This window comes from Arctopsyche grandis, chromosome 2 (genome assembly GCF_051622035.1).
Source record: "Arctopsyche grandis isolate Sample6627 chromosome 2, ASM5162203v2, whole genome shotgun sequence".
NCBI lineage: Eukaryota > Metazoa > Arthropoda > Insecta > Trichoptera > Hydropsychidae > Arctopsyche > Arctopsyche grandis.
In genome coordinates, this window is record NC_135356.1 from 31,601,891 (window position 1) to 31,673,979 (window position 72,089).

Genomic DNA, 72,089 nt, shown 5'->3' on the forward strand with positions numbered 1-72,089 from the left:
ATGGAATAACGCAACTATCATTTTAATACACAAAAAAGGCGACAAAAGCGATATCAAGAACTACCAACCCATTAGTCTACTTTCAGCGGTCTACAAGCTCTTCACGAAGGTTATTACAGAAAGGCTGAAGAATATCCTCGACGAGAACCAACCTATAGAGCAGGCAGGGTTTAGGGCAAATTTCAGCACAATGGACCACCTCCAAGTAGTTGGCGAACTAATCGAGCGCGCCAACGAATATCAACGGCCATTGTGCCTAGGTTTCGTCGATTATGAGAAAGCCTTCGATACAGTTAGTCATAATGCAGTACTTAACGCTCTAAAAACACAGGGAGTGCCGGAACCCTATGTGGGACTGTTAGCTGCAATATATAAGAATGCCACAGCTTCGGTTAAATTTTTTTCAGGTACAGATAGATTTAGCATAGGAAAAGGAGTAAGACAAGGAGATACAATCTCGCCCAAGTTATTCAATGCGGTGCTTGAGGGAGTTTTCAGGAAATTGGATTGGGATACAGCCGGAGTAAGCATCAATGGTCGCTTTTTGAGTCACCTTCGGTTCGCAGACGATATAGTTTTAGTAGCTCGTGATTCAGCTGACCTACTTATCAGACTAACACAGCTGGACAGGGAAAGTAGAAAAGTAGGATTAAAAATTAACGTAGATAAGACTAAACTAATGTTCAATAGTTATTGCATGCCTGATAGCATCCCCTTAGATAATAAACCAGTAGAAGTAGTAAATAATTATTTATATTTAGGTCAAATAATTGACATGTCTGGTAGTAAAAATGAAGAGATAAAGAGACGTATGAAATTAGGGTGGAGTGCATTTGGACGGATGAATGCTGTTTTTAAATCAAAAATGCCACTCTGCCTGAAGAAAAGGATCTTTGATCAATGCGTTTTGCCAGTGATGACGTATGGATGTGAAACTTGGACACTGAACGCCAAGATGCAAAATAAAATCCAATGCACTCAAAGAAGTATGGAACGCTGTATGCTTGGCATAACGAGGAAAGACAGGAAGCGGAACACGTGGGTGAGAAATATGACAAGGGTAGTGGACATAGTGGATAGAGTGAAGAGATTGAAATGGCAATGGGCGGGTCACGTAGCTAGGAGGATGGACGAAAGGTGGACAAAAGAAGTGCTTGAATGGTACCCGAGAGAAGGCAAAAGAGTAAAAGGAAGACCGCAAGGAAGATGGGTGAACGAAATTAGGAAAATGTGCGGAATGAGATGGATGAGTGTTGCGCAAAACAGAGACGAGTGGAAGCGTGTTGGAGAGGCCTTCATCCAGCAGTGGATGGCGAATGGCTGTAAATGATGATGATGATGATGATATATATATATATATATATATATATATATATATATATATATATATATATATATATATATATATATATATATATATATATGTATAACCTTTTTATTTAAAGATATGATGCTGGTCCGTGAGAATTACTGAAAAATATATGCTGGTCCGCCAACTGAAATAGTTTGAGTAGCACTGCTCTAGTGACATAGTGGAATTATATGTGTATAAGGGGGAGGGGGGCGCCTTAAAATATTTTGCAGGGGGCGCCTGGAATTCATGTTACGCCACTGATCAACACGGATCCTTTGGTTGGTCTGTAAATAGTGTTTAGGTGGCATTAGACATTTTGCAAATTAATTGTGTATAAATACATACATATGTGGTTGTATGACATTTAGGTAACACAATTTAATTACATATTATTGCAATTCCTGGATGACGATTCCGATCAAAATGTCATCGTGAATTGTAACAATGTCATATATGTATATATACATATGTATAACGATAATGGTTGAATACAAAAATGGCATACTGAAATTGGAACCTGCTAGAGATTAAAAACCCGTCTCGAGATAACACATATTGCTATTCGACATAATAGCGATGGAAAATTCTGAAATTATTATTTTAAAAAGTTCAATGACTCGGCTCGATTGAGAAATGACATTTGAAATAATAATCAAATGAGCAAAATAAGAAAATCGTTATTTTAGTAAAAGTCCGTTGGAGAGTAACAAATTAAAAGGCCAGCAATTTAATCAATTTTGTTAGTATACAAATCAGTTTTCGTCAAGTATTTTATTAACAAAATGTTCCGTATTATAATATTAAATGTCAGTGTTAATAAAAAATGGACAGTATAAAAATCTGAAGTACATTCGCCGGAACAAATACATAGCAATGTCTGTTGTTATCTTAGCAAAAGTCCAATGGATCATACTTTTCTCTTACCGAAACAAATACACAAATGTATGTAAGTAGATATGTCTGTTTAAACTTCCTTATTTATACCCTAGGAGTCACTGCCGGATCCAAGAGGGGGTGCCAGGCGCCCACCTTGGTCGAATTTAAATATTATTATTCAATAATTTCATTCATAATTTAAATTTTTCATATTTAAATATTATTATTCACAATATATTTATATTTTTACAAATATATGTTAGTTCCGAATTCTCCTTATTGTTTTTGCATATCTGAACAACCCTTTCAGTTAGGGTTTTTTTTTTCCTTCTATTTTCCCCATGGTTATCAAACGGAGAAATTCGTATTTTGGACCCCGTATCATGTGTCCGAGGTACTCCATCTTTCTCCGCTCGACGACAGAAACAGGTTCCCTGCCTCTCCCCATCATGCCGAGGACAGCTTCGAATTATATCTTCTTGGTCCACGGAATCTTCAGCATACGCCTATACACCCACATCTCAAAAGCTTCGATGCGGCTGATCATCTTGGTCTTCAGAGCCCACGTCTCACATCCGTGTAGTAATACTGTCCAGACGTAGCTCTTCGTGAATCTCAACCGCGTATGAAGATTGAGATGCTTGATTGTAATCGCCGCCTTAATTTTTTACAAATGCTGTTCTAGCCATCTCGATGCGGATTCTTAAATCTTAATCTGGGTCCATCTCTTCATTCAGCCAGGTACCCAGGTATTTGTATCGTTTTACTCTTTCTATCACCTCTCCATCCAAGGTTAGATTCCCGGTGTCTGTTTGCATTCTATCTACTATCATAAATGTTGTCTTCTTTAGATTTATGCGCAGACCTCTTCGATTGCTTTCTTGATGTACACGGTCTAGAGATCTTTGCAGGTCTGCTAAATTTTCAGCGACTAGTGCCGTGTCATCAGCATATCTTAATTGGTGATCGTCTCGCCGCCCACCTTGATGCCCTCCGCCTCTTGGAGAGCATCGTGGAAGATGGATTCAGTGTAGGTGTTAAAAAGAGTAGGTGATAGGATGCATCCTTGCCTGACGCCCCGTTCTATAGGAATCTCATCAGTGAATTGATCATCGACACGTACTACTGCAGTCTGATTCCAATAAATATTTCGTAGCAATCTGACATCTCTGTCATCCAGGCCAATATTTTTTAATGTTTCAATCAGGCGAGCGTGTTGGACACGGTCAAAGGCCTTTTCAAAGTCTATAAAGCAGATGTACACAGGTTTACGGACTTCTCTCCATCTTTGGAGTAGTGTTTTCATACAGAAAAGGGCCTCTCGGGTACCCAAGCCTTGTCTGAACCCAAACTGCTCTCAGCTAATCGCCTCTTCACACCGTGAGTAATGAGATACGGTCCAATGAGATACGGACTAGACCGATGTCGACATAATGGACCAATCCTGTGCATCTGCAACATTTGACAAAGTTATGTGGCAAGTGCCCATCGGAAGCGCTGCTCGCACGCACGTGACGCAGTCGGCGAAACAGACATAGAGACAGAGACAGAGTGAGTCCGCCAGCCGCGTTGCTATGCGATAATCCGAACACCAAATTCGGTTGGAAATCGCACGGCACGGTCAGTAGCGGTCCGCATTCTGCGGTGAATATACGACGCTGAGCTGCCCCACTCGCCCACAGGTACGTTCTTATTGAAGCTAATTAGCCCTTTCAATCAGTTGGTTGCGCCATTCATTGCAGGCCGATTCCGATTCCGCGACGCCATTCTTCATTTTTCCGGCTTTCCCGCATCGGTAGCCGTTTCGTTCGGCAATATCGACGCGCTTTCGTTCTTTGCGCAAACGATGGCCAAGGCCGTGGACGCGCGTGCCATTTTCTGTCGCGCGGTCACTTCGTTTTAAGTACTATGGTTTGTACAGCTCAAGAAAAAGATCGAGCCTAATGCTGCGAATCTTGCGAGCTCGGGAACACTGTTGCATTCGTCGGCTTGCCTGTATGAACATGTACATATGTATGAACCGACCTTGGAATCGCGTCTCGTCTTTTTCGATTGAGCCGTGCGGTGCGGCCTTTCCGTGTCATTTGCGTGTTTCGCAGCCTCTTTGGACGAATGTTTACGTTGGGCCGTCTCGCTATCAATATTATCACGCGATCCGTGTATCAGTGATAGTGTCAGTATCACGATTAAAGGGCGGCCGGAAGCGTGCTTTTTCCAGGAATCAGGGCATTTTGGGTCTATTTAGAAATTAAGAGTCCAAAAAAATGAACGGCACGCTTCCGGTCCTACCTCTAATCATGATGATCAATACTAGAATCACGATCCGAGTTAATATTCGTTCCATCAGCACCAAAATGGCGGCTCGACGTCCCCTTGCATTTCGTTGCTTTGCGAATCGTCGCGAAACTGTTTGCCGCCCTCTCCATTAGCATATCTACAATGTATGTGTGACAATTTTTTTCATCGTTATAATACAAAAAATTTACATATACGGTATACTCTCAATTATCCGGGTGCGGATTATCCGTGCATGAAAAATATTAATTTAAAAATTAAATTATTTTTTTATATGATTATGAGACCCACCGATTGATTGCAACCATAAACACGCGTGTTATTTGAAACAAATGATGTCACACAGATTCGCTTAAAAAGTTTTTTTTATAGGACGATTCATCATCAACTAGCGATTTAAATTTACTTCATACTTCCATAATAACATTTGATTATAATTGCACTTTTAAATTTTGATTCGTGCATTTTTGAAAATTCTATTTATTTTTTACCCTTGATTTTTAGCGTGATGGAAAGAAGAAAATTTTGTTATATGGGGGGGGAAGACATTTTTTTAGCCCTGGGTGGGAGCCCCCTCTGACTCCTGGCAAGCACTGGTTTCAGTCCCAGTCCGCCACTGTTTCCGGGAATAAAAATTCGTTCGGTTCGTTCAAAATTCCCATTTTTGCCCATATCTACTAAGGGCTGACGAGAGGGGGGGAGGCGGAATAAAGTTTCAGGGCCCGAGTTCACTCTTTTTCGAGTGCTACTACATACATAGTTAGTATATAGTACATTATAAGTTTCAAAATATCACACTGATTAAATGAAAATATCGTAAATGAAAATTATGTCGAATATATTTTTGTTAGTTATAGTCGAATTGAATTTAAATATGCACAACTTTCCAAACACCATATGGATATACATATTTGATAAATATTTAGACTACATAGATTGGGTGAATTTTTTTGTCCACTGCTACGGCGAGCGGCCACGCTTACAATGTGTACATGTGTTGGTAAAAGTGTTAGCCGAGCGCGGCCTCGGCTGAAGTCGGGCGCACTCGGCTAACGGCGTTCGGCTCTCGGCCGAGCTCGGCGAAGAAGGGGGGAGGGGGGGGGGGGGGGACTTATGCAACATCTTGACGCCAACGTTCCGTCCAAGCTCTAAGGTGTCTCACACGCGCGCACACCTTAGAGGGAACGCTTTCATGGAGCCATCCACACACACGATATCTACTACCGATGTTTCCATATCCAGTTCCCATATTGCAACCTGTGGTCGCTATTTAGGAACTGGATATGGAATTCGTATTATCGTATTATTACCAATGTTCTTTATTGCGGGTATAAATTATTTTCACACGATAAAAATTAACAAACACATCAATTTGATAAATATGTAGGTTTTTTTTTAGAAACCCTTTGAACAGACGAAGAACAGAATATATGTATGTACAAGATTTTCGTACAAAATTTCTTATGGTACATACTTATCATTTAATGTAATGCTGAGATTATTATTTTCATATTTATCACAACATGTACATTATTTTTAGATTAACCATGCTTAGTAGTTACCTTAACTTACATATACATATGTATGTAAAAGTCCTGATGAATGTTTAATTCTGCGATAAATGACAATGTAAAGTTTCCCATAGACATCACATAAGATTTACCAAACATTTTACGGACGTAATAAATGCTTTAAACATGGCTCATCTAATAGTAAACATGTTATTAAATTTATTTGAACAGTTTTATTTTATTTAAATTTATTTGAATATGCATTTGTTATTAATTTATTAAATTGTCACGGATTCTACCACCTATTCTATTCTACATTAAACCATCGATATTGTTATTATTTCAGACGGGAAGTGCATAGATCGTGATTTTATCATGACTGACGGATTTCGCAATTTCAACAGAGCTGGTAAGTTAAATGAACGCAAACAGTAAATAAGACATTTGAATATTATATTGTAGTATGTATGTATAAGTATCAGCAGTGTAATACCCCTCCTCCCCCCCATTGAATTGATATCGATCTCTTACATGGCGACATATGTATGTATATGTAAGTATGCACAGGTGTACTTCTTGGAATTATTAACATTCTACGAATCCTCCATGGACTTAGTAAATCTGTTTAATCCTAAAAATTATACGTTTACGTATAATTTCATCAATTTAGTATCTACATATATATTAATATGTACTTGTTATTATGTCAATAAAATGTGTATCTATAGAATATGAAAAACTGTTTTCAGAATTCTTACATAGATTGTATGTACATATGTTTTTAGTTGGACAACACATTCAACCTACTTGGCCCTGTTCTAACGATGAACCATTCGAGATTTCAGCATGGAGTCGCAACGTCCCAAACAATTCACTGTAAATATTATATAATATAATATTTATATAAAAAATAAGAAGAGCTCAAAAATTTCAAATAAATAATCATTTTATATTTATAGGTATGTTCCGAGGAATGTTCCCCGAAAAATCATTGCAACGCCACCTGCAAGTGTTGCGATGCCTTCTTCACAATCCATGACATATTTAGAAACATCACGACAGGAAATACAGATGTTTACGGTTTCGGAAACTAAACGTGATAATATCAATTTGAGCGATATTTGGGGCATTTCCAATGTAATTAGATATTTATAAAAATCTAATAACCTTAATTTTAATGCTTAAAGGTTTAATATAAACCCATTCATACATATATTTATGTACATTTTAGGTCCCGAAAGGAAGCATTTATAAGAATAACAAATTTTGCGGTTTTTGTCGTCAAAATGGAGAACATGCGTCAATTTATTTGAGTCATTCGCTGAGGTCACCGACAGGTGCTTTATTATGTCCAATTCTACGAAAATTCGAATGTCCCCTATGTGGAGCTACTGGTGATATGGCACATACTATGTAAGATATAAGATATCTTAAAATTTGTTGTACACATATGCAAAATGCATACATAGATACATATATTGTGATTGTAAATTATTAAATTTTTTTTCAGAACGTATTGCCCTATTTCACTCAAACAGAATTCAGGAATAAAACCATTGTCTGTTGCAAAAATGTTGAATTCTACACGACGTAAAAGCAATGGACAGCTACGGTATTAAAATATTAAAACCCATCATCTGTTGTACTTTTTTCTAAACAATTATAAAAATTGAAGTGCTTTTGTATATTTTTAAGTTATTTTTCTTATAACTAGCTACATACATACATCTATCTCGGCTATTCTTTATTTAATTTTTTCGTTTTCAATTTATTGTGCAAATTCCGATTTGATCATTTTTTTAAATATATATTATAAAATCAATTGGGTCGTTAATTCAAAAACATACATATATTGTATTACAATGTAAAACCAATTTGTTTTTTTTTGCATTTTGCTTCTCATTTAAAAATATGTATTTTGTTATCGTAAAACATTAATTTTAATAAAATTAGTTTGCACGTATTTTTAATTCTTTTTTCAAATTAAGTATTGTATTGCCAATATATTAGAAATATGAGAAATTGCAATAATTGGGCTGGTCTATGGTATATAGTTAAACACTTATTACTATACCAATTTATAATAATCATGCATACATATACATACATACATATATGTAAATAATTGGCAAACAAAAGCACACAAGATCCTTATTAACTACTACATATACATACATATGTACATTATTATGATTTATCTATTAAAATATGCTATGACAATTTTTTTCTTCATTTTAATTTCTTATTTTAATCGAAATTGCAAGTCTACCAGGCCCAATATACATACTAATTATAGATGATAAGACAGGACCAAATTGATCTCATTGTATGTTAACAGAAACCAATCTGATTACTTTATAAGTGTTTAGTTGTTACTGTCATCGAAGCGATTTTTAGTTAGTATCTATTTATGTATATATGTAGGTAGCTATTTTTTTATATTCGGATTTATTTCTCTTTATTTTTAATTTTAAAGAGCAAAATTTGCTTAGTGTATTTTGCTTATTATATTTTAGTATTTTTGTTCTCATCATTAGTTTGTAATTTTTTCGTGTTTATTTTTGTTTATAAAGTGATAAATAAAATTTTTAGCTAGATATGTATTATTTTTTTAAATCCAACCAAAAATACGTATAAATTATAATATATAAATTTATAGAATATAAAAGTGCACCACTGGCGACATTTTTTTAAGAATGCCCATTTTTACATTTTTTTTACAATATTCTTTACTTTACTAATTACCAAGTACCAAGCACATTAAATCAATGTATATCCCATTTTTTTTTAATTATTTCTCACATGCGAAATTGAGAAGAAAACTTATTATATATATATATATATATATATGTATAATAAGTTTTCAATCACTACCGGCCACTTGTCAATCAAGTTATGACTAGTGACCGGACCCACAGTGCGCCGTTTATTGTTCAATTGTTGTAAATGCATTGTTAAAGTTTCGTCCAACCTTTATTTTTTTTACTCTAGCTTTGTAAATAGAGCCAAACCGCCCCGATTACTGGAAAAAGCACGGTGTCTATCCGCAGTCTGGTTATGACTCATAACAAATAGAGATTATTGATTGGCGGTAGACTCCAGCAAAATGTAATAATACACTTTTGTGGTAGAATCAAAAATTTCTAATATGCGCCCTCTTAATAAATGTGGTTAAACGAATGTTTTTTTATATATCTTGTAAACGATCAATTAGTACAAATATCTCGTAAACGATCACCCACCAAACAAAAATCAATATCATATTCGAATTCAGTGGGTCAAACTTAGTAAAGATTGGTTAGTCTCCGCTCTGGTAACTCAAAAACGTGATTTTTTGTTGCTCATTGTAATCGGAGAGCCTTCATACTACATACAAAACAATTAAAAATTTTATCGTTTCTCCATTGTAAGTTACAGGGAAGGGGATCACTGTGGGCAACAAGTGTCCAAGAATAAACACTATTCAAATACCGACAATGATGATCTCGCAGATCAACAGAGCCAAGACGAAGAACTGCAAACTGCAGAAGTTCAGTATGATTTCAAAAGATATTCCAAATTAGTCAGTGATTAGTGCCATACTTTCAGCAAGATCCCAATGATACGTTTCAATATTCATGCTCACGTTCGAAGAGGTTGTGAAATAAATGATTACGCTCTTATTCAATGGATGAAAAATCAAAATCACCCCACTACAGTTGAGACTGGTGAGCATCGTCACCGTCGAAAGCAACATAGTAAGAAAGTCGTTTGACATTTACTCAAATTTCGCTTTTTGTAATGTCCAGCCCACCATCAACTTGGATGATCAGAGCTGATTCTCTATTATCATTGAAGAAGGTTTCCATGTATGATTTCCATTCTGCAAGCCTTTCTTCAATATTTAGTAGTTTGCCGGTTTGATCTGTAAGTGAACTAATATATTTATTTTTGTATATTCCTGCTGCTTGTTTAACCTTCTTATGCATATTAAACGTATCATGTTTTGCTTCGAATTCCTCTATCATTCCGCCACATTCGCTGGCTAGCCATTTCTCCTTAGCTCGCCGAATTAGACGACGGATGGATCTTTGGACTTCCACGTATTTCTGCGTATTTATATTTTTATATCTGCGCCGAAGATCCATTAGTTGTGTAGTTGTGTTGATTATATCTTTAACGGCAATCCACGTAGATTCAATATCCATACTTCTCGATGTAGAAACATTGCTCAATTTATCGTTTAGTTCATACTGTATCAAACTTCTGATTCTTTCGTCATGCAATTTTTCCGTTTCGATACCAGACGCTTTTTTTTTTCTTGTGTAACTTTTAAGTTTGAATTTGACTTTTGCTACTAAGAGGCTATGGTCTGTGAATACGTCCACTCCTGGGTATGTCTTAACACTTTTTATTATATTTCTAAAGCGTTTGTTTATGGTGATATCATCAATTTGATTCCTTACATCTCTGTCAGCATTTGAGATCCATGTATATAATTTCCTTGGATGTAATTTAAAAAAGGTGCTCATGATAATCAGCTCTCCTTCTTGGCAGAATTGGACTAATCTATCACCACGTTCATTTGGTGTCCTCAGTCCGAAACTTCCAACCACTTCTTCTCGTGCACCGCAACCAACCTTTGCGTTAAAGTCACCCATGACAATTGTTATATCGCTTCTTCTACAATAGGTTTTGGCCTTCTCTATATCCGCATAAAAGAGCTCAACCTCATCGTCCGGTGCGTTTGCAGTAGGTGCATATACTTGAATAACATTCAATGAAAAAGGTCTTTTATTTATTTGTAACAATGCAACGCGGTCAGATAATGGCAGCCAATTTTTACATACCTCTTTTACGTTTCACTTATGATTACATCAAAAAAAATTGTTGGTGTTTTTATTCAAAATAATTTATTTATTTATTTTATTCTAAACATACCATTGTGGCATAACAGGAATTCCTAAAGCGCCACAATGGTCAAAAATATAACACAAAAAAAACAAAATAACAATTAAACATAAATTAATACATAACGAAAATAATATACTCATCAATTATGCATAAAAAAAAAATTCGGGTGTGACCAACCCATGACTTTATCTATGTATTTGAGGAATATAAGAAGGTTACTAAACAAAATTCGATATTGAACCGTACAGACAAATTATCAAATACTAATAACTATGATGGAAATGTATGGAAACTTGCACAAGACAAAAGTTCTACTTCCGGTTGTCAGATTTTGTTCAAATTTTTTTTATTACTTAATATCACTATCAGTATTATACTTATTAATAATCAAGAAAATAAAAATAATTTAAAAGGTCAAAATAAAATAATGAAATATTGTTTTAAAAAAAAATACTACTTCCTGTTTACAAATTCAGACCAAACCATTATCAAATCTTTAAGTTAGTACATAAATAATATAAATATAATTTTTCAGCTTAATACGTTCAGGGGTGTGGACAGGATCCAGGCGACAACATTGTTGACCTTTCTAAGAGGAGAAAATCCCACTTCCGGTTCATTAAATTTGGTGATTTTATTTTTTATTTTTACTTAAAATCACTATTTTTATTATACTCAATAAATATCAAGAAGATTAAATAATTTAAAAAGTCAAAATAAAATAATGAAAAAACAATGAAATCTTGTTTTAAAAAAAAATACTACTTCCGGTTTACGAATTCTGACCAAAACGCTACCAAATTTAATTTAGTACAAGAAGAATACAAATATAAATTTTCGGCTTAATACGTCCAGGGGTGTGGACAGGATCCAGGCGACAACATTTTTGACCTTTCTAGGAGATAAAAATCCGACTTCCGGTATATTAAATTTTGTGATTTTTTTTTATTTTCATCACATTGATAGAAGAATTATACTTGATTTTTTTCGTGAAGATCACACGTGTATAAAGGGTCGAAAAAAATAGTGGAAGAAAAATCGAACAAGAGTAAACTGCCACTTCCGGTTGAGGGATGCTTACTAAATTTTATACATAGCTTGGTATTACGCTTAAACTTCTAGATATGAAATTTCAGTTCAATAAACCAAAAGGTTTTTTAGAAAAACATAAAAAAATAAAAAAAAATAAATAAAAATAAAATAAAAATAAAAAAAAAGAGTAAAAGTACTACTTTCGGTTCAGATAAAAATATTTAAAAATAAAAGGTTATAGATATTATTATTTTTATTACATATAAAAAAATTTTTATCTGATTCAGTCAGCGGTTTGGGAGATAATTGAATTCAAAAACTTAAAAAAAGAGGACACCTATAAGGGGAGGTACTATTTCCGGTCAACTTAAAAATTTGAAAAAAATTTTCGTCATGTCTATAAGAATTTTAGTACCCGATACCAAGTTTTGGTTCGATAGGACTAACGGTGTTCAAAGAATCCCCAAAACACACAGACACACACACACAGACACACACACACACACACACACACACACACACACACACACACACACATTTTTTCTAGATCATGAAAACGTGATCAGTAATCGATTCTGAGTTCGAATCAGTCAAAATCATAAAATTCGTTACACATGTGTTCATGCGTTGTTGTTTATGAACAGAGTAGTTTTTTTATATAGAGCGGTGAAATGCGGTTGTTCTTGTGCAATATTCCTGGACAATCGTCTCGTTTTCCGACAAAAGGGTTTCTCAGACTGTATTCATTGGGAGGGGGGGGGGGTCTCATATTTAGGACTTAAGGTCAAATTTTTCGACCTTTAAAGCGGGCTTTACATTTTACAAAATATTTGGGTACTTCAGTTTTTTAGTCTTATGAAATAAAACAAGAATCAAAGAATCATAGATATTACAAGAATGATAAAAAGAGCGTAAATTTAACAAATAATATTTAAGATTCTTCTTTTTATAAACTAGTATTTCCTTTCTTTTTTTCAGTTTATTTAGTGCAGTGGCGTAACTATTATAACGCGGGGGTATGCAGTGCATACGAGCCCTCAGGTTTGAGAGGGCTTTCGGGACAATCTCCAAATTTTAATATATAGTTAAGCTGTGTTCCCCTGGATGCTACTACTCCACTTAATTGCAAAAGCATTTAACTGTTGATTTATTATTATTATTTTTTTTATATTATATTCTGTGAATGTGTGTGTGTGTGAGTGTGCGTTTGCTTTTTAGGTGAGTGTATGTGTGTGTGGTTTATGTGTGTGTGTGTGTGTGTGTGTGTGTGTGTGTGTGTGTGTGTATATATGTGTGTGTGTGTGTGTGTATGTGTGTGTATGTGTGTGTGTGTACTTGCGTGCTTATGCACGCATAATCATGCGTACATGTATGTTTACTTGAGGTGTGCGTGCATTCGCACGGCACATCTCAGGTTTTGTTTCCTACCGCATGCGCGCTTTATGTGTTCATGCGTTGTTGTTAATTTTGTACTTGGTTATGTACAGTGTGGTTTTTTATTAGAACAGTGATGTGCGGTTGTTCTTGTGCGATATTCATGAACAACCGTCTCGTTCTCCGACGAAAGGGTCTCTTGGACTGTATTCGTCGGGGGGGTGGTGGCCTCATGTTGAGGGCTTAAAGGGTCAAATTCCGTGACCTTTAAAGCGGACTTAGTATAGGTAAGTATTAAAAAAAAAAAATTAAGAAAATCAATTCACAATAACTGAAAACTGTCTAATGTATGTATGTATAAAAAAAATTCAGATTTGGCGAACTTACAATATAAAGATGAAGAAATTCAGAAAATGTCTATAAAATATGTGATTGCAGAATTTTAAAATTTACATATGGGCTACATTTAAAATTTGCTAGTTTATTTATTTATTTTTGTAGTAGTTACGTCACTGATTTAGTTATTATTGCTCGACGTATATATGTTTGATAAAACATTCTCTGTTTGTTCATATTACTTACAAGATGGGCAAGTGTATCGTTAAAAATTGCACAGTGCATTAAAACACACACACAATAAACGGCATGGAATACATTTTTATAAGAAAACTATCATTTATCGAACATGTTATTCAATTAATATCGTAGTTTGACAATTTAGTAAATTATTTTATTAATATATATTATAGTTACGGAAACGGTACGCGGCAAAGTAAGGTGACCACTGATTTTATTAGGACAGTGCTGGTCCGTCCTGGTAAATTGTGCGATAAAACCGATACTTTATGGTAAAGCGAAAAAAATAAAAATAAATACGGTATTTACAGTTACAATTATTTTTGATAGTCTTTTCCTTCTTCGGCTTGTCGCTTCTCAAAATGTGCGACAAGCCGAAGAAGGAAATGCCTTACTTGCATATGCTCACGGGGCGTTCTTCGCAGTATTACACTACTGATCAAAAAGGCATTTAAATGTATATTTCCCATCGAGACGTTTTTTCTATAAACGTACGCAAATAATGGCCGTTAAATAGGTCGTTAGACGACGAAGCGCCTTCCGGTTCCGGTGGTGTTAGCAGAAGCAGACCACCAGCAACCGCCATGACCGACACCGAAAAGCCAAGACCGCGGGCATATCTAAGTTTCCCATCCGAATTTACTCACACACACACTAACAGACATTTGTTTACGTTTTCACATTTGACATTTGACGTGTGTGCATTCATACCTACCGCGACATATATAATCCATTCATGAGTCAGTCAGTCAGCTGATATAGCTGAACGCATATCTAACATCTACTGCCCCTCCTCTATCATGTCCAACTTTTCTAAAGAATACAAACATAACCCCGTGGGTTCCACATCAGATGACGGCTTAATATATCCATAAAGCTTTTTGCCGGGATGGATTTCATTGTATGCTGGTCTAACAAATTCAGACCGCGGCCCCCGAGCACGTCATCGGTGCGATATTGTCCGCCACGTCATCCTCACTCCCGGCACTTCGCCCCCACGCGCCGGCCGACCACGCAGCCACCACTTATTATCATTCGTGAAATCTCGCCGCCCAGCTCTTTTCCGATCTCATTCCCCGTTCGCAAATTCCCCGTTCGTCTCCGGTTCGTGCGGTTTTTTTCCCTAGCTACGCGTTAACCTCGTCGGAGAGCACGCGGCCGCCCACCCCCGCGCTGACCGCCATATTGCCTCAGCCCTTTGGGTTGATGCCCGCCGCTATTGTACAAATGCGCCATCGCTTATAGGAATACCGCTTGGATTTCCTACGCATTCCCATTGGAAAATCGTTTGAATATATTCGTGTCGACTTACAATAAACGGTTTGCCAAACTCTAATTCATACCTCGACGCCCCCTCCCCCCCCACCTCCACATACCAGTTTTGCCCTCTTGTTTAAATTTTTAATTGTAAAACAAAAGACATTGGTTTTATTTCATTTTTTTCTGATTAAAATCGAGCATTTGTTTCGTCGTTGAGCATTTTCCATACAAAGGATGTTTTTAAATTTTTCTATATGCGCTTCGCTTCCCCACCCGTGTCGCTCATTTTGTTGTTACTCGTTAAGCTAAACGTTATTATTATTCTAATAAATGTATTCCGAATTTATTTGTATACTAGCTGTATTACCCGGCTTCGCTCAGTATTTATAATATAAACCGCTTAAAAATGACTAAGCTAATAGTAAACATTTAATTAAAAAAAAAAAAAAATTTTAAAAAAATTTTTAAAATTTAACTAGCGTGAACTTTCTTCACACATTTTTGTCATTTTTAATCACACCGAAAAATTCACAACAATATACAACTTCTATTCCAATAATATATGTACAACTCAGTTCACAATTTACTTTGCAACGCACTAAAGTTTTTAGATTGATTCAACCCTTCTACCTCTTTTTTCATGTGCAAAACTATCTATAAAAACAAGTACCGCGTAAAATTCTGTGTCTTATTCCTTAGTCGAATAGCACCGACGGCAGGAAATGCAAACAGAGGGTCGGCCTTTGTCACAAAAGGGTCCAGCAGATTGACAGGCTCAAATCAAGATGAATGTATAGGATCATTGCTCAATTGGAGAAATGACTTGTTGAATTTAACACCTCTGTAGGTAGATATGACCCATTCCAGGGAGTGGCACCGATGATGAACTCACGCGCCCTTTGGCTGTTCTGTAAATAGTGTTTACATGGCATAACATATTGTGCGTATGAATTGTATATTGTTATGGTTTTGTATAACATTTAGATAACAAAATATAGGGAAAAATGAATTTCCTGGAACGAGATGCCGATCGAAATGTAATCGTGAATTGTAACAATGTCAATATACAGGTATGTAATACTAATAATAATGGTTGAATACAAAATTGGCATAACTGAAATTGGAACCTGCTCGAGATAAAAACCCGTGTCTGCAAAAAAAGCTCGATATGAATATCGTGGGAAGAAGTGAGACGCGAAATCCAATCGATTGTGCTGATAAGTAAGCTCTGACTGGCTGAATTGCCGACTAGTGAAAACTTTTATACTACATATTAAATAACATGTTAACATGCTATTCGATATGCTAGATATGCAAAATTATTTAAAAAAAAAGTTTAATGACTCGGCACGATCTAAAAATAGCATATGCAATAATAAGTAAATTCACAAATTTAACAGTAGGTTCCGGTGGCTAAAAACATATGTATTTTTGTTGTTCAGTGTAATGTATCACTTTTACCCAAGTTTGTATGGATGCATGTGTGGATTCGACCCAGCGTTACTCGAGACAGCCGTCCCTGTCTGCCGTGTATACACATATGTATGTAGTTTTAATAATGAATATTTGTCTACAAGACTAATTTCAAGACTCAGAACCTTTCTTGTCATCGCATACATGTTTTGTATAGTCGTGGATTTAAAAATTGAATTAGTCATCAAAATACCAAAAATGAGATAAGAAATTTAGAGTAGGTACTCCAATTATTTTTACCTACATATGCACTCGAGTAGTTGTGATGTCAGATAAAAGCTTGATCACGTGAAGACCGATGATTTCAATGTGTATATTTCAAAAAGCTGGACGGATATTCGAGTCTTACGACCGCGCACCACTCTCTCGAGTTTGGATGCCCATGCTGTTCTTCAGAGAATTGTCGTTGAATCCCTTCAAATCATTTCAATCGTCATTGAAATCATCCGTTCCAGTGGCCGGGGCTTGGCAATCGAAGGAAACACACGAACGAGTACGTTGACTGACTTGGAATAGGGCTGGTTTGGAAAGCCAACTTTTTGAGGTTAAAATATCCAACGGCGAAGAATCGAAGAAGTTGGCAACACTCATTCGTAGTTTGACATTTGACCAGCTTTACTCTCATCTTGTAAAATGAACCAAAGCACGTGAACAAATAATAAATGATAAAGTAAATAAAAGAAACATTTAAAAAAATTATTGATATTAATATTTATGAAATTTCTAAGAAGATGCAGGTTGAGCGTTGTTTAAAATTAATCTTCAAACTACGAATGAGGATGTGTGCATGAGTAGTGCAGCATCATGCAAATGCAGCACAATGCAAAAACTAAACTTTGTAATTATAAACTATGACATTTTGTTTCAGAAAGTACTGTCCGATGGTCCAAAAGACATGATTCATGTCTTTATAAAATAATACATCTTAGTAATAATACATTTTATTCGAATTTCCACGAATTTTTTCTTGTTAATGTAGGTATGATTTAAATTTTTAAGAGCTACTTATTTACTACTTACTTTACTAATTATAAACTATGACATTTTATTTCAGAAAGTACTGCCCCATTGTTCTGGAAATAATGAAATGGATGCAGGAAAAACATAACTTAATATAAAAATACACAAAATATCTATATAGATACATATATTGAAATGGTGATCATTGTTTATTTTATTTAGGTATATTTCTTTCTTGAAAGTGTTAATGTATGTAGATATAGAGCATAATAGGATTATAGGATAAAATATGAAATCTCCATTTACAATATCTTAAGAGTGTTAATATAATATTTTTTTATTATTGCTTACTTAAAAATTAAAGGATAACAGGCAAAATTACATGTGTACCTATTTTATTTTCATTAAAGCTTTCATGAAATATTATAATTTTTCTTAAAAAATAAATATAAAATAAAAATAACGGTATTTTGTTTATTTTTTAAAATGTGTCATTACCTTAACATACCACTTGGTAGCTTTTCAAAATAACTTCAGAGTTGTTAACAACAGCTCATATAGCAGGTAGTCTGTCAGTGTTAGTTTAATAATGAATTTAATAGAAACTCAAATTTAATAAAGTGATGGTTAGACATAAGCATTTTCAAATACCTAGGTGTCTACTCTCTATCTCTATTCTACAAAGTAGTTTTTCATCATTTCATCATGGTAAAAGTCGGAATTCTCAACAGGGAGGACCCTCTAGACTCGGTGGACCCGTTCCTTCCTGACATTGGTTGCTCTTTGCGAGTACTCTAGTATTTTCGTTCCCTAAATTAACTCGACTTTTGCCTGATGAAATACTCTGACATATACTGCCTCGTTCGCAGTATACGTCGGAGACTCTTGGGCAGCGTACGGAAATATTCCGAATTCTTGTAAAAGTGGTTATAATTTCGTGGATCCACATGATAGTGAAATACATACACAAAATGTAGAAAATATGTGGATGCGTGTGAAAAGAAAGATGAAGCGTCAATTTGGCACAACGCGTGCCCGTTTTGATTCATATTTAGATGAATTTGTATTGAACCACAAATGAATGCGTGTATGTACATATATTCCATTCGCAATACGTGGAATTTTTCCGTACACTGCCCAACCGTCCGAAATTATATGCGAACCAGGCAGTATACATATGTCGGAGTATTTCATCAGGTAAAAGTCGAGTTAATTCAGGGCACGGCAATACTATGTAGAGTACTCGCAAAGAGCAGCTAATCAAAGGAAGCGCTGGTCGACAAAGCCTCTAATTTTACTGGTTATCTCGTCGTTATTTACTAAGCTACAATATACAACATGTATATTAACACTGTGATATTTCAAATAGCTTTTTCATAAACCTTTAGTGATCTATATATATATATATATATATATATATATATATACATTAATATTATAAATTTAATTATTTTGTTTCTTTTTCTGTTATATTTTTGACCATTCTAGCGCATTGGGAATTCCTGTATTGTCTGTACATTAAATAAATAATAAATAAATAAAAACAAAATGTAGTGATCGCTAGATCAGTAACTAATTTATTAGAATATATCTATCTACATACATATGTACCAACCACTTAAGTGGTATTATTTTATAAAGACATACATTATTATGTTAAATTAATGTTTTTAACATCAACAAAAAATATATATACCTGAACTTTACAACGATCATTAAACAAAAATATACATATATCCATTATACATTTGTTTTTACTAATAATAATACATGTATTTACTAATCTAACAGCAGTAAGTGAGATGTATTATTTTAAGAAGACATAAATTTGGTTTATCCTTAATTTTTTTATCATTAACAAAAAATATATAGATATACCCAGTGGCGGCTCGTGGATAAGATATCTGGGGGTGCTGCGGTTGATTAAAAATAAAAAAAATGTTTATTTGGATTATATTTTACTATTAACATCAAAATGATCAGAATTAAACATTATATGTATTTTATTTCATTTAAAAATTGATTCTTCTGTCTTTTTTCCTTGAAAAAAGGTCTATCACCTTTTCGTTAAATTTTTCACTGTTCATAATCATTTTTTTTTCAATTGACAGCATAGACAAAGCCGTCAATCTTTCTTGAACTATTGTGTTTCTTATATACATATGTATGTCTTTATTCTATTTATTGATGAAAAACACCGTTCTTGGCTCAGATGTAGTTAAAGTTGTAAGCAGAATTTGAATAAGTTTTGTTATTTCCACACGAACTTTGGATAAATTGATTGCAAAAATAAGTTTTAAAAATATTAATAAATCATTAATACTATGCATTTCTTTCCTTGATTAAAACACTTCTAATTCAGTTTGAAGTTTTTCTTTATCTAGCATTGGATATGATTCAACGGTTAGTAGTAGATCTTCCATTGGCATTTTCTTACAGTACTTTTAAAAAATTTCTTTATTTAATAATATCACAGCTTTTCATTCATTAGAAAAAGCATATCTTGCTTTTATATCCTTAATAATAACATCGCACATATTTTTGAATTCTATAATATGTGCGATAATATATGCATATAATATATGCATCACATATTTTTGGTCTCAATTCGCTATAAGAATCTCGTATTTGTAGAATGACATTAGTAAAACTTTTTAAGTTTTCTTTAATTGAAAATGCATCGATATTACTAGATTGCATCTGGTTATAAATAATTTCTACATGCGGCATTAACTTGTGAAAAAGTTCTGAATAAAATAAAAAAATGTATTCAGTAAATTGGAAGAATCTGTTATTGTTTCATCAGTATTTTCGGAAGAATATTTAACCCTTTGACTGCTACAACAACGATAAATCGTTGTTTTGAAATCGGCGAAGATTGCTACGACGATCGTTGTTGTCGTCATTTATTGTCGTATTTCAATACTTTCTTTGAGCCACCAGCGCATCAGTGGCACGAAACATTTTTTTTGTATACGTATTTATATTTATTTTACAATCGAGCTTTATAAACATTTATCAATTTTTTAAATAAAAGCTCTTCAATTTCGGGTTCCTCATCAAAGTAAATTTCGGGTTCGTTGTCAATGTCATATAAGGAGTTATTACTTGGGAATTGATTATTGTCGATAAATTCATTTTCAGAATCAGTAGAGCTGCTGATTTGTCGAGTTCCTCAGCGAGGAGCTATTATTTCGCTTTCATCACTTTCACTGTCCGATATCATTTTGCAGAGTTAAAATAAATGGCAAAAAACAATAGAAATCCGCTTTCAATTATATAGGTCACGAGACGTCACGAATTCATGCAATCAATCGAATGCAACTGAAATGCATACAAAATGTTTATGATACATGTTGAAAAATTATTTGATTATTAGAAACTTCACATCCTTGTGTGTCTCGCTCACACGTACACAATTAAAACCAAGAAAGAAAGAGAGAAAGACCGCTACCTGTTTCGAATATATCGCATGTTGTTAGGATACATCGATGTCTAAAAATAGATTATTGAAAAAAATAAAGCGTCGGAAAATAATCGTCAAAACTTATTTAGTGTATATATGTAGGTATCTCTTTCGCACGCACGCATGTAAAAGCAAGAAAGAAAGAGAGAGCACGAGTCCACAACTGCTTCTAAAAATGTATATAAAGTATTATAAAAATTACGAGCGTTCGGCGAAGTAAGTATGTAAAAAAAAATATTATATATTTTTTTTTTCAAAATAATTACAAATGTTAACATTTTTCGCTTGGACATTGAAAAACCTCGTAGCAGCCAAAGGGTTAAGTTCTTGAAAACATTGGCTCAGCTTCTCTTGATTTTGATACCATCTTAAATACTTAAAGTGACGTGTGGAAGGAAGTGTAGAAACGTAGAAAGTGTAAGAGGTGTAGAAGGAAAGGCAAAAGGTTCAGAAGAAATGACGAAAAGTGAGGAGCGTGTCGAGCGCGCGGCGCAACAAGAAATGTGTATACTGTTGGGAGTGCAGTACGGACCAAGCTTCTAGCTGCCCCCGCGCCCCTCCTTCGCCCACTCGGCATATTCTATCGAAAACCGTACTGCACAAAATCATAAACGATGCCTCACTGTCTGATATTATTACCACGATGTATGATCATTATTGGGTGTATCGGTGTGCGGGCGAGCTTAATACACGCTTAAATAATATTGATATTTTCATATAATATACATACATTTATGTATATAATAATATTAAATTTTTCTCAAATTCTTTGGGGGTGCTGCAGTACCGCAGTGCGTATGGACGAGCCGCCACTGGATATACCTGATCTTTACAATGATCCCTAAATAAGAATATAAATATATCTATTATACATTGTATGGATGTACTAATCTAACAGCAGTAAGTGAGATGTATTATTTTATGGAGACATAAATTTTGTGTATACTTATACATATTTAGTTAATTTTTTTACCATTCACACAAAATATATATACATATACCTAAACTTTACAGTAATATGTTACAATGATAAACTTTACTAAATAATATATGCATATATACTATACATATCTATTTATTTATTTATTTATTTATTTATTTTAATATACAAGTATACCACAGAGTCTTTACAGGTCACCCCAATATGACACTGTGGCCAGACAATACATAAAAGATCAAATACATAAGAAAAAATAAAACAACAATAATAGAAAAACAAATAAAATAAAACATTTAAAAAATTGTACATAAAAATTAAAAATTGAAAAATTGAGAATTAATAAATTGAAAAATCAAAAATGAAAATAATACACAAAAAAAAAACACATATATAAATAGTTTAAATTGAATTAAAAGTAAAAAACAGTAAAAATACGGATAGATTATCCGGTGAAATATTGAAAATATCAATGTGATTGCTGACCAAATTCAAGCAGCGTAAGACTCGAGCGATTGGTGAAAAAGCAAGAACATTAGTTCTTGCTTTAATAGTTTGGAACAATGGACGCAATCGATAATCAATGAGGCGAGATGGAACCCAAAATTTCATTTCTTCCAATATAGTTGGGTTGTAAATATCACCTCTTAATAATTTGAAGAAATGACACACAAGATGCATATCCCGCCGATGAGATAGGGAAGTATAGCCAACAGAACCTTGCACAAAAGCACTAGGAAACAGTTGAGGGTAGTATCCAAACTCCCTCATATATAGATAGCGGAGGAACTTCCTTTGAACTCTTTCAATTTTTAGAGAGTGAGTTAATTCACTGGGACTCCATATAATGGCATCAGATTCCAAAATGCTTCGGACCAATGCGTTATAAAGAAGACGCAAAACTCTTAAATTATTGAAATTGTGAGCATTACGTAAAACGAAACCCAGCATCTTTGAAGCTTTATTGCACATATTGGAAATATGGATACCAAACTTCCATCTGCTCTCAAACGTAACGCCAAGGTCTTTTTTGGATAATGTTCTACACAGTGGAGTTCCACCAAGATTATACTGATATAAGGTGGGGTTAGAAGACCGAGAAAAAGACATAATATTGCATTTACTAACGCTAAGAGGTAAATGATTATTAGTCGCCCAGCACCATAAAGAGTTCAAATTACTCTGAAGGACCTCACAGTCAGAAACACTATCAATTTTCATGAATAACTTGAGGTCATCAGCATATAGTAAAAAATTTGAATCTGAAAGTACCGAGCCAATATCATTCACATATATTAGAAACAGTAAAGGTCCCAAATTAGAGCCTTGGGGCACGCCAGAAGATGTGAGGTATACATCAGAGAAATGGCCATCAAAACAAACAAACTGACGACGATTACTTAAATAAGAAGTAAAAAAATCAGTAAGATTATCCGATAGACCAAAATTGGCCAATTTCTTAATAAGTATTGAATGATCAACCTTATCAAAAGCTTTAGCAAAATCGGTATAGATCACATCAACTTGATGCCCTGCATCTAGCGATTTAGTAATGAAGTTTGTGAAAGACAAAAGATTAGTAGTCGTAGAGCGTGCTGAACGAAAACCATGCTGTTGGTCTATGATAAACCGACTGCAATGGTTATAAAGTAATCTCTGCAAAATTATTTCGAATAATTTGGCTGGAGCCGAAACAATGGCTATTAATCTAACAACAGTAAGAGAGATGTATTATTTTATGAAGACATACATTCTAAAACATAAAACAAGAAAAAAAAAAATAAACAAGATAATGTTATACTACATACATATGTAATCAGTAGCCATTAGGCGATGTAGTATATATGATATGAATAGTATGTAGGAATTGAAAAATAAACTCGAACCTACATTAAAATTAGAAAGAAAAAGTAGGTATATGCAAAAAATTATCAGTAATTATAAGTAGCTTCTGAAAGAAAAAAATCATTGTTTGTAATTACATATTTAAGTCCTCGCATTATGTACATACATTTTAACGTATTCTACATATCTATGTATATCTTACTTGCTATGGGCATCATCGCCAGTCGCTCCACAAATGGGACAGACATATCTCCTCAGTATTGGACATGTTAACTTGCCCGTAGGTGAACTCAGATCGTGTGTATTATAGATGACATTAGCCTCGCCGTTGCTGTAGCAGTAGCCGCAGTACATCAGCGCTTTCAAAGGTTTGCTTTGCTGGGCCTGATGTTTATAAAAATCGGATTACAAATGCTCCGATTACAGATTCAACAGTGGATAACTATTCAGACTAAATGTATTTTATAACATTATTAACTAGGTAAACGGTCAACTTAAAAGTCGCTTTCAAGGAATGCAGTTATTGAAAAACTATTTCAATTTTCTTGAACCTCGGAATATTATGAATTCATCATAATTAAAATATTTCAGAAAATTGTTTAATATTAAGGAAAAAATATCCAGAAGTTTTCTCAGATCAATTTAATGAATAGTTCATTCAAGTAATTTCATTATTGAAAAACGATTTCACTGAAAACTTGACCATAAAACAATTTTCATAATTACTTATTACAAAATACAGTTGTTTGGAAAGTGAATTTTGGCGAGTATTGAAAGATCTTTCAGTAAATTAAAAATGATTAAAAACAACGGACAATCGAGACAAAATAGTCTTGCATTGTTGGCCATTGAACATAAATAAGCGGCAAAATTAGAAGTTAAAAATTTAATTAGTGATTATGAAAGCAAGAAAGAAAGATTTAAATTGGTGAGATTATTTCTAAAATATTTTAATATTTTCTCTATTATATGAATATTTATTATGTAAAATATATACATAAACTGATTTTATTTCGAATTAAAAAAAATATATCAAGGGGCCCTTGCGTAATATTTGCATCAGGGCCCAAAATTTCTACCTACACCACTGGTCGCCTCTATATGTATGCAGTTTTAATAATGAATATTTGTCTACACGATTAATTTCGGGACCCCAAAAGTGGGGTCCATTTTAGTTAAAATTGGTAAGTCTCCGCTCTGGTAAGTAAAAATGTGATTCTTGCTCAGGTTACTCTCGAATTGTAAAGCTTTCGCCCCATTGCACAAGGGTGTGTTGGTGCGTTTGAAGCCACCCTTCGCCATGTTGTTTGAACCATTTTTGTGAGCTCTCTTTATCTCCTTTTTCATCCCCGTGATCAATCTAGTATGCGCGTATATTGTACTAAAATACAATGTATTTGTATTATGTATGTAATTAATATAATAATTTATAAGAACATAATAAGGATATTTAATGTACTCATTGAGACTTTTGTGGATACGACAAGTGTGGAAATGGAGCTATGTAGAATGTTTGAACACGAAACATGATTAGGCTGTGAAAGGAAATGGCCGACATTTAGTTGCACGAGGTTCGGACCAAAAGCGACCGCTGTCAGTCTGCGGCCGGCCGTCGGACGAGATCGACGTGTTCTTCCGTGTTCTTCCGTGTCTTGCGAACGAGATCCAACCCACGTCTTCTGTGACTGCAAACTTTACGCCTACTTCAGATCATTACTGGTGCGTATTTTAATATTCTCTTGGTATTTAAAAATCAAAGGACAGTATTTAATTATAATAGTACTAGCTGTATTACCCGGCTTCGCTCAGTATTTATAATATAAACCGCTTAAACATGACTAAGCTAATAGTAAACATTTAATTAAAAAAAAAAAATTTAAAGAAAATTTGAAAAATTTAAAAAATAAATAAAAAAAAAAATCAAAAAAATAAAAAAAATTCAAAAAAAATCAAATTTTATTTTTTGCCTTTTAGGGCTTCGCCCTCGGCGCCCCCCTGAGCCTTTGTCTTCTAGGACTTCGCCCCTCCACGCCCCCATGAGCAATTGCCGTTTAGGGCTTCGCCCCCCTTAGCTGATGCCTCCGCGCCCCCATGATTAAATGCCGTGTAGGGCTTCGCCCCCATGATCAGTTGCCTTTTAGGGCTTCGCCCCTCCGCGCCCCCATGATTAAATGCCCTCTAGGGCTTCGCCCCCCTTAGTTAATGCCTTTTAGGGCTTCGCCCCACCGCGCCCCGATGATTAAATGCCGTCTAGGGCTTCGCCCCCATGATTAATTGCCATCTAGGGCTACGCCCCCCTTAGTTAATGCCTTTTAGGGCTTCGCCCCTCCGCGCTCCAATGATAAATTGTCGTCTAAGGCTTCGCCCCCCTTAGTTAATGTCGTCTAGGGCTTCGCCCCCATGATCAGTTGCCATTTAGGGCTTCGCCCCATAAGGCTGCGCCCCCTTCGGGGCCCCATGGGGCTGCACCCCATAAGGTTGCCCCCCATAAGGCTGCGCCCGATAAGGCTGCGCCCCATAAAGCTGCGCCCCCCTGCGCCCCCTTCGGGGCCCCATGCGGCTGAGCTTCATAAGGCGGCGCCCCATGAGGCTGCGCCCCTAAGGCTGCGCCCCATAAGGCTGCGCCCCATAAGGCTGCGCCCCATAAGGCTGCGCCCCATAAGGCTGCGCCCCAAAAGACTGCGCCCCATAAGGCTGCGCCCCAAAAGACTGCGCCCCATAAGGCTGCGCTCGATAAGGCTGCGCCCCATAAAGCTGCGCCCCCTTTGGGGCCCCATGGGGGTGCGCCACCTTCGGGGCCCCATAAGGCTGCGGCCCCTTCGGGGCCCCACGGGGCTGCGCTCCATGACACTACTCGCCTTGCGCACCCGCGGGAGTGAATCCATTGAATCGAAAAAAACAAATCGGCGCCTATAGATCGAAAAAAAAAAATCGAATCACGTGTTCGATGACGTCACCGATCTACGGACGACGAAGGATACTTACATACATATATACAAAGTCTCTTTCCAAATTATATATTAGACTAGCTGTATTACCCGGCTTCGCTCAGTGTTTATAATATAAACCGCTTAAACATGACTAAGCTAATTTAATTAAAAAAAAAAAAAAATTTAAAAATATAAAAAAAAAAATAAAAAAAAAAATAAAAAAAAAAAAAATAAAAAAAAAAATAAAAAAAAAATAAAAAAAAATAAAAAAAAAAAAAAAAAATCAAAAAATATTTTTTAAAAAAATAAAAAAAAATCAAATTTTTTTTTTTTGCCTTCTAGGGCTTTGGCCTCGGCACCCCCCTGAGCCTTTGCCTTCTAGGGCTTCGCCCCTCCACGCCCCATGAGCAATTGCCGTTTAGGGCTTCGCCCCCATGATCAGTTGCCTTTTAGGGCTTCGCCCCTCCGCGCCCCCATGATTCAAAGCCGTTTAGGGCTTCGCCCCCCTTAGTTAATGCCTTTTAGGGCTTCGCCCCTCCGCGCCCCCACGATTAAATGCCGTCTAAGGCTTCGCCCCCATGATCAGTTGCCTTTTAGGGCTTCGCCCCTCCGCGCCCCCATGATTAATTGCCGTCTAGGGCTTCGCCCCCCTTAGTTAATGCCTATTAGGGCTTGCGCCCCATGAGGCTGGGCCCCCCGGGGCCCCACGGGGCTGCGCCCCTTGTGGCGCCCCCTTTTGAGCCCCATGAGGCTGGGCCCCCCCGGGGCCCCACGGGGCTGCGTCCCTTGTGGCGCCCCCTTTTGAGCCCCATGGGGCTGCGCCCCATGAGGCTGGGCCCCACGGGGCTGCGCCCCTTGTGGCGCCCCCTTTTGAGCCCCATGAGGCTGGGCCCCCCCGGGGCCCCACGGGGCTGCGCCCCTCGTGGCGCCCCCTTTTGAGCCCCATGGGGCTGCGCCCCATGAGGCTGGGCCCCACGGGGCTGCGCCCCTTGTGGCGCCCCCTTTTGAGCCCCATGGGGCTGCGCCCCATGAGGCTGGGGCCCCACGGGGCTGCGCCCCTTGTGGCGCCCCTGGCGGGGCCCCATGAAGCTACTCGCCTTGCGCCCCCGCGGGGGTGAATCCATTGAAACGAAAAAAACAAATCTGCGCCCATGGATCGAAAAAAAAAAAAAATCGAATCGCGTGTTCGATGACGTCACCGATCTACGGACGACGAAGACGACGACGAAGACGACGACGACGACGACCAAGGATACATACAAAGTCTCTTTCCAAATTATAGATTAGACTAGCTGTATTACCCGGCTTCGCTCAGTGTTTATAATATAAACCGCTTAAACATGACTAAGCTAATTTAATTAAAAAAAAAAAAAAAAAAAAAAATTTAAAAAAAAAAAAAAAAAAAATAAAAAAAAAAATAAAAAAAAAAATAAAAAAAAAATCAAAAAAAAAATTTAAAAAAATCAAAAAAAAAAAATCAATTTTTTTTTTTGCCTTCTAGGGCTTCGCCCTCGGCACCCCCCTGAGCCTTTGCCTTCTAGGGCTTCGCCCCTCCACGCCCCATGAGCAATTGCCGTTTAGGGCTTCGCCCCCATGATCAGTTGCCTTTTAGGGCTTCGCCCCTCCGCGCCCCCATGATTCAAAGCCGTCTAGGGCTTCGCCCCCCTTAGTTAATGCCTTTTAGGGCTTCGCCCCCCGCGCCCCCAAGATTAATTGCCGTTTCGGGCTTCGCCCCCCTTAGTTAATGCCTTTTAGGGCTTCGCCCCTCCGCACCCCCATGATTAAATGCCGTCTAGGGCTTCGCCCCCCCTAGTTAATGCCTTTTAGGGCTTCGCCCCCCGCGCCCCCAAGATTAATTGCCGTTTAGGGCTTCGCCCCCCTTAGTTAATGCCTTTTAGGGCTTCGCCCCTCCGCGCCCCCATGATTAAATGCCGTCTAAGGCTTCGCCCCCATGATCAGTTGCCTTTTAGGGCTTCGCCCCTCCTCGCCCCCATGATTAATTGCCGTCTAGGGCTTCGCCCCCCTTAGTTAATGCCTATTAGGGCTTGCGCCCCATGAGGCTGGGCCCCCCGGGCCCCCTTCGGGGCCCCACGGGGCTGCGCCCCTTGTGGCGCCCCCTTTTGAGCCCCATGGGGCTGCGCCCCATGAGACTGGGCCCCATGAGACTGGGCCCCCCGGGCCCCCATTCGGGGCCCCACGGGGCTGCGCCCCTTGTGGCGCCCCCTTTTGAGCCCCATGTGGCGCCCCCTTTTGAGCCCCATGGGGCTGCGCCCCATGAGGCTGGGCCCCCCCGGGGCCCCACGGGGCTGCGCCCCTTGTGGCGCCCCCTTTTGAGCCCCATGGGGCTGCGCCCCATGAGGCTGGGCCCCCCGGGCCCCCTTCGGGGCCCCACGGGGCCCCACGGGGCTGCGTCCCTTGTGGCGCCCCCTTTTGAGCCCCATGGGGCTGCGCCCCATGAGGCTGGGCCCCCCGGGCCCCCTTCGGGGCCCCACGGGGCTGCGCCCCTTGTGGCGCCCCCTTTTGAGCCCCATGGGGCTGCGCCCCATGAGGCTGAGCCCCCCCGGGGCCCCACGGGGCTGCGCCCCTCGTGGCGCCCCCTTTTGAGCCCCATGGGGCTGCGCCCCATGAGGCTGGGCCCCCCGGGCCCCCTTCGGGGCCCCACGGGGCCCCACGGGGCTGCGCCCCATGAGGCTGGGCCCCCCCGGGGCCCCACGGGGCTGCGCCCCTTGTGGCGCCCCCTTTTGAGCCCCATGGGGCTGCGCCCCATGAGGCTGGGCCCCCCGGGCCCCCTTCGGGGCCCCACGGGGCCCCACGGGGCTGCGTCCCTTGTGGCGCCCCCTTTTGAGCCCCATGGGGCTGCGCCCCATGAGGCTGGGCCCCCCGGGCCCCCTTCGGGGCCCCACGGGGCTGCGCCCCTTGTGGCGCCCCCTTTTGAGCCCCATGGGGCTGCGCCCCATGAGGCTGAGCCCCCCCGGGGCCCCACGGGGCTGCGCCCCTCGTGGCGCCCCCTTTTGAGCCCCATGGGGCTGCGCCCCATGAGGCTGGGCCCCCCGGGCCCCCTTCGGGGCCCCACGGGGCCCCACGGGGCTGCGCCCCTTGTGGCGCCCCCTTTTGAGCCCCATGGGGCTGCGCCCCATGAGGCTGGGGCCCCACGGGGCTGCGCCCCTTGTGGCGCCCCTGGCGGGGCCCCATGAAGCTACTCGCCTTGCGCCCCCGCGGGGGTGAATCCATTGAATCGAAAAAAACAAATCGGCGCCCATGGATCGAAAAAAAAAAAATCGAATCACGTGTTCGATGACGTCACCGATCTACGGACGACGACGACGAAGACGACGATGACGAAGACGACGACGACGAAGACGACGACGACGACGACCAAGGATATTTACATACAAAGTCTCTTTCCAAATTATAGATTAGACTAGCTGTATTACCCGGCTTCGCTCAGTGTTTATAATATAAACCGCTTAAACATGACTAAGCTAATTTAATTAAAAAAAAAAAAAAAATTTAAAAATTTAAAAAAAAAATCAAAAAAAAAATAAAAAAAAAATCAAAAAAAAATTTAAAAAAATCAAAAAAAAAAATCAAATTTTTTTTTTTGCCTTCTAGGGCTTCGCCCTCGGCACCCCCCTGAGCCTTTGCCTTCTAGGGCTTCGCCCCTCCACGCCCCATGAGCAATTGCCGTTTAGGGCTTCGCCCCCATGATCAGTTGCCTTTTAGGGCTTCGCCCCTCCGCGCCCCCATGATTCAAAGCCGTCTAGGGCTTCGCCCCCCTTAGTTAATGCCTTTTAGGGCTTCGCCCCTCCGCACCCCCATGATTAAATGCCGTCTAGGGCTTCGCCCCCCCTAGTTAATGCCTTTTAGGGCTTCGCCCCCCGCGCCCCCAAGATTAATTGCCGTTTAGGGCTTCGCCCCCCTTAGTTAATGCCTTTTAGGGCTTCGCCCCTCCGCGCCCCCACGATTAAATGCCGTCTAAGGCTTCGCCCCCATGATCAGTTGCCTTTTAGGGCTTCGCCCCTCCGCGCCCCCATGATTAATTGCCGTCTAGGGCTTCGCCCCCCTTAGTTAATGCCTATTAGGGCTTGCGCCCCATGAGGCTGGGCCCCCCGGGCCCCCTTCGGGGCCCCACGGGGCTGCGCCCCTTGTGGCGCCCCCTTTTGAGCCCCATGGGGCTGCGCCCCATGAGGCTGGGCCCCCCGGGCCCCCATTCGGGGCCCCACGGGGCTGCGCCCCTTGTGGCGCACCCTTTTGAGCCCCATGGGGCTGCGCCCCATGAGGCTGGGCCCCACGGGGCTGCGCCCCATGTGGCGCCCCCTTTTGAGCCCCATGGGGCTGCGCCCCATGAGGCTGGGCCCCCCCGGGGCCCCACGGGGCTGCGCCCCTTGTGGCGCCCCCTTTTGAGCCCCATGGGCCCCCCGGGCCCCCTTCGGGGCCCCACGGGGCCCCACGTGGCTGCGCCCCTTGTGGCGCCCCCTTTTGAGCCCCATGGGGCTGCGCCCCATGAGGCTGGGCCCCCCGGGCCCCCCGGGCCCCCTTCGGGGCCCCACGGGGCTGCGCCCCTTGTGGCGCCCCTGGCGGGGCCCCATGAAGCTACTCGCCTTGCGCCCCCGCGGGGGTGAATCCATTGAAACGAATAAAACAAATCGGCACCCATGGATCGAAAAAAAAAAAATCGAATCACGTGTTCGATGACGTCACCGATCTACGGACGACGACGACGACGACGACGATGACCAAGGATACATACAAAGTCTCTTTCCAAATTATAGATTAGATTTATAATAAGTATATTATACAGTAAGTACCCAAGTGGTCAGTAGGGATTTTTCAAACAAATTTTAGTATGCAAGGCTGATGTAGGTACATATTATTACCATATGTATATCGACTTCGATTTTGATTTCGATTACTTTTCCAGTTCCACTTCCGGATTCTTTTTTCAGTTCGGGTTCCCGATTTTTACTTCAGTTTCGAATCCCGATTCATTCTTTAGTTCCGGTTCCCGAATCCCGATTTCTGTTTTAGTTCCGGATCCACATTCCTTTTTTATTTCCAGTTTCCGACTCCTTTTTCAGTTACAATTCCGATTCCCAATTCCTGTTTCAGTTCCGATTCCCAATTTCTGTTTCAGTTACGATTCTAATTAATTATTACCACACGTATTGTAACTTTATTTTAAATCGTGTATCAATTTGTTTCTGACACCACCCTTTGAAATTTCAACGGCCACAACACTAGTATAAAATAATAAGTTTTTTTTGAAGTATGGCTAGTATTATTTTTTAGTTGTGCTGGGCACATAAGGGGTGAAATTAGAAAGAACCTGTTCAAACGAATTATATTAATATTTTTGTTTCTACATATTACCTTGTATGTATATTCAGTGGTGTCTTAAGGGTTTCCATGGGTTTCCGGAAACCCATTGTTAAAATTTATAATTATAACTTTATTATATTTTAATTATAATATTATAATTTTTTTCAAAAATTATACATACATATTTTCTATTGTAGAATTATACAATTGAAAATTGTTTAGGACGGTTAGATTTTGGGCAAGGTCGCAGTTAAAGCTTCGTGTCTGTAATTAATTTGTCTGTCATTGATCTGTCAAGTAATTAATATAAGTCATAAATTATATATTATCTATATATGTGAAAATAATTAATTCAATAATTAATTTAAAATATTAAAATTTTCGAGTATCTTATAGAAGTATGTATATTTGCATTTTTTATGTTTCAAAAGTTTCTTCTATGAATATATGGTACGATTTTGTTTTTGAAACTTATTTTACTTTAGTTTTGAGATTTTAAAATTAGAAATCCAAATCGAAATCGCATTCGTCGATAAATTCCGTCGGTAGTTGTCCCACGAATTATCAGGCACTACATATGTTCCAGAGAAAACGAATCAAAATCCTTATTTTTATCTCATTTAGTAATACATCTAAATTTTTAACGATTATTTTGGGAAAAAAAACCACAGTGGAAAATATTAGAAAAATTATATGATGTCTCAATGGTTTTCAATTCATCAAAATTGGTATGAAGGTGCAGCAATATACATAGACATACCCAGTGGCGGACTGGCCATACAAGCGAACATGCCCGATGGCATGTGGGCCCAACTATCTGTTAGAAAATATGGGCCCTCAGTAAAATTAAATAACTTTTTATATTTCACGTATGTAAAAATTTATAGGTCTTTGGGACCTAAAGTTTGGGTATTTCAACAAAATAAATTTCTTACGATATACACAAACAACTAATACCTGCTTTAACAGCCCAAGGATCGGTTAACTTTTTTTATTAGGCTCGAAATGTAAGTTGCGTGGGCCCTTTTGTCGGGCCCATTTCCAACCTCAATATTATGTATATTCCAATACCTATGTAACAACTACCTACGGAAATAAAAATGGGTATAAACTAATTTTCGTGAATAATATAAACTGAATTGCTTAAAACAATTTCGATAGGAAGATTCATCATCAACCAGCGATTTAAATTTACTTCATACTTTCAAAATAACATTTGATTATGCTTCGACGATATATAATAGTAAGATAATTAATAATAATACACAATTTTAAACAGTTTCCGAATATAAAATCTATTCCTAATCTAGACACATCCATGTATATAGAAATATAGGATAGGGGCCCCCTCCCCAAAATCCCGATTTTCGATTAATATTAATTGAAAATATTATGCATTTTTTTCAGGGGCGTAATTTGGGGGGGCAAAGGGGGGCACTCGCCCCCCTAAATTAAGGAATCGTGTGAATTTAGAAAATATTATGAATTAATGATTAATGAGATACTATGGATCTATGAATGCTACGTTTATTTCTTATGTATGTTACTTTTGGGTAACTAATAAAATAATCGCTGCTATGTGTTTTGAAAAAAAAAGATTTTATTATTTCGAAACAAGTATATTTTGGTTTTTAAGTGGTATGCCTTGGGTAAAATTCTTTGAAATTGTTCATTCCATGGAGCGAATCGTTAGAAAGGTCCCCTTTACTTTATTTTGTCTCAAAAACAGATGTGTAACGTTTATTTTTCCGAAAGATCGTATATTTTTTGTTTTCAAGAAAGGTTTTAAATTAATATTTTACTGAATTGGTTCAATCACAAATGATTTTATTTCTCGAAATTTTATTTTATTTGCAGACGTCTATTCTCTCACAAAACAACGAATAAGATGAATTTAAACTTTATGAGTAACGAATTCGGTCCAAAAAAAGTTTTAGTTATTTCATAAAATTGCTTTTATTATATTTAATTAAGTATTAATTAGTTATTAATTATATAAAATTATATTTATTTTTTACCCTTGATTTTTAGCGTGATGGAAAGAAGAAAATTTTGTTATATGGGGGGGGGGGACAAATTTTTTTAACCCTGGTTGGGCCCCCTTTGACTCCTGGCATGCACTGATTTCAGTCCCAGTCCGCCACTGGACATACCTAGGGGTCGGACCGGAAGCGTGCCGTTCATTGTTAATTGTTCGCTGTGCTTTGTTCAATTTTATGAAGATTCAATTTTTTTGCTCTCTAGCTTTGTAAATAGACCCAAAACGTCCTGATTCCTGGAAAAAGCACGCTTCCGGTCCGTCCTTTAGACATACCTTCCACGAATAATGCATTGGAATCGTTTAGCTGAAATGAGGAAACCTTTCGGCAGGGGCTATCGCTCCCGAGTTTTTCAGAAATTACTTTACAGTCGACATGAAAATGGTCTCTAAATTGCGTGAGAACATTAAAAATATTTCAGATCTCAAAAACAATTCAACTAAGTGAGTGGACTGAAGGAGCAAATCAGGAGGACCGTTACAAGCATCGAAGATTGGCGGGAAAGCCATCACGAGGGAAGTTATAGACAACAATCACAATAGGAAACGGATTGCTTTGTAATAAAATAGATTTTATACTGAGCCAATATTATTTTATACTGTCCATTGTTATTTATACATATATTGCATTTAATAATATAGTACTGACCATTTTGAAAACTGATCTGTATACATATATACATACATACATATGTACTTACGCAGATTGATTAAGATACTGGCCATTTAATTTGTTGCCTTACATATGTTTATTGAATTGCACAAGATTTGTGCGACTTCCGAGTAGTTGAAATCAGCTTTGGCTTTGCGCTCAATTTCTACTTTCATTCCAGGTTTCGTTGTGTGAAGAAGATGAGCCGCAAATCCAATAAATGGGACTGTCCCATTCTCAACCAGGCTTCCTCAAAGTACCCGACAATCATGGCCTTCTTCAGGGATTTAATCGTTGACCTCCTTCCCGACCCTTCCGAGCCCAATGCCACCCCGGCTCCCAGACAATCCCCCACCCCCAGCCCCACCCTAATAACGCCAAAACGCAAGAGACCCCGCAAGAGTCTCCCCACCCCATACCCTACCTCCAACCTCAAGTCAGGAAAAAATCCAAAAAGGAGAATTCCAATTACGGTTGTGAGACTGGAAAAAGTGGAACCAGTGTGCAGCTCGTCAGTCGGGGCCGTCGAAACCTCGATTCATAATTTAGACATAATAAATAATGGAATGAAGCCAATTGTAGTCCTTCGCAGACTGGATTTATCCAGATACCGCACCCCCACCCCAACGTCCATGTGATGATATATGTACGTATGTGATGATTTTAAATCGGCCCAAACCTCTTAGTAATATATTTAATTACATTAGTTTAAGCCGGGATCATAATTTTGATTGAAACCACAATCATTGAAAACTCTTTGATTGAAATATTAATCATGAAATCCCACATATTTGTACATTTGTTGTTGAAATATTTTTTAAATTGTCTTTTTATTTTATTTATATTTTAGTACATTATTTTATTACTACAGTTTTATTAAATACATTTATTTTTTACAGCATAATACGATGCAGTATTTTCAAACGTGTCTAATGGTGCTTACGGACTAAACCAACGACGATTTTGGGCCAACGTTTTAACCAGCAGGATAAAACCAGTAGCGTACAAAATATCGAAAAAAAAATAAATTTAAAAATTGAAATAAAATATCAAAATTAATACTATTATTATTATATTAAAATTAAATTCAAATATCAAAATAAAATTATAATCAATATATTAAGTTTCGATTGATGTACCGACAACGCAACGGATTGCCGGCCATCGCTGGATCACCCATACTAATACATGATATATTCTCAGTGCATTACGTGGAAGTAAAAATAATAATTTTTTGATTTTTTTTCGATCTTAGTGCGTATCTTCGTAAGTCAAAACATCTTCGACAAACAAAAGTCGACGATTACCTGTATGTGATTGTTGATGATCTAATTTTAGGTCAATCTCGAAAATTTATTTAAATTGGGCATGTTCTGTTTTAACTTTCAATATTTTATTTTAATTTTAATATATTTATTATAATTTTGTCTACTATTACAAACAAAAGAAGACAGTTGGAACTGTGTATCCAAAAGGCTGCTCAAAAAAGCGTCTTAAAACTAGACTTGCACTCAAGACTAAATGAGACAAATCTATTCCTCCGAACATTGAGTAAACTATTCAATCCACCTGCGGCAGGTTCAAAATCTAATATTAATATTAAAGAATCAGTTTTGTTTTTTAGAAACCTGCCATTGTTTAATGTATTAACAGAGGCTCAATGTTTGGAAGGATATCAGCACTTTTTAGACAATTAACACGCCGAATATATCGCTATTATTGATGACAACAAAAATTAAATATGAAGAGTTTGGTTGTGCCGCTCTAAAATCTATTTGGTGTCCCGTTAATAGTGTGGATGCTGAATGGTATTTTAGTAAATACAATATAATTGTTACCGTTCGTTGCACGAATCTGAAAAAATAATCTGTAGAAATATGCTCCATTTTAAGTTTTAATCAATTTTAATTGGTATTATATTTTTATATTCATATTTTTTCTTTGTATTTTTATATTCATGTTTTTTTTATTGTAATTTTAATTTCAAAATATTTTTGAATTTTTCTAATATCTTTTAATGGTTGTGTTGTCTTTAAATTGTATATGTCCATAAATTTTGTTAAAATTCATCGAAATTTTTTATTATTTAAAATTAAACTCTTCATAAAAATAGATGCTAAATTGAACATTTTTAAGGCCCTAAACGCTAAAATGCAAAATGAAAATGCTAAAATTCACAAAAATAGATGCCCAAAATACCTACCGATAACCATCTATACATATTAAAATACTTAAAGAAAATTATTTACGAGTTAATAAGAATTAGTTTAGTTTATTGAACAAAAACGTGTAGTGATAAATTTAAAATATTCTCGATATTTTCAAGATTGTAATTAACGTTTTCTCGAGAAACAAGAATCTCGAATTTTCAAAATAAAATATTCTCGAAAAATGATAATCTCGAAATTTCACATTCAAATATTCTCGAGAAACGAGAATCAAAATTTCTCGAGATTTCTCGATCACAACCTCTAGGCGTGCTGTCAATTATGTTGAAATAAATGAATCCTTATTCATAATCATAAATTGAGATTTTGGTAAGGAAGCATAATGAGAAATTTATACTTACTCTACTGTGGATATTCTGCAATTTAATCATTTATTCTTCTACTTTTGGGTACATATTGTAAGAGATATAATTAAAAGAATCAGGATGAAAACAATACGATAGTGTTCTTTTTTTGTAAATTCAATTATATTTACATTTATAAAAGAAAAAATCATTTCTGAACAATTAACGGTGAAAATATAATGAAAAACATCAGACTACAAATAACACGACATTGTACTTTTTTTTTGACAAATTCAATTTTATTAACAAATATAAATGTAAAACATCAAGTAAAATTGGACACATAGGTACAAATGCGATCAAACTGACACCACATTTACAAAATATAAATTCAAAACCCATTACAAATAAAAGGTAAATTGCAAACGCTATTTTTACTTTAAATTAAATAGGTTACGCTCTTTTGCAAATTTTATTTTTATTTATTTAAATTAATCATGCACAATCGTCATCCAGATTGCTGCAAAGCAACTAGTGGACTACACAGATCAAGATATGTACAAAAATTATAAATAAAAACATGGTCATTATACATTTTTACAATTAACATATATGTAGATTGCCATCAAACCCATACCAAATAAATTTGCTTTATATTTTGAATAAAATCATACATGCTGTTTTTCAAATGGAATGAACTCTACCTCAAACATATAAATAAGAGATACACATACGTATATATTCATACATAAATACAACAAGAAAAATCATACACACCTATGTACGTGTAAATTTAATTAGTGGAAAATGTACATGTCGGTAAAGTTCCAGTTGCACACGAATACAACTTTTTACATACGTAGGTATATTTATTCACATCTATTACCCACAAAATCTACGTACAAATATAATATATTATATGTATATTATTATATAAAGAATTTGTTTGGTGAGTAGTTGGGAAATAAATATTGTGGTCAAGCGAAGGTTTTGGTACAACTGTTGTGTCACTATGACTCAGTATGACAAAAACTACATAAAAATATTACATATGTATATGATAATATAAGAGGCATGGCGACCGCAACTCCATCACTGGCTATGTTTAACTGATATTCTTTAATTTATTCAACATTAAATCTATGAATGTAGTGTAATTTAAAATTAAGTGAAAACTGTTTGGCAACAGTTCCATAACATTAAATAAATATTGTAACGAACGGATTTATGAGCGCTTGATGCAGAGGGCGTTATACGTCGTTATTCTTCCAAGAGTCGAGTTATGTAGAAACGTGGACTAGCCTTGGGATAGTTATATAGATATGTATATAGTCGGGGAGGTTCCTGACTGCAAGTCGTCTGCGTTGATAACAGCTTCCTCGGGCTCGGGAAGCTGGCTCTGCGGTCGTCTTCTCGTTGAAGCACCGCTGGTCGGGTCACAGCAGCGGGAGGGGGGAGGCAGGAGACAAACTCCGTACTGCCTCGTGTGGACACAAGATGGCGATCTCTGGGCGTCTCTGAAGACGCTCGGCGGAGATGCTGGAGGTAGGTCTTTCCCGGCTGACGGCTGGATGTAGAGAGAAGAGGCTCTGCGGTCCTCTGGTCGGTTCTCTCACGGCTGAGGTTTCTCCGGAAACGGCGTAAGGAATGCAGGGGACGTTGTGCTGGAACTCAGGGGAGGGAGTGATGCTACACTCGACCTCGCATCGGTTCTTCAGCACTGATGGTGATGGATCTCTGGGCCCCGTCTCCCCCTGGAGACGTGCACAGGAGAGATCTTTCTTCGGCGGCGGTTGGCGGGTAAGAGGACTATAAGGCTTTTCCCTGGGTGGCCACTCGAAATAAAGGGCGAGTGTTGCCCTATGGGACGATGGGAAAACGTCGCGTTACAATATGTTTGGTAACAGCTCCATAACATATAAAAAAAGGTTACGTAAACGGCTACGAGGAGCGAAAACCACCATAAAATACACTCAATGACTGGGTTATTGTAGTTGAAGCCGGATCATCTTTGCCAGGATGAATGAAAAATATGTTGTGTTTATATGTATACCTATGTATATTTTATTCACCAGAAACGCCATATTATTTATGGGTGAGAGAAAAGAACGCCCCACAAAATAGACAAACAAAGGAGACATACCTATTGTAAGGTCATTCCAAGAAATAAATTTTACCGACTAATCGCTAATAAAATACCTTTGGTATACATTCGCACAAATTACCCAATGGTCAACGGTGAGAATTTGAAATCAAATGAAGGAAAAGAAAGATTTCAGGATGCTCAACACGATGCGCAATGGAAATGGAAATATACATATGTATGTAATGTTTAATTCACAAATAATGCAAAAATTTGAAAATATCTGCATTTTTTGTAAGACCAGTACAATCGTAATTATGGAAACTATAATCAATGACAATATCAGTCTTATGTAGTGTACTCTTACATTGTTTCAATGGACATTATTATCGTAATTATGGAAACATGTTTTCTTTTATTAATTAATATCTTTTTTGATATTTTAATAAATTTAAATCGTAATTATGGAATCAAAAAGCGATATACTAGCCTACAATCTTGACTAACGAGGAAAACATCACGGCAGTCAAAGAAAACATCATGAACGAGCCCCCAAAATACTGGAGTCATGACCATTTTATCATAATAATATAATTTTAATAATAATAATATCATTTAATAAAAATATCATTTTATTAACATTTTTATTAAAATTGATTTTATATATTATAGATGTACAAAATAGATTTTAAAATCATTATACATACATATGTAGTAGATAAGTGACTTGTATTTAATGATATTAAAAACACTCACATGAAAGAGATATCAGGTTTTATTTGGCAGAAGGGGAACGAAAAGGGGCAAATCTCAGGACACGTCAACAATGACTTGCCACTCCTTCTTGAGCGGTGGAAGGAGATGGAAGAAGGGATTTAAATGCTACTCTTTACAATCTAGAGGCTAGCAAAAATAGCGACGTACTTTTAATACCCATGGGGCAAAACAGTCAGAAAGGAGAGCTTTCCGACAAGAACAAAGGCGAAACTGTGGACTGAAGCAGAACAATATTGCAAAGCGGAGCGTGACAACCGAACCAACTATAAATTCAACTATTTCATGAATAAAATTATGAATAATAATAATAATAATAACTCCCAAACAAAAAGGAAAACACTCCCAAGGAGCTGGGAGAAGAGATGGAAGCTGTGGCAAACAGTCACTCGACATCCAAAAATTCGAATAATGTGACTAGGCTATACGAGTGGTGCTGATTATAAGGACCCGATCACAGTTCCATTCGAGTTAGCAGAAATTAATAAAGAAAAATTAGCCACGTGCCGTACACGTTCGTGGATTAGAAACGATAGTAGCTAATAGTAAAGCAGCAACCGGCGAAGAGGTTCCTCAATGTGTCGTAATAACTATTTGACAACAATACTCATTGCAAATTCAGTACTGTGGCCTTTAAAATTTCCTGCTGCCGGTGAAGCAAATATTAAAATTGGTAAACCAACAATTAGGATGTCCAGAAGGACGAATCATATTTACCAATGTAGCAGCGAAAAAATAATATGTGCGACGAGGACTATTAGCTGATGTGTGTTTAGACACTCCCCTTTGCAATGGACATACACTCAACTACGTAGTATGGATGTTCTCTGGACTGGTACTACTGTCGTGTCAAAGATTCCTTAAAAATGACAATGTTCGATAAGATACTGTCGAGAGGATAGAAAAAGTATTTCGAATGCCACAATTTGCAGATATTTTTTGTCTTGCAAAATAACATGCAGGTAATTCTACGCTCAACTTAAGGTACCACTTTTCGAAAATCGCTCACGACGGCAGTTTCGAAATGATGCAATATGTGACGAGCAATCTAGGTAAAAAAAAGTATCCGGTTACAAGCACAAATCAAAGGTGACAACTATATTAAGATATGCAGTGCATTAAAAGTACCAAAGCCCCAATGACACGTTTCAATATCCATTCCATTTTTAATGAGGTGTACGTAAGCGGTCCCAATGCTCCGTTTTGGGATGAGGAGCAACATCGTTTATACAACCAGATAAAAGCCGGAACCGGTATTAACGATACTGGAGATGACGATAGTCCAAGTTGGAAATTGAGCCTACATATATGTACATACATATGTACCTACATACATGTGTACTTTTCGTATATATTTGTAAATTTTTACACACATAAGTGTAAGTTCGATGAACTCAAAACCTAATGCGCCTACTGTATTCGCTACAAAAGGCAAACCGTCGGCAAAGTTATCTGTAAAATCCAATGCAAATACCAAACGAGAACTTCATGGGGGAACATTTTGAAAGCACAACCAAATGTACATCAAGTTCGAAAGCGAATATTCCATTTGCATTCACTTTAAAAAAAAATAAAGTTGTATCTAATTGTAATATTGGTAGTTTTATATATATATATATATATATATATATATATATATATATATATATATATATATATATATATATATAATAATAATTATTCGAATAATAATTAACAAATAGCTATTCTTACTTGTTGAAATTATGATGTATTTTAAATTTTATAAAAACTTCCATAATGCACCCTCGTCAACATCTTTGATTTTGCAAAACCCGTGTTTGTGTGTCAACAGCAACATTTGCTTTTAGCAATTCTAAAACCATGTACATACACATATAGATATGCATACATACATATGTCAAAATACTATCAAATTTTAACATGTGAATTTAGAGATGACTATTCATTTAAGCTGAGTTCCCTCATTTTATTTATCCTCAAGTGCGTATGGTCAATAGTTTTAAAGCATGTTTTTTTCGAAGTTTTCGGTGGTTTTAGATAAAAAAAATCCTATAAAGTTGATTAAACGTCTCATAAGTTTTGAATGTGCTCAGATTACTATTCGATTGTGGTCATAGAGTGTTAGAACGAGAGTGCTCACAATATTTGAAATACAAAATGTTGGATGAAATTTTAGTCAAAATATTTTTTAATTGTACTCGAAAAACAATGTTTATATCAATCAAAGTGCCAGGGAGGCGACCTGGCTCAAAAAGAAGTACGACCTGGCCTGCGGCGACCTGGCCCGACCTGGCTCGACTACACCACTGCATATATCAATACGCTCGATTTGCCATGAAATATAAATTTCAATACCTATGTATCTCTCATAGCTAGTATTTTTTTTAACATTCATAAGTCATTTATTTTATTAATATTTTCTTCTTCTTGTTAATGCCTTGTCCGCATCCTGACGTTGGCGACCACCTCGTCGATTATTTGAATATACATATCCGCATCGGTCTTCAGCGGCTCGGAACAGCGCTTCGGCGCTCATATCGGTCCACATGCGCATGTTTCGAAGCCAAGATAACTTTTTCCTGCCAATCCATTTTTTTCCTTCTATTTTCCCCATGGTTTTCAAACGGAGAAATTCGTATTTTGGACCCCGTATCATGTGTCCGAGGTATTCCATATTTCTCCGCTTGATGACAGAAACAAGTTCCCTGCCTCTCCCCATCATGCCGAGGACAGCTTCGTTTGATATTTATTTTATTTATTTATTTTTTATTTTTTTATTTAATTTACACCAAGAAGGCCTAACAGGTAAACCCAATGCGCCTTCCTGGCCAAAAACAATTATATAAACATATATGTACACCATTCATATATACACAAATACTTCCACGTATACACAAATACACATTCATACATACATAAATATAAAAATACACATATATACATATACATACATACACACCTACACATATATATATATATATATATTCACATATACATACATATACATATACATATACACATACACTTACAATACATACATCCATATACATACAAACATTATACATGCATATACACATAAACACATAAATCATTACAATTAGTTATTGAGTTCAATTGACTCATATTTAATAGTTCTGACATAAAAATTTATTCATTAGGAACAAAATTCAAACTCCTAGGATTAAAATCACCCAAGATCATGACTTTCCTGCCAGCCAAAACATTAAAATTATTTTGCAAATTTGAAAAAAATGAATTTATAATTCGGAGGAGATTCATTCGGAGGAAAATGCAGTACACATATTAAAATTAAAAATTCTTTAAGCGAAGTTCAACCCAAATATGTTCACCGATGGTATTGAGCTGATCAAAAAGGCGAACAGATTGAAAACTAGCAGCTCGTACAGTGAGAAGTACTCCCCCGCCTCTGCTGCAACGATCCCTCCGAAAAACTAAATAGCGGTCATCGAAAAGTTCGCCATTTAAGACAGAATCGCAAATCCAAGTTTCAGAAAAAGCAATTAAGTCATGATCTTGAGCAAGAACAGCAGATAAACAAATGTCGGTCTTTGAATTAAGTCCCCTTACATTTTGGTAGTAAACATTTAAGGACTCACAAAAGCGCGCCCGTTCCTTTCGGGTCTTATTAAATTGCGGTCTTTGTCTTCCGAAAAAGCCACCGACGCAACCCGACTCTCCGCGGCCAAAAAGCAGGATCAAAAACCACAGAAAAGTCAGCTGTGCAGACTCCTATTTTGAATGAAGCATAACTGCCCCTAGCTGATAGTGATTGAACTGTGAAGTTCTGATCAATTCGTCCCAACTTCCTACATATATAATCCCTTATTTGAGTTTCTGTAGACTCACGTTTCAGATAGAATAAATGAATAAATTGTTTATCGGAGACAGCTTTTAGATGCTCATCTTCAATACCCGAGCAACGGATTAAAGACTGCCTCTGAGACCGTTGAGACTGAATTGGAGACTTAGACTTAGATATCTTTTTGGTCCACGGAATCTTCAGCATACGCCTATAGACCCACATCTCAAAAGCCTCAATTCGGCTGATCATCTTGGTTTTCAGAGTCCACGTCTCACATCCGTGTAGTAATACTGTCCAGACGTAGCTCTTCGCGAATCTCAACCGCGTATGAAGATTGAGATGCTTGTTTGTAAGCGCCGCCTTCATTTTTACAAAGATCTGAAGAATACGGTGGATGCAGAAGCAATTCGAAGCCCAATTCATGCAATTTTGCCATCGTTTTCATTGATTTGTGACACGGTGCATTGTCGATGAAACAGCACAGGACTAACTAAAAATCATATGGATTTAATACTAGTAGCGCCATCTATGTGTCAGCCTACGAACTTTTCAGCCCACCTAATATGTATGTACATAAATGTAGATCAGTGGTTCTCAGGTGAAATTTCACCGTGGCCGCACAGGTGATAATAGTAGTCCCTGGTGGCCGCACCAAATTTAATCAAATAAATTAAAGTTACAAAAAAAAATCAATTTATTCATAAAATAAAAGAAATTTTAACATTTTGGTATCTATTTATTTAATAATAATGCAATGGAAATTGCTCAATACTCCTTTCTTCAATAAGTTTGCGTCTGTCAGCTGATTACTAAATTTGTTTTTAATAAAGTGCATTACACTGAATGATCTTTCGCAATATACGGTAGTGGGAAAAATAGACAATATTAATAATAATAACAATTGTTGCCAAATCTTTATATTATTAAGTACTTGATCGTGATTAATTTCTAATAATGCATATTTTACGTTAGCCCAGTTAATTAATCTCAATACTGAAAATGATTTTAATCTATTTTGTAGTACTAGGAAATTTTCATTTTTCATCATAATAAAAGGGGAAGATACAAAAGAAACAGTTTTAAAAAAATTCAATTCTTCGAACCTTTTATCAAGTTCCAGATTCAGAGATTTAAGACACTCTATTATTTTAAGTTTTAATTTTAATTTTGAAGTTGTTTCTGTCATCCTATCTATGAAATCACTAACAGAAGATAAAATTGAAAAATTGTCATTTTCAACTTCTGTCACAAGGCTTTTCGCTATAATTTTTATTTAGTTTGTCAATGATGAGCATGGTTTCTATTATTGTTAAGTTACTTTTTTGTAGTTGTTTATTAATCAAGCTAATGTGCGGCAAAAAATTCTTTAGGAATAAAATCGACCCTTTTATATAATTACTTTGAAGCTTTTCACTTAAATCTTTATGATTTACGGCCAAAGCAGATATATGTAACATAATCATTTAATTCACAAAGACGTTGAACACTGTTATCAAAACTTAGCCATCTAATATGATTGCAATTGAGCAATATATTGTGTTTTTCACCGTTGATTTCTCATATAGGACTAAACATGTTCGACAATTTACTACTGGTATTAATTGCATTTAATACTTTTCTCACAGTTAACTCCACATCTTCCATGCATTTAATAACAGATTTACTAACTAGCACTTCGAAATATTTCGTTTTCACAGTCTTCGTTAAATAAATTTAATACAACCCTATTGTGACTCGAATGACCTCACTCCCATGTGTGCAAGTCAATTTCTTATAGTTCTGCATACTATTGAGAACACACTACGGATCATATTCGCGTGGAAGAATTTTGAGGTGTTTGTTTTTTGTTGAATACAAGTCAGATGTAATTTTTTTTAAATATTAGTAGTAAAATCCTCTAGTGGCAGCACTTGAGAACCACTGATGTAGATGTACGTGGCAGCCAATTTTTCGTGCGTATCCTTTTGCACGCGGCGTGGGTTCGCCATCGCTGAACGATGCAATGCGATTATCGACCGACCGAACTCGTACTCGCTCGGAATGGTCGCATAGCATTATACGTAATTCGCACGAGACTTGCGTTAAAAAACGTTGCGCTAAAACTCGGCGTTGGCGCTTTTATAAAGTTCTCGATATGCTTAAAAATCACTCTTGTTTCGTTTCTCGCTTCAGTAAGACGTGGAAATGGTTTCTGCTAAATTAATAGCAATAGCGATTTGTGTTGCTAGAAGACGAAAAAGAAAACAAAAGGCATTCTGGGTGCACCCTCTGAATTAACTCAGATACTTAAAAGGGCAGTTTGTGACACTGTACGAAGAATTGAGGCAATACCCCGATAAATTTTTTATTGTTACTTTCGAATGTCTATTACAACATTTGACGAACTGTTGACGATAGTGGGGCCTCGAATAACACTTCAAGATACCAACATGCGTTTGGCGATACCACCTGCACAACGACTAGCTGTTACACTGAGGTAAATAAAACAATAATTACAAAATTACGAAACAATTTATATTTATTAAAAACTTAGGTATTAAATTTAACAATCATCTCTCAGATAAGTTAATATAACTTATATTGGTCAAGGGGCTCTGAACAGTTATTGAACTTGATTGGGCAGTGTTGGATGGAGATGGGCAAATATTTGGGTTGAAAGTGGTAAAAAAGCTTTGTGTGGCGTGTGGCCTAGAACTCGGTGCAGTTGAATTAGCGGGGCGATAAAATTAAAAATCTCCTCTCGTTTTTAAATAGCGAAATTCGATATTGTCCTGATAGGTGCTACATAACTTTGTCAAATGTTGCAGATGCACAGGATTGGTCCATTATGTCGACAGGGGTCGGCAACCTTTTGAGTCGGAAGAGCCAAAAATTACAATTTACAAAATTTCAAAGTTTTTGAAGAGCCACAAAATTTTTTCTTGCCAACAATAAATAGTACTGCATAAATAAAGTTTTTTAATAAAAAAAACTAATCTATTTATTCATACATATGTAAGTAGTGTTTTCACAACAAATTAGATAATATATATATATACATATATGGCATTATTAAATAATTACTTATTATTTAAGTAAAAAATTGAAACAATTAAACATTTACTTACAACACTAACTTGTACTTCAATAGCACACAATTGAGCAAACAAACGTAAGAATTTCGTGGTTTATTTTGCTCTGAAGAATCGTTGTTGCCCCTTTATTTTTTCCTGTCATACTTCTGGCTCCATCAGTTGCTATTGAAACGATTTTATTTAAATCGATCTTATTGCCTTCAAGGCATTTTTGCACGGCATTCGCTATATCTTCCCCTCTAGTTTGTCCCGAGAGCGGTAACAATCCTAGAAGTTCTTCTTTTGGACCTTGGGATGACATATACCTGACAAAAAGGGCAACTTGTGCCGTGTCTTTTATGTCGCAAGACACATCTATAGCAAGTGATAAGACAGAAGAAAGTTGAATATCTTTCACCTGCAAATATGTTACATTTGAAGACATTTTAGCTATTCTATCTTGTACTGTTTTAGCGGATAGTGGCAAATCTTTGATTTTTTTCAAGATTTCTGATTTCTTCGCCGGCTGGATATTTACTAGCAAACTCAGTATGGTGTTAGTGAAGTGTCTCTCTAAATTTGATTTCTTATTGTGTGCGAGTTTTTTTTGGCAAATGAGACAAGTCGGAAGGCCATCTGAGTTGCATATGAAAGCGAACGACTCCATCCAATCCCGATTGAATTCTCGATGCTCTTCTTCAGTTCTTCTCTATTTTTTTTGAAGATGCCATGCTTGCGGTGAAGCTGTAATAAAGAATTTTTAAAATTATTATTTAGGTATCCAAAACAGCATATGACAAGTTTTGCAATTATTTACTTTGCTTGATCAAGTTTTTCTTGCAAGGACTGTTTAATTTCTAGTTCAACTTTCTCTATGTCATTGTCTATTATTTCTATATCGGGCTCTGAAGTATTTGGACATACTTACAACCATGTTTATTATTGATGATTTATTCTTCGCTGTATCGAAGAACTGGACATATAAATATTGTAATAAAACGTACTTACATAAAAATAGATAATCTTCGTACAATTAACAGAAACAACAGCGTCTTAGCACAACACACACACCGCGTAACGAGATCTAAGTACTTGAAAATCCAAAGTACGACTGAGAAAATCATATTCGATTCTAAATAGCACAGGTCTCATAAAAAGAAAAAAATGTCAATATATGCTTCGAATATCATTGCAGCTGAGGACAAAATCTGCAACACGATTCAGGCCGTGCGTACCATTTCGTGGAAGCGGCGAGCGGATGACGAAACTGCGAGCTGGGGTGAACGCTTCACTGCAAACAAATAAATTATGACCGTATTGTTCTTTGTGGAATTCGAGAGCTTCCGACGGACTGACGTCAGTGACGACGCGTGTCACGGGGGAGGGGTGCGGTGAAAAGCGACTACAAGTGACTCGGTGTGATAGAATCGGTGCCTAATCCTCGTTAATCAATTCAGAACGAATTTAAATATATTTTTTTTTTTGATAAAATAAATAATGTTTGCGTATGGAACTAAAGAGCCGCAGCTTCACATCCAAAGAGCCGCAGGTTGCCGACCCCTGGTCTAGTCCGTATCTCATTGGACCGGAAGCGGAGCGGTCAGAAAGACACACGGTATTCGCAAAGTTTTAGTTAAATTATGTCGAAATGCAGTAAATTCGGACGAGGATTAGTGTTATCGGGGCAAACCAAATAAGTGATTTTAAATGTACATACATATATCTATGCATATTTGGAAAATATACAGGAAACCACAAATTCGGTAATTATTTTCAAAATATTTTATTAGCCCTTTGAATGCAAACCAACGCAGATCGGCGTTTTGCCAACAAGTCCCTGTCGAAAATTCAAAAAAAGTTTACTTTTTTCTGATCTAAGAAATTTTTGTTGATTTGTTAAATGGTTTATCGTTTCTGACATAAGTTAGAATTCAAATTTGGGCCAAACTAGACGGCAAACTAGAATACAAACTTTAATAAGCAATTATCATCAATATTAGAATCGATCACATGGTACTCGATAGCTCTCGACGAAAGTGATGATCGAAAAGATACCCCACAGTTATTAATTTTCATACGCGGATGTAACTCTAAATTTGAAATTATTGAAGAGCTGTTGTCATTGGAATCACTTAAAGATCAAACAACGGGAGCTGATATTTTTTAAAAAGTTGTTAATTGCTTAAAAAAAATAACAACTGACAGAACACCAAGTTTGACGGGTAAAAATATTGGACCATTAAAGAAAATCCGGGATAAATTTTCCAAAAAGTGTCCCGATTACAATTTAATTATAATTCATTGTATTATACATCAACAAGTATTGTGCAAAAATGTGTTAAAAGTTGAACATTTGACATCTTGTATTATTAAACTTGTAAATTTAATACGATCGAGTGGCTTGAAATACAGACAATTGATTGCTATCCTTATTTCTTATCCTTTAAGTTTGTAATTTCAATAATTTCAATAATTATCACGTTTAGTTTCCGAAACCGTAAGCATCTGTATTTCCTGTCGTGATGTTTCTAAATATGTCATGGATTGTGAAGAAGGCATCGCAACACTTGCAGGTGGAGTTGCAATGATTTTTCGGGGAACATTCCTCGGAACATACCTATAAATATAAAATGATTATTTATTTGAAAATTTTGAGCTCTTCTTATTTATTATATAAATATTATATTATATAATATTTACAGTGAATTGTTTGGACCATGCTGAAATCTCGAATGGTTCATCGTTAGAACAGGGCCAAGTAGGTTGAATGTGTTGTCCAACTAAAAACATATGTACATACAATCTATGTAAGAATTCTGAAAACAGTTTTTCATATTCTATAAATACACATTTTATTGACATAATAACAAGTACATATTAATATATGTATATGTAGATACTAAATTGATGAAATTATACGTAAACGTATAATTTTTAGGATTAAACAGATTTACTAAATCCATGGAGGATTCGTAGAATGTTAATATGTAATTCCAAGAAGTACACCTGTGCATACTTACATATACATACATATGTCGCCATGTAAGAGATCGATATCAATTCAATGGGGGGGAGGAGGGGTATTACACTGCTGATACTTATACATACATACTACAATATAATATTCAAATTTCTTATTTACTGATTGCGTTCATTTAACTGACCAGCTCTGTTGAAATTGTGAAATCCGTCAGTCATGATAAAATCACGATCTATGCACTTCCCGTCTGAAATAATAACAATATCGAAGGTTATTTATGTAAGTATGTAAGGCTCCCTCTTGGGACCTCTATTATTCAATATCTTCATCTTCGATATTGAAAAATGTTTTCAGAATTCAAGTGTACTATTATTTGCTGATGATATGAAGATTTTCAAGAGAATAGACAACCGAAATGATGCTTTGGCCCTACAAGATGATTTGTTCAGGCTAGAGGCTTATTGCAGCATAAATAAGTTGGAAATTAATGTAGCAAAATGCTCCTGCATAACCTTTACCAGAAAACTATGTCCAGTTGACTTTCCTCATTCAATCAACGGACATAGACTCACAAGGGTATCGGAAATTAGGGATTTGGGAGTCTTTTTAAACTCTGATCTATCCTTTGGTAAACATATTGACAATGTTGTAGCTCGAGCGTCGAAGGCCCTCGGGTTCGTCATCCGGTCCTCCAAATGCTTTACTTCTATTAAATCATACAAAATACTATATTGTGCATACGTAAGAAGTATTGTTGAGTTTGCATCCCAAGTTTGGAACCCAGAGTACTCTGGTGCAAGAGACAGATTGGAGCGCATTCAGAAGAGATTCTTGATGTACATCAGTAGCCGTTTTGGACTATCCTATACTTCCTATGAAGATGCTTGTAGGTGTCAGCATCTACTTCCACTTGTCAAAAGAAGGGAGATAGCTGACATCTCAACAATTTTGAACATCCTTAACGGCTCAATCGACTGTCCTCAATTATTGAGCAGACTATCATTGCGTGTGCCAAATAGAATGACTAGATGTAATGAGCTCCTTTACATACCTAATACTTTTTCTAATTATGGAAGAAGCTCATTCATCTGGCGTGTAAGCTCCACCGTCAACACACTAACTTCTGCAATTTCTATGTTTGACTTATTTAATATTAATGCTATACAAGATAGAGTGATTATTGCAAACTTGTTTTTCGATGATTAATTTTATTGAAAATTTACGATTGTGATTATGAATTTTTATTTTGATGTATTTATTTTGTCTTTTTGTTTTTTGTTATAAATTATATTATTTTTATTATTTCATAATTTTTATCATATTATTATTCTTATTATTTTGATATTTTTATTATACTGTTATATATATTTTTTTATTTTTTATTTTTCTCTAACTATCTTACTCTATTATCATTTTTGTTTCTTATTTTAAATGTTTAAGCTTTTCTTTTTTTACCTATATGTGAAAATTATTAATGGTTTACTTAACATAATTATGTTTTTTTACTATCAATCTATGTAACTTAATAAACTGTAAGTTTTCCAAATAAATAAATAAATAAATGTAAGGTTTGTAAGGTGGTAGAATCCGTGACATTAAATTTGATAAAATAATAACAAATGCATATTCACATAAATTTAAATAAAATAAAACTGTTCAAATAAACTTAATAAAATGTTTACTATTAGATAAGCCATGTTTAAAGCATTTATTACGTCCGTGAAATGTTTGGTTAATCTTATGTGATGTCTATGGGAAACTTTACATTGTCATTTATCGCAGAATCAAACATTCATCAGGACTTTTACATACATATGTATATGTAAGTTAAGGTAACTATTAAGCATGGTTAATCTAAAAATAATGTACATATTGTGATAAATATGAAAATAAGAATCTCAGCATTACATTAAATGATAAGTATGTACCATAAGAAAGTTTGTACGAAAATCTTGTACATATATTGTGTTCTTCGTCTGTTCAAAGGGTTTCTAAACAAAATACCTACAAATTAATCAAATTGATGTGTTTGTTAATTTTTATCGTGTGAAAATAATTTATACCCGCAATAAAGCACATTGGTAATAATTAGTCACCGGACCCAGAAGGTGCCGCGTATTGTTCAAAGGTTGTAAATGCATTGTTAAAGGTTTGCCGAACCTTTTTTTACAAAGGATTTACAAAATGGAACAATGGATAGCACTGTGACTATCCTACCTCTAGTAATAATACGATAATACGAATTCCATATCCAGTTCCTAAATATGTAGCAACTGGATATGGAAACATCGGTAGTAGATATCGTGCGTGTGGATGGTTCCATGAAAGCGTTCCCTCTAAGGTGTGCGCGCGTGTGAGACACCTTAGAGCTTGGACGGAACGTTGGCGTCAAGATGTTGCATAAGTCCCCCCCCCCTCCCCCCTTCTTCGCCGAGCTCGGCCGAGAGCCGAACGCCGTTAGCCGAGTGCGCCCGACTTCAGCCGAGGCCGCGCTCGGCTAACACTTTTACCAACACATGTACACATTGTAAGCGTGGCCGCTCGCCGTAGCAGTGGACAAAAAAATTCACCCAATCTATGTAGTCTAAATATTTATCAAATATGTATATCCATATGGTGTTTGGAAAGTTGTGCATATTTAAATTCAATTCGACTATAACTAACAAAAATATATTCGACATAATTTTCATTTACGATATTTTCATTTAATCAGTGTGATATTTTGAAACTTATAATGTACTATATACTAACTATGTATGTAGTAGCACTCGAAAAAGAGTGAACTCGGGCCCTGAAACTTTTTTCCGCCTCCCCCCCTCTCGTCAGCCCTTAGTAGATATGGGCAAAAATGGCAATTTTGAACGAACCGATCGAATTTTTATTCCCGGAAACAGTGGCGGACTGGGACTGAAACCAGTGCTTGCCAGGAGTCAGAGGGGGCTCCCACCCAGGGCTAAAAAAAAATGTCTTCCCCCCCATATAACAAAATTTTCTTCTTTCCATCACGCTAAAAATCAAGGGTAAAAAATAAATAGAATTTTCAAAAATGCACGAATCAAAATTTAAAAGTGCAATTATAATCAAATGTTATTTTGGAAGTATGAAATAAATTTAAATCGCTGGTTGATGATGAATCGTCCTATAAAAAAAACTTTTTAAGTGAATCTGCGTGACATCATTTGTTTCAAATAACACGCGTGTTTATGGTTGCAATCAATCGGTGGGTCTCATAATCATATAAAAAAAATAATTTAATTTTTAAATTAATATTTTTCAAGCACGGATTATCCGCACCCGGATGATTGAGAGTATACTGTATATGTAAATTTATTGAATTGTAACGATGAAAAAAATGGTCACACATACATTGTATGCTAATGGAGAGGGCGGCAAACAGTTTCGCGACGAATCGCAAAGCAACGCAATGCAAGGGGACGTCGAGCCGCCATTTTGGTGCTGATGGAACGACTATTAACTCGGATCGTGATTCTAGTATTGATCATCATGATTAGAGGTAGGACCGGAAGCGTGCCGTTCATTTTTTTGGACTCTTAATTTCTAAATAGACCCAAAATGCCCTGATTCCTGGAAAAAGCACGCTTCCGGTCCGCCCTTTAATCGTGATACTGACACTATCACTGATACACGGATCGCGTGATAATATTGATAGCGAGACGGCCCAACGTGAACATTCGTCCAAAGAGGCTGCGAAACACGCAAATGACACGGAAAGGCCGCACCGCACGGCTCAATCGAAAAAGACGAGACGCGATTCCAAGGTCGGTTCATACATATGTTCATACATGTTCATACAGGCAAGCCGACGAATGCAACAGTGTTCCCGAGCTCGCAAGATTCGCATTAGGCTCGATATTTTTCTTGTGCTGCACAAACCATAGTACATATATGGTCATTACCATTACGTATATGGTCGTACTTAAAACGAAGTGACCGCGCGACAGAAAATGGCACGCGCGTCCACGGCCTTGGCCATCGTTTGCGCAAAGAACGAAAGCGCGTCGATATTGCCGAACGAAACGGCTACCGATGCGGGAAAGCCGGAAAAATGAAGAATGGCGTCGCGGAATCGGAATCGGCCTGCAATGAATGGCGCAACCAACTGATTGAAAGGGCTAATTAGCTACAATAAGAACGTACCTGTGGGCGAGTGGGGCAGCTCAGCGTCGTATATTCACCGCTACTGACCGTGCCGTGCGATTTCCAACCGAATTTGGTGTTCGGCCACCTCACAGACTACATGTCGTCTCTCTTGCACCTTACATATTACGCGATACAACCATATACATAACGAAAGCATTTAAATTGCAATTACCGCTTGAGTTAGTACGTTTAGATAAAAAAAAATTCGGGTGTGACCAACCCATGACTTTATCTATATATTTGAGGACATATAAGAAGGTTACAAAACAAAATTCGATATTGAACTGATGACTATGATAGCGATACAAATTGAGCGCAAATGTATGGAAACTTCCACAAAACTACTTCCGGTTGTCAGATTTTGTTCAAATTTTTTTTATTACTAAAAATCACTATCAGTATTATACTCATTAAATATCAAGAAAATAAAAATAATTTTACAGGTCAAAATAAAATAATGAAATATTGTTTTAAAAGAAAAAAAAATACTGATTCCGGTCTACAAATTCTGACCAAAACCCTACCAGCTCTAAGTTAGTACATAAAGGATAGAAATATAAATTTTCAGCTTAATACGTTCAGGGGTGTGGACAGACTAGTGGGCACAACATTTTTCACCTTTCTACGAGGAAAAAAATCCCACTTCCGGTTTATAAAATTTAATAATTTTTTTTTTATTTTCATCACATTGAATTTTCTTTGTGACGAACACACATGTTTAACACTTTGCACTCTTAATGGAATTTCTCTTCACCACTAGTCTACTCTGGAATGGAATTTTTTTTTTTTTTTTTTTTTTTAATTTTAGTTGTTCATATTATTAATTTATGTCGAATATCAAATTGGTGACTTCATTTTATCCAAAAATAGGCAATTTTTTTTTTAGATAAAAACTAAATATTATGCTCAGTTATTTTGGGACTATCTGTTTGTCTCTAATTGTAACCATAATAACATGATGTTTATTTGGGATTACATTTTTCGAATATAGTCACTAAATTCAATTATTTCAAACCAACATAATTACCAAATCGAACTAAATTATGAGTTTTACATTTCTTGTATTATTTATGACAGTAGTTTTGTATAATAAATGAGTTTTATTACTAGAAACTTTTAAAATATGCCTGTAGAAATATTTTTATACCTACCCTATAGTTCGTTAGCCAGTTTGGGTCCAAGGATGCAGAGCCATTGTCTGTTTACTCATTGTATTTTAATGCGTACCCACCCTCATAAAGTGTCTATTGGTTAGTTTTTTAACTGTTAGTTAAAATCACATTTTCTATTCGTTACTTACTTGTAGAAGACATCGAAAAAAAAAGTGGAGTCGAAAAAAATAGTGGAAGAAAATTCGAACGAAAAAAAAATCGAAGTCTGATTCGGTTAGTGGTTTGGGAGATAATTGAATTCAAAAACTTAAAAAAAAGAGGACACCTATAAGGGGAGGTACCATTCCTGGTCAACATAAAAATTTTATGATAAAATTTTACGTCGTGTCGATAATAATTTCAGTAACCGATACTAAGTTTCAGTTCGATAAGACTAACGTTGTTAAAATATCCCCAAAATACACACACACACACACACACACACACACACACACACTTCTTCTAGATCATGAAAACGTGATCAGTGATCGATTCTCAGTTCGAATCAATCAAAATCTCGAATTCAAATTTTCGAGTGATCACAAAACTGCGTCTATTGTTACTACGTACATAAATAAAGTAAAAATATATTGAGATAGAAAACCAATCCTTATAAACGTAGTGAAATAAAAAAAAATTGCCAAATAAATGAAAAATAGGACGGAAAAAAAATCCGTAAAAAAATATATTTACGACTTTTAAAATTCGCTAGACAATTAATTTGAAGTATTTTAAAGCAATGAAATATAACAATTAATAGGAAAAATATCTGACTATTGATTGAATATTTGAGTTTTATGACCGCAAAAGCCAAAAAACTGTAAAAATCGCGGATTTTTTTAAACGCTCATATCTCGTAAACGGTGGGTGACCACCAACAAAAATCTCAATGGGGTGGGTGTATGTCCCTTTCGCTTCTTCAGTTGTATGATGTGTCTTCGTACGGAGTTTTGCGCTGTACATAATCAGTAAATTCAAATAGACCGTAGTGCTTATTTTGAATGAAACATAACACCGATTATTTTATTTGATTGCGATGTGTTGATTGTGCACAGCAAATATCTACATACATATATAATATGATACGTACAGGACAGGTATTTTTGCGTGTTCGTACACGTAAAAGGCCATTTGAGACATATGTACATGCATATGTACGTAGGTATGTACCAACGGCTAGGCATGTTTCGTGTACGGGCATGTCGATTAGTGGGGTTGGCGTGTGCGTCGAAATTAGCTGCGTCGTTCGCATATTCGACCAATCGCTATCGCCGAGGGTGAACCCCCACTCCCAGCCATTACATCGGAAACGCTGCTCGCAGTCGGCAGAAGTGGTGCGCCCATCGCGGTGAGTGCACGTCGCTGGGCTCTCAGCTCTGAGTTCGTGCCAATGCGGACCGCAATGTTCGCCGCCATTTTCCGGCAGAAGTGCAGCGGCCATCGCGGCGGGTGCGCGTCGCTGAGCTCTGAGCTGCCGCTACCCGCCCCCCCCCCACCACCACCCCCAACCCCCCGCAGGTACGCTATTATTGTAGCTTTATTGTTGCCCTTTCGATCGTTGGTCGCGTTTGCCGTGGGGTGGGGTTGATTGCTTTCGTCGATCGATTGCACAAGTGCTCGTCGATTGATTGCACATTTGCCACCAAACAATCAGAGCCACCGCGACCTTGGAATCGCGTCTCGTCATCCCCCTCGACTGTGGCGTCGTTTGCGCGCTTCGACGAATGCCTCGAAATATACTATATATAAAAACGGACTGTCGCTAAATATATATATATTTGTATATTGGACGATCAACCGTCAACCAGTATGGGGAACAAAAATTTTTTTTTTCATTTTTTTCAGTTTTTTCAGCTTTTTTCATATTTCTCATTTTTTCAGCTTTTTTCATATTTTTCAGTTTTTTTCATATTTCTCATTTTTTTCATATTTTTCATTTTTTTCAGTTTTTTCCCGCTTTTTTCATATTTTTCATTTTTTTCAGTTTTTTTCATATTTATCATATTTTTGTGCTACGGGCGCCAGAGGCGTCCGTAGCACTGGGGGCGAAGGCCCCGGGGGCGCCGGGGGCAAAGGCCCCGGGGTGCCGAAAGCAACGGGGGCGCTGGGGGCAAAGGCGTCGAGACGTCGGCGATGCGCAAAACATAATTCGTAATTCGTATTCACTTCGTAATTTGTCAATCGTAACTTCTAATTCGTGCATCAATTTCTTTCCGAAACCAGTCGATTCAATATCTTTAACTTTATTTTTATTCGAGTTTCAATTCCTTTTTGAAACCACCCGTTGAAATCAACGGGCCCAACACTAGTATAAAAATAATTACTGTATTGAAATTGTCGGTCATATCTACATGATAATTTCATAAATGCGAATAAATTTATTCGAAATTTATTCGTCAAAAAATCAATTTTATTTTAAATTTTGCCATAGTTTATAGCATAGGATATATTTTTAGATTTTTTTCTCTTCAAAAAGTTGTATAAAAAAGCTGGTTACCCTAGTCAAAAATTATAGTTTTTTGCTGACACCCAACAGAGTCCCGAAAGAACGCGGTCATTTCCTGAAAATGAAGCTGTACTTCCAGCCGATCCAGAACTGCTGATACAAGTTGCTGAGGTTGTGTCCAAATATCATCAGGTATTTTCGAAAATCCAGAGATTGATAAACTTTCCAATGTGTTTTAGTGTGGCTTTTTATTTGTACTCATTTAATTGACTTCTAGCCGATCCTGAACTGCTGATAAAATTTCCCGAAGTTGTATCCAAATATCACCAGGTATCTTCGAAAGTCCAAATATTGTTAAACTTAATTGTGTGCTTTAGTTTGACTTTGGCTTTGTACTCATTTGAAACGTACGTTTCTATTTCAGATAGTTGCTGATAACAAACGGAGTCTCGAAAGAACGCGGTCATTTCCTGAAAATGAAGCTGTACTTCCAGCCGATCCAGAACTGCTGATACAATTTGCTGAAGTTGTGTCCAAATATCATCAGGTATTTTCGAAAATCCAGAGATTGATTAACTTTCCTATGTGTTTTAGTTTGACTTTTTATTTGTACTCATTTGAGTGACGTTTCTATTTCAGATCGTTGCTGATAACAAACGGAGACTGGAAAAAATGCAGTCTTTTCCTGAAATGAAGCTGTACTGCTAGCCGATCCTGAACTGCTGATAAAATTTCCCGAAGTTGTATCCAAATATCACCAGGTATTTTCGAAAGTCCAAATATTGTTAAACTTAATTGTGTGTTTTAGTTTGACTTTGGCTTTGTACTCATTTGATTGACGTTTCTATTTCAGATCGTTTCTGATACCAGAAGGAGACCGGAAAAAAGGCGGTCTTTTCCTGAAAATTAACCTGTACTGCCAGCCGATGCATTCTCGCTCGTGATGAGGTTTGTACCATCGCTGTATGTACGTCAAAAACGACACACGTCCATCATTGTCATCGTTTCATCGTATTCTCCAGTGAATTCGCTGCATTTTTCTTTTATAATTTAGAATTTGGTATCTGCGAGGTGCCGCACCCATTCACGTGTGGTCTATTTTATTTCCAAAGTTTTTGTGCAATTAATTTGTACAATGAAATGTACAGTTACCTGCATATTAGTAAATCGATTCGTATGTCGTGAGACGCCAATACGACCAATTATATTACTATTACTATATATAAATCTACTGTGTGAATCCACATAGTGGGAACAGCTCATTATAAAAGTAATATTGAAACGTGTCATTGGGTCTTTGGTACTTTTAATGTACTACATATTTCGAAACTGCCATTGTCAGCGATTTTGGAAATTGTTATTTTGGAAATTGTGGCATTCGAAATACTTTTTCTATCCTCTCGACAGTATCTTATCGCGCATTGTCTTTTTTAAGGAATTTTATACTCCAGTCTAGAGTTTGAGTACCAGTCTAGAGACCATCCATACTACGTGGTTGTGGGTATATCCATTACAAAGAGGAGTGTCTAATTGTCCTCGTCACACATGTTCTTTTTTCGCTACTACATTGGAAAATATGATTCGTCCTCCTGGACGTCCTAATTGTTGGGCTACCAATTTTAATATTTGCTTCACCGGCAGCAGGAAATTTTAAAAGCCACAGACACACAACTACGGAATATTTTTCAAAATGTTCTCCCACATACTCGGCGTTATTGGCTCTATCTTATAAAGCTGATTAAACTTACAAGAAACTATGGCATCATTTGGCAATGAGTATTGTTGTCGAGTAGCTATTACGATACTTTGAGGAGCCTCTTCACCGGTTGCTATTTACATAGGTCTGAAGCTTTTCCAACCCATGCCTCATATGTAGAGGTAGGATAGTCACAGTGCTATCCATTGTTCGGCAAACCTTTAACAATGCATTTACAACCTTTGAACAATACACGGCCCCCTCAGGCTCCGGTGACTACTCATATGGTTCTCTGACAGTTCTTTAGAAAGAAGTATCGTCCTGGCTATAGACATAGAATAACTATATATGTATGGTCCTGGCACTTTCTACGATGGTTCGGTAGTCCTGGCACTTGTCGGAAAGCTCTCCTTTCTAAATGTTTTGCCCTATGGGTATTAAAAGTACGTCGCTATTTTTGCTAGCCTCTGGTTTGTAGGGAGTAGCATTTAAATCCCAAAGTGATGGAGTTGCGGTGGCCACCTTTATTACTTTAATTACTTTTTATTTGTTCTCTATCGACACCAGTCTTCCATCTTTTTTGTGATAATAATGTATCATTAATAGTCTAGGTAAATTTTTTTGCCGCCACATTTTCATGTCTAATCGAATCGACGGCACGATGGACGACCTTCAAATCACTAACGTATCTTTTTCCAATAAATTTAGAACGAGAACGCGTTGAATCATTCATCGATGGATGTCAATCGTGTCCATGTACCTAATTAGTACATAATTTTATTTTTTTTTATCTTAAAAAAATTTCTCACGTCTAAAAGCTGTTATATGTTACATAGATTGCAGTTTACCGAACATGGGGACGGTATATAATCGGCTTCAACTAATCTTCTCGCAATACTCGGTTCAAATACAATTGACGGCTCGATGTAACAATCGTCATAAACGTCGTCATCATCTATGCAAATTCTATTACTGCACACAGATAGACGATCTACATCATCGTTAATATTTTGGTCGGAAAGTCTGATGTTGCGTGTTTCAACACGAAAGTCTTTTTGACGTATCATTCTTAAACCGCCGTTTTAAAATTCGCTGAAATTTTCATGTTGCATACCGCTAGGTATGGAAAACTTCTTTAAATTGCACACAAGAGTTTTACTATATTATATTTTTTGCATACGCGATATTATAATAGTTGGACTAAGGACGCCTGCAAAATCAGTTTGTTGGTGATTTTGTGTAATTAGTTCTTTTTTACAACTTATCCGACTGCAAATAGCGGTGGCTTGTGCCAATTATTGAATGTTCAGCTTTGAATCTGTGCAAAAAAGTTTGCTCACTTTTGGAATGTAAATCATTACGATTGATCGCATGTTTGACTAGACAAAAAATCACACTGTCTTCTGATTCCAATTTGTCACATAAGAGCAATATAAGAAAAGTAAATATTTATTTTGGTTAAATCATTTGCTATAGTATTTGTTTTTATTATTTGTATATATGACTAAAAAAATTCACCATAGCCCATACAATAATATGTTGTTTACAAATGTAAAAAAATCTATTGTTTTAAAATCATTTTGAGGGCTTTAATATAAAATCATTAGAGGGCGTTATTGTAGACGTGTCCTTTGATTTGCCCCTCTTCGTTCCTCTTCTGCCAAATGAGATATGTTAGCTCGTCCGAGATATGTTATATATGTATGTAGATACCGCATATCTATTTTGAATCTCCCCAGCACATTACACAAGCAGTGTGACTAGTGACTACACATACCTTTTTGAGGCTACGAAACACGCTTGGCATCACACTAATCCTTATTATTTCCAGTCTTTAATGGCTCAGAGTATGAATACTGAACCGTCTTGAGTGGCTGCGGCGAACGATTGATTGTTTTCGCAAGGAGCCATACCGATGACGGGTCCTGCGCCACGATTAAACATCGATTTCGATCTAAACACATATATTTCTTGATAACTTTATGTTTATTATAATGTATATCTCAGTGGCAATATTGTAATAACAAACAGCTTACCTATTAACTAAGCTTATTCCTTCTAATTTTGCCAAATCCCAAAGGCGAACTGTGCCATCGTTCGAACTGCGAACTGTGCCATGTACTCATGTATCTAGGTACATTGAGCAAATGAACAATGAACGGCGCAAACTAGTTCCGGTCTCTAATTATTACATTTCCCTGGAATTTTATCATTAAAAATTACATCAAAATCATCTGTCAGATCGACGCGATGACAGCTGGCTATTCCGGCACGCATTTTTGCCACCCATACGCTGTTGTAAAACATAATTGTTCAACATTGAATTTGTAAATTCATTATATTTTCATTAAACATATGTATGTTTTTCAAAGCTATTATATGTATATGTATGTACATACATAAAATATGTACACATAATGTATTCAGAATAATTTCCGTAAATTTTCTCATAATCCTATTATCGATTTTTTTATTGTATAATACTATCCATTCCGATATGGGCTCATCGTGATTTAATTTTTCCTTTCAATAAAGGCGATCCTTGAAAGGAAATTTCATCGCGAGACTTTTCAATTACCTTTTCCGTAATACTCCACACGGAAAATTCAATCGGAACGCTGGCGCCAACATTGATTAATCCCTCGCCGTGAAAGGCTGAAAATAGTCTCTTATTACGTCGCCAATATATTGATGTGTATATATATTATATATATTTTCAGCTACAGGACGAATATAGACCACCTGGCGAGGCTGATAGAAGATCAACCGACGAAATCTCTAGATAGAGTGGTACATGTAGGTACATATTTATATCTCTAGATACATGTAGGTACATATTTATGTATATGTAGGCTCAATTACCAACTTGGACTATCGTCCTCTCCAACATCGGTAATACCGGCTCTGGCTTTTATCTGATTGTATAAACGATGTTGCTGCTCACATCCCAAAACGGAGGATAGCAGACAATTATAAATTTTTCAAAAGAACTTCAATTGCCGAACCAAAATCCGCTAATTTTACAGCAGCTCCCTTGCTTTGCTCGCTAGCAGTAAATTCTCAGGTTTCAAATGTTCGAACCGTCGGAATTGTTTACTTTTAAAATGAATGCCAATAGAATATTCGCTTTCAAAATTGATGTTCATTTGGTTGTGCTTTCAAAATGTTCCCACATGAGCTTCTCGTTTGGTATTTGCATTGGATTTTACAGATAACATTGCCGACGGTTTGTCTTTTGTAGCGAATACAGTAGGCGGATTAGGTTTGGAGTTCATCGAACTTACACTTATGTGTGTAAAAATTTCTTAAGAATGAACAGTACAGAAAGCCAGTAGATATTTGGGCTTGCGGAGTAATTTTTTATATTTTATACTTGTCGGCTATACAACAAGATAAAAGCCAGAAAAAAGAACATCGTTTACACAACCAGATAAAAGCCGGAGCCGGTATTACCGATGCTGGAGATGACGATAGTCCAAGTTGGTAATATAGCCTACATATACATAAATATGTACCTACATACATGTGTACTCTTCGTATATATTTGTAAATTTTTGTGTAAAGTTTGTATAAAGTGTAAGTTCCACTAACATTTTGATGTTTTCTGCGTTTGCTTTGCCTTTAATATTCACCAATCCCAAATACATAATTTTCAAAATTATCATTATCGTCTCCAATAACATGAACTGTCACGTTTTATTATCTACTTAATGTGCAATCTGTCCATTCATCTACCGTAATAGAAAATAAACGATTATTTAATGTTATGGAACTGTTGCCAAACAGTTTTCACTTAATTTTAAATTACATTACATTCATAGATTTAATGTTGAATAATATGTTTTTGAAGAAAAAAAGAGTATATCAGTTAAACATTGCCATTGTGAATAAGATCAGTGATGCAGTTGCGGTCGCCATGCCTCTTATATTATCATATATGTAATATTTGTATGTAGTTTTTGTCATACTGGGTCATAGTGACACAACAGTTGTACCAAAACCTTATATTTATTTCCCAACTACTCACCAAACAAATTCTTTATAATATACATATTATATATTATATTTGTATGAAGATTTTGTGGTTAATAGATGTGAACAAATATACCTACGTATATAAAAAGTTGTATTCGTCTGCAAATGGAACTTTAAAGACCTGTACATTTTCCACTAATTAAATTTACACGTAGGTGTGTACGATTTCTCTTGGTGTATTTATGTATGAATATATACGTATGTGTATCTCTTATTTATGTGTTTGAGGTAGAGTTCATTCCATTTGCAAAACAGCATGTATAATTTTATTCAAAATATAAAAGAAATTTATTTGGTATGGGTTTGATGGCAATCTACATATATGGTAATTGTAAAAATGTATAATAATCATGTTTTTATTTATAATTTTTGTACATATCTTGATCTATGTAGTCCACCAGTTGTTTTGGAGTAATCTGGAAGAAGATTGTGCATGATTAATTTAAATAAATAAATAAAAATAAAATTTGCAAAAGAGCGTAACCTATTTAATTTCAAGTAAAAATAGCGTTTGCAATTTACATTTTATTTGTAATGGGTTTTGAATTTATATTTTGTAAATGTGGTGTGAGTTTGATCGCAGTTGTCCCCGTGTGTCCAATTTTACTTGATGTTTTACATTTATATTTGTTAATAAAATTGAATTTGTCAAAAAAAAAGTACAATGTCGTATTATTTTTAGTCTGATGTTTTTCATTATATTTACACCGTTAATTGTTCAGAAATGATGTTTTGCTTTTATAAATGTAAATAAAATTGAATTTACAAAAAAAGAACACTATCGTATTTTTTTCACCCTGATTCTTTTAATTATATCTCTTACAATGTGTACCCAAAAGTAGAAGAATAAATGATTAAATTGCAGAATATCCACAGTAGAGTAAGTATAAAATTCTCACTATGCTTCTAAGGAAGCCAAAATCTCAATTTATGATTATGAATAAGGATTCATTTATTTCACCATAATTGACAGCACGCCTAGAGGTTGTGATCGAGAAATCTCGTGAAATTTTGATGTGAAATTTCGAGATTCTCATTTCTCGAGAATATTTTATTATGAAAATTCGAGATTCTTGTTTCTCGAGAAAACGTTAATTACAATCTCGAAAATATCGAGAATATTTTAAATTTATCACTACACGTTTTTTTCAATAAACTAACTGATTTATATTCTTATTAACGAGTAAATAATTTTGTTTAAGTATTTTAATATGTATAGATGGTCATCGGTAGAGACCCGTATTTTGGGCATCTATTTTTGTCAATTTTAACATTTTCATTTTGCATTTTAGCGTTTTTGGGCATTAAAATTGTTCAATTTAGCATCTATTTTTATGAAGAGTTTAATTTTAAATAATAAAAAATTTCGATGAATTTTAACAAAATTTATGTACATATACAATTTAAAGACAACACAACCATTAAAAGATATTAGAAAAATTCAAAAATATTTTGAAATTAAAATTACAATAAAAAAAACATGAATATAAAAATACAAAGAAAAAATATGAATATAAAAATATAATACCAATTAAAATTGATTAAAACTTAAAATGGAGCATATTTCTACAGATTATTTTTTCAGATTCGTGCAACGAACGGTAACAATTATATTGTATTTACTAAAATACCATTCAGCATCCACACTATTAACGGGACTCCAAATAGATTTTAGAACGACACAACCAAACTCTTCATATTTAATTTTTGTTGTCATCAATAATAGCGATATATCCGGCGTGGATCAACTTTTTTTATATTCTCTATTAATTGTCTAAAATGTGCTGATATCCTTCCAAACATTCAGCCTCTGTTACATTACATTAAACAATGGCAGGTTTCTAAAAAACAAAACTGTTTCTTTAACATTAATATTAGATTTTGAACCTGCCACAGATGGATTGAATAGTTTACTCAATGTTCGGAGGAATAGATTTCTCATTTAGTCTTGAGTGCAAGTCTAGTTTTAAAACGCTTTTTTGAGCAGCCTTTTGGATACACAGCTCCAATTGTCTTTTTTTGTTTGCAGTAGTAGACAAAAGCAGTCGCTTGGTTTCGACAGGAAAAACACCGTCTGTAGTAAACTGCAAGCTCTGTTTTATCCTTTCAATTTCTTCACATAATAAATGGGCAAAGGGATAGGAAGACCCTTCTACATTGTCTATTAATTTTTTAAATTTTATGCAAATTTCACTTTTGTTTATTATTTTAGCATCTATTCTTTTTTTTTTTCGCTGCGCTGGAGGTGGGGAATCTTCGAAAGACAGCCTACAGTCCGAATTGCAGGGTAGTGCCGGATTTTACCGGCTAAACCCCACCCCCGACCTCCACTCTCTGGGACCTCTGTGTATTACTTCAAGGAGTGGTGGTCCATTCATTCATCTTCGTTCATTCTTTGTTTCTAGTCGTTCTTTCTTTCTTTATTCCATTCATCTCGCGTGCATTCTTCTCTCTCGTTCATGCGCCTCTTTCTTGCGCATCACCGTTGACGCGAACGTGTCGATGACTACCCAAGCTTCCATCTTCTCTATTAGCGTCTTGCCCAGGTTTTCAGGTGAGGTCACTCCGATTTCCTTCATTCTTTTTCTTTCTTCCGCCCAAGCTGGGCACTCAAAAAGGGTATGCTCTGCGTCGTTCACTTCGGCTTCGCAGTGGTAGCATTTTGTTTCGGCCTCCTTTTGTATCCTGTGGATGTGCTTGCCAAAGCAGCCGTGGTCCGTCAGCAGCTGTGTCAAGTGGAAACTGGTGTCGCCGTGTTTCCTCTCGACCCAGTCGCCCACGGATGGGATGATCCTGTAGGTAAAGCGTCCTTTACATTCTTCGTCCCACCGCCTCTGCCAGCACCTCATCAGCTTTTGCCGTATTTCCTTCCGCCTGCGTGTCGCTGCTTCTCGGGATTCCGATGCATTGCCTCTCGAGCCGTCGAAGAGTTGCTTCCTCTCCTTTGCGAGCAGATCGATCGGGTTGATTCCTGCAACTACCAGAACAGCGTTCTCGGAGACAGTCGAGTACGCCGTGGCTACTCTGAGTGCGCTCCTCCGCTGTACTGAGGCATACTTTTTCCTCGTCCTTTCTATTTCCATGGAATCCGCCCAGATCGGTGCTGCGTAGAGAAGCGTCAATTAAGCATTAATAGCAATGTTTCGATAGCTGCGGGGGCTGAGTGTGTGTGGGTAGATGACCAGCGACTGTGTATGTGGTCGTCGTCGTCTCGATCAGCTCGCTCTGGAACGGTGCGGCGTGGGGGAATTAGAAAGTCAGTTTAGCTTAACCTGTTTATTGACAGTTGAATGGCCGAGCCGAGGAGTTTTGCTCGGCGCCTCTGCCCCTTTATGGCGGGGCTGTGGATGAGTACGCTGGCCGGTCAGGAAGGGTAGACCAGCCACACCAAGACCTTCTCGGTTGGCGTCTCGCGAGCGTCTGGTTTGACAGCTGGCGCGCATCGGCAGACGAGCGCGCAGTCCGTAAGAGCCCAAAACACGGCCATGTGGGCTTTTGGCTCGAACAATCTCCCCGGGTTGGAATATTAACAAAGATTTCAATATACAATTCATTTGATTCAGATAGTGGACTTTGCTTAAATTTAATGACGGACATCGTCAAATTATTACACTATATCTATTTAAAATATTCGAAATAAATTCAACATTACAGCGTGCGAACCCAATTGATTCAAATATTTTATTCATATACTTAAAACCAAACACATGTTACAATTAAATATCTTATTTAATATCAATATGTATTATATATCGATAAAGAATTATTTGCAAAGCTAATATGTGAATCGAAAAAATATGCGTACATTCCGCATCCGTGATAGATTATCCTGAACACGTATACAAAAGATTTCCATGGTAATTAATTACACTCATTCTCCTCCGAACGAGTAGTCAATATTTAGGTCCACGTTGAGGTCCGAACAATGATAACAAACATCAACATTCTATACAAGAATACACAACAAATACAAAATGTGAATTTTTCACTAAAAGAAATGTTCTTATCTTCATCCTGGGAGGTATATAAATTGTTAACAAATAAGTTTTCCACCAAATAACCACCAAAACTACTACACTTTTTTTCTCGGCGCCTCTGCCCCTTTATGGCGGGGCTGGTCAGGAAAGGTAGACCAGCCACACCAAGACCTTCTCGGTTGGCCTTTCGCGAGCGTCTGGTCTGGCAGACGAGCGCGCAGCCCGTTAGAGCCCAAAACACGGCCATGTGGGCTTTTGGCTCGAACAAGCAAAATGCCCAAAATACGTGTCTCTACTGATCACGTTTTCGTGATCTAGAAAAAATGTGTGTGTCTGTGTTTCTGTGTATTTTGGGGATTTTTTGAACACCGTTAGTCCTATCGAACTGAAATTTAGTATCGGTTACTGAAATTCTTATCGACACGAGATAATTTTTTTTTCAAATTTTTAAGTTGACCGGAAATGCTACCTCCCCTTATAGGTGTAATTATTTGAATTCAATTATCTCCCAAACTGCCAACTGAATCGGACTGGATTTTTTTTACATGTAATAGAACCTTATGTTTTTTTAAATATTTTTACCTGTACCGGAAGTAGTACTTTTACTTTAGAGAATCGACGTTTTTTATATTTTCTCAGACAATTTTTAGTTTATTGAACTTAAATTTCATATCTCTAAGTTTAAGCTTAATACCAAGTTATGTATACAATTTGATAAACATCCGTCAACCGGAAGTGGCACTTTACCCTTGTTCGATTTTTCTTCCACTATTTTTTTCGACCCCTTAAACATGTGTGCTCGTCACGAAAAAATTCAAGTATAATTCTTGCATCAATGTTGGAAAAGACTTCGATAATGGTTTAGATGAAGTTTATTGATATGTAAAATTTACATGTGGAATTTGAATCCGCAAAGCGTTCGACGAACACAAGGTTCTCGTACGCCGCCCAACTGCTGACTGTGGTTGCCCGAGACCGGCTCATCAGCGATACCAACCGATAAATGAGTTAACACGACTGTTTTCCACACGTCGATATAAAGTCGGAACATAGTCCCACATAGGAGAACTGTTGATAATACAGTTATTCTACAGAGTTACAGCATCACTGATGAGTCGTTTACAACAAATCATAGCTCTTAAAATAATTCAATAGAGGGTGAGTAATGAAACCTTTTGCCTCATCCAATGTGAGGATATAATCAATTTATTGGTTCAGTGTTATATTTATTTACATTAAAATTTTTGAAATCTCCTTTGTAGCTGTGAATAAGCATTACAAGATAAGTATACTTTAAAGAAGAGAGAGTGGACTGTATAATTTAAAACATTTAAGCATTCCTCATCTTGATGTTAACTTAGATAATACAATATTGACTAATTACAGCTCTCTAAAAATTAACTAGTGAGTGTAATGCTCCTAAGTTAACTTGATTTCATAAATAAGCAACACAAACGTTGCTGAATTAAAAGTACATTAGAACGTTAATCATTCATTCCTACAAACAGGAAATCAAGGTGAGCTATGATTATAGATATCTCAACGTTAAACATTGAGATGTTCAGTGCTATGGTATTTACTTATTCTATGATTCACATAGATAATATAAACAGTAAAAGTTAACTTATGTATTCATAATAAAGATACATAAGACCTGCGGATGACTACCGTCAGGTTATAAATATGTAGACATGAAATAATTTAAAATGCTCCATTAAGTTGGCTTGGAGACTAATGCTAACAAGATCATGAATATAACATTTACCTGGTGAATTTGAACAGTAAAATTTAACTCGGAGATAAATACTGCCGAGTGATGACATGAGACAAGTCTTATATTATAAAGACAAAATGATTAGATTGAATTCGGAGATATATACTGCCGAATGTTAAAATGAAAACAGCTTAAATTATACACACAACACAATTTAAGTGAATTAATGAGTAATACTATTAACATTGAACGATTTAAACTTATGATTAAATCTAATAAGTAATATATGCGTCGGGGGTAGTGTCTTCGGGTTAGATTAAGCGACCGAAGTTGACGGAATTGAAGCTGCTGTTTCTCCTTCTTGCTAATCTTCCTTCCTGTCAAGTGGTTCCTGTGGTAGAATCGGCAATGGCGCCACTAGATGACTGGACCGACGAAACTCTCCGTTGGCAGTAAAGACGTCGACGACTGGAACTCTGCCATCTGGTCCGGGATACAATTTAGTGACTCGACCCAGGATCCATCGGGTTGGCAGCATGTGTTCTTCCTTTAACAGGACCATTTGACCCACACTCAGATTGTTGCTTGGTCCTTCTTCCATTTGTGTCGTAACTGCAAAGAATGTAAATATTCCGCCGACCAACGTTTCCAAAATTCTGCTGTGGTCAATTGTATCTGAAGCAGATTGGCATGGACATTAGTGTTATATTTAACCTCCATTGGAAGAGCCAGTAAGGATCTGCCAATTAAGAAATGTCCTGGTGTGAGGGGTAAAAGGTCTAGTGGATCTGATGACATGGGACTAAGAGGACGGGAATTCATGCAAGCTTCTATTTGAGTCAATACTGTACAGAATGATTCGAAATTTAAGGTGGTGGCCTTTAACACCTTGTTTAAATGAATTTTCATGGATTTAACCGCTGCTTCCCACAGCCCTCCCATGTGAGGCGCCCATGGCGGGTTAAACTTCCAACGAATTCCTTTGGAGGCTACATACCGTACTAGCTTCTCCTCATGAGGACGTTCATAAATTAATTTTACTAAATTAACGAGTTCACAACTTGCACCCACAAAATTAGTAGCATTGTCGGAATATATCGTGGCCTGCCACGTCTGGCTACGATTTAAGAAATTTGAACTCGTTAAGTCTCCGACAAGTTCCAAGTGGGCTGCTTTACTGGAAAAACACACAAAGACACAAACGTAACCCTTAATTATCTTAGAATTCTTATTGCAACCACTCTTCACAGGAAAAGGTCCTGCGAAGTCTATCCCCACATGACTGAAAGGAAAATTTGCAGTGGTATGTACGTTCAAGCGGGAGTAATCCCATTAATCTATTATGTGACAATGGTTTATTTCTAAAACAAATGACACATGAACGTACTACTCCTTTAACAGTATTATGTCCGGCTAATGGCCAATAGGTCTGTCGCAATAACGACAGTAAGGCTTGAGTACCTAGGTGAATATACTTCAGGTGCACATCTCGGACAATCATGTGTGTAAGTTTATGCTTATTTGACAATATAATGGGTGACGTTGATAGGGTTGTTCCCAGAAGAAGTCTACTTCCAACACAAATTAAATTCTCATGGAATACAGGGGACAATTTAGCCAATTTACTGCTACTGGGAATTGGATGTCCCTTACTTAGCAAACGATATTCCAATGGAAATGATTCCATTTGCGATAACCTTATCAAATTATTTAAAGCATCTTTTAATTCTAAAGCGGACGGTTCGTTAGTTTCTCTAACGTTTAATTGTTTGTTCCTTAGTGGCCGGCGAACATATGATAACACTCGAAGGAGTCTTGGAAGATGAGAATATTTATCTATCCAATCATTCTCCCTCACAAGGGTAGCGTTAGTGACCACCATTCTTTCTGGAAGATCTATTGTGATCTCCGGAGGTCTTCGAGGCCATCGTGATTCATCTAATTTCAACCAACTAGGGCGTGATTCATCTAATTTCTACAATGCAATGCGACTGTAGAATCAGTCCAATAATATTTGTCATTAATGTGAATTGTTAATTGGTCAACTGTTGACTTCATTAACTTTGATAATAACATAGTGGAGCACAGCTCTAAACGCGGAATGGTTACAAAACTGAGCGGAGCGACTCTCGAATGAGAACAAACAAGATGACATTTGGAATTTCCTAATTGATCAGTACATTTTACATAAATACAAGCACCATAAGCTTTCTCGGATGCGTCACAAAATCCATGTACTTGTATATTAATGGCGCTATTTAGTATTATCAATCTAGGAATTTTATAAAGTTTCATGACTGTATTGGATAATTGACACTCTTTCCATTTTTTGAAGATTGTCTGAGGAATAAATTCAATGAGTTTTAATAAAAATAAACTTAACCTTAAACTTAATTGATTGGACACTAGGTCCCACCATCAAAATATTATTTAGTGAGATGTTGGACGTTGTCTTTGCGGACGCATCAAAAACTACACGATATTTAGTGGTAAGGCTAGACTCCTTAACCACGACGTGATGAGGTGAATAACAATGAACCTCATGTGCCTCCGGTGGTTCACACTCTGACATATGTCCTAATTCTACATACTCCTCTAATACTTTATTGTATTCCGTTTTTAAATTATTATTAGTTAGAAAACGTCTTTCCAATGCCTTGTGTCTCTTTTCCGCGAGATGTAATGAACTTCCTAGTACTACCGGGGAATTTTTGAATGGTAAAGCTACACAGAATCTACCGTTCTTGTCTCGTGATGTGCGTACTTTGAAATGTTCCTCACATCTTTTCTCCTCAAGAGATTGATGTTTCACAATAGGAACTTGTTCTATCATCCAAAAGTTTTGAATATGACTGTCTAATTGACTTAAGCCTATGTGGCTCTTCTCTGGAGCTTTATTTATTTCGGGATA

The 72,089-nt window shown here is 36.8% G+C and overlaps 3 protein-coding genes and 1 long non-coding RNA gene across 4 annotated transcripts; 1 reads left to right on the top strand and 3 right to left on the bottom strand.

Moving 5' to 3' along the window:
• Positions 1-5,670: 5,670 nt before the first annotated feature.
• Positions 5,671-8,637, top strand: LOC143921068 (uncharacterized). The gene is made up of 6 exons (XM_077444196.1): positions 5,671-5,853; positions 6,383-6,445; positions 6,822-6,912; positions 6,996-7,173; positions 7,268-7,449; positions 7,547-8,637. The coding sequence occupies exons 1-6, from the start codon at positions 5,718-5,720 to the stop codon at positions 7,653-7,655; spliced, it is 759 nt and encodes a 252-aa protein (XP_077300322.1). The 5' UTR covers positions 5,671-5,717; the 3' UTR covers positions 7,656-8,637.
• Positions 8,638-18,864: 10,227 nt separating this feature from the next.
• Positions 18,865-25,154, bottom strand: LOC143922348 (uncharacterized). Its single transcript, XM_077445571.1, has 4 exons — positions 25,005-25,154; positions 24,055-24,236; positions 23,758-23,760; positions 18,865-18,928 (listed from the first exon to the last, which is right to left on the bottom strand). Exons 1-4 carry the CDS (start codon positions 25,152-25,154, stop codon positions 18,865-18,867), a joined length of 399 nt encoding a protein of 132 aa, XP_077301697.1.
• A 21,605-nt stretch (positions 25,155-46,759) lies between these two features.
• LOC143922349 (general transcription factor II-I repeat domain-containing protein 2-like) lies at positions 46,760-47,685 on the bottom strand. The gene is made up of 3 exons (XM_077445572.1): positions 47,184-47,685; positions 47,082-47,086; positions 46,760-46,813 (listed from the first exon to the last, which is right to left on the bottom strand). Exons 1-3 carry the CDS (start codon positions 47,683-47,685, stop codon positions 46,760-46,762), a joined length of 561 nt encoding a protein of 186 aa, XP_077301698.1.
• Positions 47,686-48,502: 817 nt separating this feature from the next.
• On the bottom strand, positions 48,503-49,792 carry LOC143921136 (uncharacterized). Its single transcript, XR_013261400.1, has 2 exons — positions 49,719-49,792; positions 48,503-49,635 (listed from the first exon to the last, which is right to left on the bottom strand). It is a non-coding gene; the product is annotated as an uncharacterized LOC143921136 (long non-coding RNA).
• Between the last annotated feature and the right edge of the window lie 22,297 nt (positions 49,793-72,089).

Excerpts from the sequence above, each read along its gene's own strand:
- LOC143922349 (XM_077445572.1), bottom strand. The coding sequence starts at position 47,685 with ATGGAGTCGTTCGCTTTCATATGCAACTCAGATGGCCTTCCGACTTGT.
- LOC143922348 (XM_077445571.1), bottom strand. The coding sequence starts at position 25,154 with ATGGCGAAGGGTGGCTTCAAACGCACCAACACACCCTTGTGCAATGGG. Across the intron at positions 24,237-25,004 it reads AAATGGACCCCACTTTTGGG|GCCCAGCAAAGCAAACCTTT; the intron begins GTCCCGAAATTA and ends TATAAACATCAG.
- LOC143921068 (XM_077444196.1), top strand. The coding sequence starts at position 5,718 with ATGGAGCCATCCACACACACGATATCTACTACCGATGTTTCCATATCC. Across the intron at positions 6,446-6,821 it reads TCGCAATTTCAACAGAGCTG|TTGGACAACACATTCAACCT; the intron begins GTAAGTTAAATG and ends ATATGTTTTTAG. Across the intron at positions 7,450-7,546 it reads GGTGATATGGCACATACTAT|AACGTATTGCCCTATTTCAC; the intron begins GTAAGATATAAG and ends ATTTTTTTTCAG.